Source organism: Zingiber officinale, chromosome 9A (genome assembly GCF_018446385.1).
Source record: "Zingiber officinale cultivar Zhangliang chromosome 9A, Zo_v1.1, whole genome shotgun sequence".
NCBI classification, from domain to species: domain Eukaryota; kingdom Viridiplantae; phylum Streptophyta; class Magnoliopsida; order Zingiberales; family Zingiberaceae; genus Zingiber; species Zingiber officinale.
This window is the reverse complement of record NC_056002.1, coordinates 103,055,310-103,127,398: the sequence shown is the minus strand read 5'-3', so window position 1 is coordinate 103,127,398 and position 72,089 is coordinate 103,055,310. Positions and strand designations below refer to the sequence as shown.

Here is a 72,089-nt window from a genome sequence, read left to right as displayed (position 1 = left end):
TATAAACCAATGCTATGGATGCATTGTGGGTTAGTATGGGCAAATACATCAAAAGGAAGCCAAAACTAAGACTTTAGGTCAAGGTTCAATTGAACCATTTAGCTAGTTTTGGATTTTGTGTAAATCTTAGGATTGATGATAGATACATTTTTTAATGTACTTTTTCCAAGTAGACACTGGTAAAACAGACTTCTCCATAAAATTTAGGAATTTTTGGATGTCTGTGGAATTATTGGCGCATTTCTAAAGTTGGGTTCAAAATGTTGTTTGGGCTAAAAATAGTGTGTTAGTAGACTGGTAGAGTTACCAGTCGACTGGTAACAGTGAATATCGAACACAAAATGGTTCTGTGTGTTGTTTCGATAAGGGCAGTCAATTGGTGCAGTCGACTGATGTCAGTCTGAATTTGTTTTCAGCATTGGTTTGGGACGCGTCAGCTCGTGTAGGTGTATGAGATCCATGAGGGATAAATACACAAGTTTAGGGTCAATTTGGATGAAAAGTTTTCAACAATTGGGATATTGTTGGAGAACTTTCTGGATGTTAGGCAAAGGGGGAGAAATAAGGTTTAGTTGAGAAAACCTTAAAATACCTTTGTGGTAGTAAAAATCCTAGCTTGGGAGCTTAGGTACAGGGGGAGTTTTGTGATAGGTTATTAAATATCCCTGTGAGAAAATTCTAGCTCATTGGGGAGCTTAGGTATAGGGGGAACCTTGTGATAGGTTCTTAAATAGCCTTGTGTGAAAATTCCTAGCTCAATAGGGAGTATAGGTGTAGGGAAAGTCTTGGGACATGTTCCAATGCATGTTTGCATTTTTGTTACGATAGTGTAAGTCCAAGTGTGTAGCCTTGGAAACATAAGTCCATTCGACGGTGTAAGTCCAAGTGTGTAGCCTTTGCAACGTAAGTCCATTCGGCAGTGTAAGTCCAAGTGTGTATCCTTGGCAACGTAAGTCCATTGTTTTTAGCATATTGTTTTGCTATTTGTTTTCCCTAACTTAAACGTATTGCCAAACATCAAAAAGGGGGAGATTGTTAGAGCAATCCCAATGGTTCGTGCGACCATGTGTTTTGGTTTTTGGGCAAAGAGTTTAAGTTAGGTTCACCCTTGTATTTGATATGTGTATTTGAGTTGTGCAAGTTTGCAGGATACACATGTGACTCAGGTTGATGGCTTTAGGTCCGGTGAAGGATGGAGCATCCGAGGGACCGCGGACAAGGCAGCGACGACAAGGGTCGAGAGAAGCGACTTCGAGGTATACGTGAATGATGACATTATGGACAAGCCGCGGGCTTAAATGCATCCGAGGGACGAGAGCCAAAGGAAGTAGGCTTGAAGGCAAGAAGTCAAGGCTACAAAGAAGTGTCAAGTGAGTCATAAAGGTGAGGGTCCGAGTGCTGAGAGATTGTACTCGAGTACCAGTCGACTCGTAGTTTCATCAGTTGACTGGTGTAGTCGACTGGGCAGTTAACTGGGAGTGAACAAAATACTTTGTTCGCTCAACCAGTGTGGAGTAGTCGATTGGTACTTTTACCAGTCGACTGATATCGAGCCATTGGGATGTAATGGTCGAATCTCCACAGAGGACAGTCGACTGATGGTTTTAGCAGTCGACTGGTAGGCGGGGTTTTCCAACCTGTAGCCTATATAACCAAGGCTTGGGAGCTTGATTAGAGTTGACGAAATTAGACTTGGTTAAAGTCCAATTAGTAGTCTACTAGTGCTCAAGGTTTCCCTTGTGTCCAAGAGGTCTTGGTGAGTTTGTGGTGAGGTTTCTCCACCCACAAGGAGGTTTGAGTTAGTCGGAGTTTCCGGGAAGTCATCACCGACGGATTGAGATTGTCCACCTTACGGACAGGCTTGGAGTAGGAGCCCTAATCTCTGAACCATGTTAAACGGGCGTGTATTGGTTTGCATTTCCTTATTGTCTTTAGATTAGCTTTCTATTTGTGTTTGTTTGTATTCCGTTGTGCTAACATTGTAGAAAGCAATCGATTTGGGGGTGTCATCTATCCAACTCCCCTTCTAGTCAATCATTGGATCCCCTACTTTTTGTGTCATAGCTTGGTTTCCTCTTTCAGTGTTAAGTGACACTGAGTAAGGAGCTAAATAGGTTAATTGCATACATATTATTTTACCTAAATCCTTTAAATCTTATGTTAGGATTGTCTGTATGTTTAATTAAGTATTTAGATAATAGAAACCTAATCTTATAGCCAGAATTACATAATTGACTGATGCTAAGTAAATTAAACTTAAAATTTTTAACAAAGAATACTTTACAAATAATAAAATCATATTCAAGTTTAAATATTGCCCATTTTAATTACCTTAATTTTATCATTGTTTCCAAAAGTAACTATTCTTAAGCTCTTGTATTTTAGTTCGGTGAATTTAATGTGATCCCTAGTTATATGTTTAGAACAACCATTATTCGGTATCCACTTAGATTCCTAAAAAAGTAGGAGTTGTTATTAATTAACTTTAAAAATATTGATTAAGTTTAAGTTCTGTTTACGCCTAATTTCAATTAAATTTAAGTTTTATTTAAGTTTAATTAAATTTAAAAATTTAATTGAGTTTTTAATTAAATATGTTTTAAATTTAGTTTTTAATTAATTTTTAATTTTAAGTATTAAATTTAACTTTTAATTTAAGTTTTACTTAAGTTTTTAATTAAGTTATTAATTTAAGCTTCAATTTAAGTTTTAAATTTAAATTTCAATCTAAATTTTTAATTTAAATTTTAATTAAGTTTTTAATTTATGTTTTAATTAAGTTTTTAATTTATTTTTTAATTAAGTTTTTTGAATTTAATTTTTTTATATAATTTTTAAATTTGGGTTTTAATTTAATTTTAAATTTTTTACTTTTAATTTAATTTTAAAATTTAGGGCCCTTAATTATGTCATCAGTCTAATTTTTCAACCAAGGTATTCCTATAGTTGTGTGAGATGATTTAGTTAAATTTTTATTTTAAAGATAGTTTGATCTTATGTTAAATTTAAATTTAATCATCAGTTAGTTAAATATACATTTCAAAAATTGGTTTCCAGGTTATAGCGAGGTACAAGTGCCTTCTTGGATATCGAAACAATTGTTGGGACACTTTGGAGCTAGAGGAGGGTGAATAGCTCTTCTCATTTGCTTTCTCACTTCATAGATGTTGTTGCAGGGAATAAACTTAAAGCGACAAACTCCCCAATACTAACACTAGGATTTACTTGATATCAACATCAAGAAGAGATGACTAATCCAAAGATCCACACCGAGCACACTCTCCACTATCAAAAACACACCTTCTCGGAAACAATCCAGAGGTAGAGAAACCTCTTACAACTCACACAAGCGATACAACTCAAAACAAGAATTAAAATACACAAATACAAATGAAAAACCTTCTTGCTTGATCTCTTGTTACTTGTGAATGTCTCTTGTAAGTTTGGAAGTGCAGCAACATCTCAACCCTAAGCTTCCAAGAACTGGCAGAGAAGATGGAGTGAAGAGTTAGCGTCGTTTAAACTCGCCATCACCTTATATCTATGCTCTTAGGGCTTCTAATTGATTAGGCTTGCTCACAATCGATTGTCACGTCAGATCTGTGCGACCCTAGCCGTCCAAACCTCGTAACCTACGCAACGCTCATCTCCCAATCGATCTATTGAAAACTTCTGGATCGATCAGCTAATCGATCCAGAATGCTTTTGTGATATTACAGAAGTCCCTAGAATCGATTAACCAATCAATTTCGATTTTCCTCGCATTATTGCAAGAAATCAAACCCCAATCTATCGGTTGATCGATTGGTGCATCCAAGATAATCGATTAGGAATGCTTCTGTGCTCGTGAGATGACTCCCAATCGATTGGCTGATTGATTGGGTTGCCTTTGCTCACGAGACTCTCCCAATCGATCAATTAATCGATTGGGCTTTGGTTTAATTGATCGATATATTGATCAACCCAAACTTTCTAAACTCAAGTCTAGGGTTCCCTTACCCAACATCTGGTCAACCGTAACCTATTGGGACTTCACTATGCTAGCATCCGGTCAACCTTGACTTATTGGGACTTTGTTACCAAGTGTCTGGTCAATCCTTTAACCCACATAAACTTTTCTCCTCATGCCATGTGTCCGATCAATCTTGACCCACTTGGACTTACAGTCTCATGCCAAGTTTCTAGTCCTTCATGACCCACTTGGAATTTCAACACCAGATGTCCAGTCAACCTTGACCCATTTGGATTTCCATATGCCTGGCTTTACTCACCAGAACTTCCCTTTTGCCTAACTTCACTCACTAGGGCTTTTCACCTGGCTTCACTCACCAAGATTTTCCTTCTACCTATCTTCACTCACTAGGTCTTTCACTTGGCTTTACTCACCAGGATTTTCCTTATGCCTAGCTTCATTCACTAAGACTTTCACAACTATTTGGCTTCACTTAACAGGACTTTCACAATTGCATGGCTTCACTCACCAGGACTTTCCACACCAAGTGTCTAGTTAACATTGGTCCACTTGGATTTTTATCTTCTGCCAACTTTCCCGTTAGACTTGCCCTTGTCTAACCTCCAGTTAGGACTTCCTAGTCAAGTATCTAGTCAACCTTGACCTACTTGACTCTTTTTTACATTAAACTGGTCAACCTTGACCAATCTCACCAAATGGACAATTACACCTGTAATCTCCATATATTGTCAAACATCAAACTTCAAATATCAAGACTCACGCTTAAGCCAACTCAAGCTTAGTCAACTTGGTCACCCTTAACCTAGGGAAAATTATACTAACAATCTCCCCCTTTTTTATGTTTGACAATACATTTAAGTTAGGTTAATCTCATAGCTGTTGGACCGGGTAGGCCAAATGGAGAGGGTTAAGTCGCCTGAAAAATAAATAAAGATCTTTCCCATTCTTTCACCTCAAATTAAAATCAATAGCATAAAAATAAATGACACAAAAACTGAAAGAAAATAGGCTCAGAATTTACTTGATTACAATCGGGATGGTTGTTATTCCAAGGCAATGACAACACTAGAAAAATCTCCTTCATGTAGGTGGAGAAGCCTCTTACAATCTTTGAATGCTCAGACTATTGCTAGGAAATGAATGCTTGAGTTGATGTATATTTCCTAAGTTCAGGGGTCTTTTTATAGGTCTTGGAAAATCATATCCGTAGGCTGAAGGCGCCTCCATAGAGGCTCCGTTGGATAAAATTTTATCCACTGCAACGGCTTGAACTAGCCTAGTCGAAGGCACCTTCCATAGCCATGGAAGACGTCGTCCATGGCTGGCTAAAGGCGCCTTCAGCCATTGAAGGCGCCTTCTGCCTAAATGGCGTGGAGGCACCTTCAACTCCTGTTGAAGGCACCTCTAGCAACTCCATAGCTCCTCTTAAGTTCTTCTGCTGCTCTGATCGCCTGGATGATTTTGACCAACTGAAATAGGGCTCACTCAAACCTGATTTCTAGCTTTCCCCTCGAGCAGGCTTCCTCTCTGGCTTCTCGTCCCTCGAACGTCACGTACATTCTTCTCGTCCACTGGTATACTCTTCCGCAGCATCTCATCCCTCAAACGTACCGAGCTCGTCGACTCTCTCCTGTGTCGTCCTTCTCGCTAGTCGTGTCTTCCACTCAACTTTCTATTCTCCAAAGCTCCTGCACACTTAGACACAGGGATCAAACTAAAACAGAACCTAACCTAACTTGGTTGATCACACCAAAAATAACCTTGGGGTTAAGGCTTTGACACACTCATCCGTAGCTCCCCCTGAACTACTGCTTTATTCTAATATAGTTCCCCCTTCATCGATGCTCTCGATACTCATTTCGAACTAGCTTGCTTCATGTTCGTCTTTTTGATGACTTGCTATTAATGCAAGTCCGGAAAAGGCTTCGACCTCTTATTCAGACGATGTTTTATCCCACGTAGCCTTAATGGTCTTATGCTTGTTCTTTTGGACGGGCTTCTTGTTCTTGCCCTTATCCTTGTTCATTAGTTTGGGGCAGTTATCTTTCACGTGCCCTTCTTCATCACAGTGGTAGCATTTTATTTTTCTTCTTCTTCTACCCTGCACTTGATTAAATTGCTTAGATTTAAATAATTTTTTAAACTTACGTACCATCAGCATTGTTTCATCATCATCGAAGGAGGATTCTGAATCTTGTTCGTCCATTTTTACTTTAAAAGTAATGTTGTGCTTTGGCACCTTCTTTGAATCTACACATCTTGTTTCATGGACTTTAAAAGTAGAAAATAATTCATCCAAAGTAACAGATTCTAGGTCCTTAGAGATATAATAGGCATCTACTAATATGTCCATTCTTTATTTCTAAGGAAAGCATTAAGTACGTACCTTAGAGAATCTCGGTTGCTTACATTTTCTCAAAGATTTGAAAGTCTGGTGATTAGCTTCTTGATTCTTGAGTGAAGATGTGTTATAGTTTCATCTTCTTCTAATTGGAGGTTGCTGATCTGGTTATGAAGTAAGTCTCATTTCGTAAGTTTTGCCTCCGAGGTTCCTTCGTGAAGTTTCAGGAATTTTTCCCAGAGCTCCTTGGTTGACTCGTAAGCTCCGATTCGGTTGACTTCTTGTGGTGGTAGGACGCTCAGCAGATGAAATTCCGCTTTGTCATTTGTCACAAAGTCGGCTTGTTCCTTCTTCATCCATTGATACTTTTCCTTGCCTTCAGGTGCTTCAAAACTGAATTCCATTATTAATAATAAATCAAAGCCTGTTTTGAAAAATAACTCCATTCTCTTTTTTAGCTCGCAAACTCTCCCTCGAACTTTGACGGGTAGATGCTTGGTCTGGCCATCTCATGTGCTTCATTTGGTGGTTAGTCCTCCTGAAGCAACCTCGCTCTGATACCACTTGTTAGACCAGGGAAGCCAACTGGAGAGGGTTGAGTTGCCTAAAAAATAAATAAAGATCTTTCTCATTCTTTCACCTTAAATTAAAAGCAATAGCATAAAATTAAACAACACAAAAACTGAAAGAAAAGAGGCTTGGAATTTATTTAGTTACAACCAGGGTGATTGTTAATCCAAGGCAATGACAGCACTAGAAAAATCTCCTTCGTGTAGGCGGAGAAGCCTCTTACAATCTTTGAATACTTAGACTATTACTAGGAAATAAATGCTTGAGTTGATGTATATTTCCTAGGTCCAGGGATCTTTTTATAGCTCCTGGAAAATCCTATCTGTAGGCTGAAAGCTCCTTCCTTAGGGCTAGAAGGCACCTCCAGCGAGGTTCCGTTGGATAAACTTTTATCCACTACAATAGCTCGAACCAGCCTGGTCGAAGGCACCTTCCATAACCATGGAAGACGTCGTCCATGGCTAGTTGAAGGCGCCTTTAGCCATTAAAAGTGCTTTCTACCTGAAGGTCGCAGAGGCGCCTTCAACTCCTGTTGAAGGCGCCTCTAGCAGTTCCATAGCTCCTCTTAAGCTCTTTCGCTGCTCTGATCGCTTGGGTGATTTCAGCGAACCGAAATAGGGCTCACCCAAATCCAATTTTAGGCCCCTCGAACGTCGCATAATTTCCAATTTACTAGGAAATAGGGCCCCTCGAACATCGCATACTTTCTTCTCGTCCACTGGTGTACTCTTCCGCGGCATCTCGTCCCTCGAACGCACTAAGCCCGTCGGCTCTCTCCCGTGTCGTCCTTCTCACTAGTCGCGTCTTCCGCTCGACTTCCTGTACTCCTAAGCTCCTGCACACTTAGACACAAGGATCAAACTAAAACAGGACCTAACCTAACTTGGTTGATCACACCGAAAATAACATTGGGGTTCCAACAATAGCCTTAAATTCTTCTTCATACCAAAGCATGAATGAGGGTTTCCTTCATTCTCCCTCTTAACATAAGGGTTTCATAATCTTCTCCTGTAAATATAGAGAATTTTTTAACTTAAACTTTACATTCTCCCCATTTGACATACATAAAAAAACTCTTCTCCTTAAGAGTTATCTCATGTTGTTCATAAGCTCACCTGTTGTTCATAACATCACAATAAAAGCCTCATACCTTTTATTGTACCCAATGCTTACCCTAGAGCATACTTCCATCGTACAATGCTCATCCTAGAGCATTCATAATAATGAAGGTTTACAAGTTTACAATCTTCTAATGTTTTGTTAAAAAATAAATTCATGTCTTTAAGGAGTAGTTTCCCCTCAAAACATGCTCTAACCTTTTATCATTGCACCAACAATGACTTGGAATTCGTAAACCTTTAGGAAACTTAAAATTTGAAGTTTTGAAGTTCAAGAATCAATATTGAATGCAAACCTCATCCTAAACTCCAACTTAGTCTTTATTAACCATTCCAATCTTATTTTCATCATGAAGATTACCCATAAATGTTCATAAATGAGTTTCATAGGATTAGAGATGGTTAATGTGACCCAAAGTAGCTTAATGGACTGAAATCAGACCAACATAGTCAAAATCAGTTTTTCCAATCGATTGAAGTTGTGATTTAATCGATCAAGGTTGCTTCAATCGATCAACTAATCGATTTCACGAGCTTATGTTCGTGGGATATGCACTTTAATTGATCAACTGATTGATCCAAGCAGGGGTCCATCGATCAACTGATCGATTTCACAAGCTTCTATTCACGAAATTAAATTTCAACCAAAATTCAGAAATTCCTAAATAATTCTATAAAATTTAAAAATCATAAAAATTCATGTACACATTATTTATATGATATTTTATCAGGGAAAAATAGTTTTCTATGAAAATAAATCATATTTTTAAAGATTGATATAAAGTTGGAAACTCTTGAAAACTTCAATGTTTTGTTCTAGTTTGTATCTAAAACTATACAATGATAATTTCTATCAAAAGATAGGATTCACCCAGATTTCCCAAAAGTATTTTAAAATAATTTTTAAAACTAATTTCCAACCATGTTCCTTGGGCTCAATGTACATTAATTTCCAACCATGTTCCTTGGGCTCAAGTTGACCCTTCTTCTTGGTCAACTTGGAGCACTTACTCTTGTAATGTCTTTTCTCCCTACACTCAAAACAAATAATGTGATTTTTATTATTACAATTTGAAATTTTTATACTTTCACATGTAGGAATGACATTTAATCCTCCATTTGATTTTGTTTGACTTGTGGAAGCAACATCATCTTTCTCTCCATTTAACCTGGAAGTAGAAGCCTCTTCTTGTTCTAGTGTCAATGAACGGCGCTCCCTCTAAATCCTAGAGGTGGAGGTCTCTTCATTTTCATCGTCATGCACATGAAACAAAGAGTACCTCCTTTCCCTTTGTCTTCGTGCTCTCTTAAGGATGGCCCTTCTTCACTTTCTTCCTCTTTAGATGTTGAGCATCTCTCAACCTCCGAATCTTCTTCCTCTTCCTCTAGATCTAATGAGTTACCCTCGTTGGATTTTTCTTGATTTGGTGTAGTGGAGGGTTCTTCGTGGATTCTTGCCAACTTGCTCCAAAGCTCCTTAGCATCTTCGTACTCTCCTATCTTGCTCAAGATGTTGTTAGGCAATAGATTGATCAATAGTTTGGTCACTTTGTCATTGGCCTCACATCTTTGAGTTTGTTCCTTGCTCCATTTGCTTCTATTGGTAATCTTTCCTTTGCTATCCCTTGGAGCTTGAAAGCCCTCCATTAAAATAAACAATTGCTCTATCTCCATCATGAAGAAGTTTTTGATTCTTGATTTCTAAGAATCGAAACTTGTAGATGTGAATGGTGGAGGCATCCTTGTGTCAAATCCAAGTCCATCTCGGAAACCCATCTTGAAGTTGAGCTCCTTTTTGATGATAGCATTTAGCTTGTTGAAATTAGGGCTTCAACATCTTCTTCTTCCTCTAGCTTGTTGTCCTTTCCAGTGATGAGTCCGGTGAAGAGTGGCCTCACTTTGATACTACTTGCTGGTTCACTTCGAAACTAAAGGGGGGGGTGAATAGCTCGCTCTTCGTTGATGATAATCTTTTGCAGCAGAAATACTCGAAGCAAGCTCCTCTAATGCTAACAAGGATTTACTTGGTATCCACCTCAAAAAGAGATAACTAATCCAAGGAGCCACACCGAGCATACCCTCCACTATAAAATACACTCCTTGGAACAATCTGGAGTTGGAGAAACTTCTACAACTCAAGAACAAGAAATATAACTCGAAACAAGAAGTAAATGTTGGGGGATCGGACGGCCGGCTTGAAGGGGGGTTGGATAGACGGCGCCCCCAAATACTCGCTTCTTTCTACAACGTTAGTGCGCAAGCGGAAATACAAACAAAGCAAGTAGAAAGCTAAATACTAAAGGAAAGAATGCAAACCAAGCTACACGATCATTTACGTGGTTCGGAGATAAAGCTCCTACTCCACGGCGTGTCCGTAAGGTGGACGATCCCTATCCATCGGTGGATTACTCCCCGGAAGACCTCCGGCTAGCTCAAACCTCCTTGTGGGTGGAGAAACCTCACCACAAACTCACCAAGACCTCTTGGACACAAGGGAAACTCTTGAGCACTTGTAGACTACTAATTAGACCTTAACCAAGTCTAATTTCGTCAACTCAAACCAAGCTCCCAAGCTTTGGTTTTATAGGCCACGGGTTAGAAAACCCCGCCTACCAGTCGACTGCTAAAACATGCAGTCGACTGCCCTCTGTGGAAATTCGACCGTTACATCCCAACGGCTCGCTGCCAGTCGACTGCCCCAGTCGACTGCACCAGTCGACTGCTAAAACATGCAGTCGACTGCTACAGTACTGCTACAGTAGCGTTACAGTACTGCTACAGTAAACCCTAAAACTAGAATTTTACTCCGAGTACAATCTCTCATGCACTCGTACCCTCACCCTTATGACTCATTTGACGCTTCATTTGCAGCTTTGACCTCTTGCCTTCAAGCCTACTTCCGTTAGCTCTCGTCCATCGGATGCATTCAAGCCCGCGGCTCGTCTGCCATCCTTCGCATATGCCTCGAAGTCGCTTCCATCGGCCCTTGTCCTCGCTGCCTTGTCCACGGTCCCTCAGATGCTCCATCCTTCACCGGACCCGAAGCCATCAACCTGGGTCACATGTGTATCCTGCAAACCTGCACAACTCAAATACACATATCAAATACAAGGGTGAACCTAACTTAAACCCTTTGCCCAAACACTAAAACACATGGTCCCGCGGACCATTGGGATTGCTCCAACAGTAAATACATAAATGCAAATGAAAAACCTTCTTGCTTAATCTCTTGTTTCTTGTGAATGTCGCTTGTAAGCTTGGAAGTGTAGCAATACCTAAGCCCTAAGCTTCCAAGAATTGACGGAGAAGATGGAGTGGAGAGATATGCTAAACAGTGCATGTGAACACCTTTTCTCTAGTTACCGTTGGCACCTTAATCGATTAAGAATCTCCTTAATCGCTTACCACATTAGCAACCTGCATAATGGCTATTTTTTGAAGCTTAATTGATTACCCTAATTAATTAAGTCTTCCTAATCGATTAGCCTAATCGATTAGAAAGTTTTCTGTTCATGTGAGAATTAGCCGTAAGCGATTAAGCCTCCATGATTAATCGCTTACCAAAGCTTCTGTTTCTCATAGAAATAGCCTTAATCGATTAGCCTAGTCGATTAAGGCTTGTTGAATCAATTACCCCAATTGATTCAACTCCATTCTATTTTTGCTATAAATGGCTTAAGTGATTAGGGTAATCGCTTAAGATATGGTAATCGATTAGCCTAATAGATTGCCAAACCCTAACTTCCAAACCTAAGTCTAGGGTTCCCTCCACCTAACATTCAGATAACTATGACTTATTGGGACTCCTCCTTACCTAGCATCTGGTCAATGTTGACCTGCTGGGACTTATTTACTAAGTGGTTGGTAAATCCTTTGATCCACTTAGACTTTTTTCTCGTGTCAAGTGTTCAATCAATCCTTTAGCCAACTTGGGCTTTCTAATCACCAGATGTTCCATCAACCTTTGACCCACCTGGATTTTAAACTACCTAGCTTCACTCATCAGGACTTCCTCACTGCCTAGCTTCACTCACTAGGGCTTTTCACCTGGCTTCACTCACCAGGACTTTTCATCACCTAGCTTCACTCACTAGGATTTTCATATGTCTAGCTTCACTCACTAGGATTTTTCACCTGGTTTCACTCACTAGGACTTTCTTCATGCTAGCTTCACTCACTAAGGCTTTTCACCTGGCTTCACTCATCGGGATTTTCTAACTGCCTAGCTTCACTCACTAGGATTTTTCACCTGGCTTCACTCACCAGGATTTTCCATCTGTCTAGCTTCACTCACTAGCACTTTCACACCAAGTATCCGGTCAACATTGACTCACTTATATTTTCTTCTTCTGCCAACCTTCCCATTGGTCTTGCACTTGCCTAACATCTAGTTAGGACTTTTCAATCAAGTATCCAATCAATGTTGGCTTACTTGACTCTTCTTCATATCAAGCTGGTCAAACCTTGACCAGAGGATAATTACACCAACAATCTCCCCAAATGGAAAATTGCACATACAATCTCCGTATATTATTAAACATCAAGACTCAAACTTGATCCAACTCAAGTTTAGTCAAATTAGTCAACCTTAACCTAGGGAAATTGCACCAATTGCCTTCGCTTTGGGCCATTAGTTCTGAAACAGAAAAGACTCAAGAAGGTCTCCAAAACTTATCTTGGGGTAAGTAGTGTGGGAAGAAAGAAAAAAGGAACGAAAAGAAAGCGTGAATGGTGTTGCACCAATTTCAAGTTATAAAAAATCATGAATGAAAAGAGATGATCAGAAGGGGTGATTACACTAATTCTGATTTAAATCAAAAAGCTCAAAATCGAACAAAAATAAGGTGAAAAATAATAAGAGAAAACCCCCTGCTCGAATGGCTGATACTATAGTTTGTAGAATCGCGATCCTATGCAAAATCGATTTAGGGTCAGGATTGGGTCGATCGAGATCGGATAGTAGAATCGTACCATCCTATCAAAAACCCTTAAAATTTTATCATACATGATTAATAATTAGAAAAAATACCTAAAAAACTTATTTACATATAAATAGATAACTAATTTTACAAATATATGCAATCATTTATACTCAACACTTCATATTACATTACTACATGTACAAATTTAAATTAACTAGTAATTTAACAACTATTCTCACATAATAATAATATTTATATTTTCATATCATAAAATAAAAGAATATAAAATTTTTATTAACACAATAATAACAACACATTCAATGTCAAAAATATTTCCTTGATTTATAAGATGATCCAATTTAAAGGCCAAAAAAGTACCTAACGTACATAACAAAAGCTATTGAATCCATTGGTTCAAATTTAAACATCAAAAATAATCTTTTAAAGACTGGTTGATACCACACAATACTAGAAAATAGACATCCAAAAACTCATCATTTTGGGGAAAAGAAATGGCAGAATATTATTGATAAAAAAACTAACTCAAAAATAATTAAACATATGTTTAAATAATTTAAAACCCTAACCAGACAAAAAAAAAGATAATAAAAAGGATAAAATCTTCTGGGCATCCAAAAAGGATTTAAATGATATTTTTTTAGGTTTGAAATAGGGTGGTTAAGGATAAACTTTGAAATTTATTAAAGATCTCTGAATGAGCTTTGATTTGATATATTATAGACCCCGTGGTTCAATCCGAGTTAAAAGTTATAACTTCTCAAAGCTTCCACCGATCCTGCTCTAATTCTGCTCTAATCTTATTACGATTCTACCGATCCTACTGATCTTGCTGCGATCCTACTGCAAAGATCAATTCTGCATGATCCTGGATCGATTTTAGGTTTTCTGATCGTAGGATCGTACAATCCTACAATCCGGATCATGATTTTGTAAATCATGGCTGATATCACTTATAGAATCATGTGCACGTGAGAGAGGAGATGAATCACGTATATTTTTAGAACTCATTTCTTTTTGACTTTTTTAAAAGCGAGTGCGAAGCAGAAAAAAGATTAAGTAAGAAAAGAATACCAGAAAATAAAAACCTAAAAATAAAGACAATGTCAGTTCTACTTAATTCTAAGACTTCGACGACTCTTACTCCAAGACTCAGGTCTCTTGGACCTATCGATAGGAAATCCACTAAAATTCTCTACCAGTAAACTCCTGGTAGAGTAATCAAGTATAAAGAGGAAGAGGAAAGTGTAACAAATCTACTCTTCCTTATGCAATAAAAATAATTGACTTTAAATTAAATTGTTACCCAACACAATGATGTCGAAATGGATGTGCCCGTGTATTGGTGTTGGTCTGTCGGTTGTGGTCAGATGTAGTCGAGTAGTAGTACGGTAGTAGCGTGAGGTTGTAACAGCAGAATAGTCATAAGAGCCCATGTAGAAGATGATCTATTTGAAAGCTATCACTACCACTGACCTCCTTTGATAGTATTTCCGGATGCCTTGACCACCCCGGGCGCCGGAACTAAGGCATATTCGATCCTGCCTTGACGCTGAGTTATCTACCTTCGGGCACTTGGATCATCCCGAGCACCTAGAATGCTAATGTGGCTACACCTCAACAAACCTCTATCTATTTGCCTCTATCGACTCCCAGGCACCTAGACCACCCCCGGACGCCTGGATGCTGACGTGTGTTGGCAAGTCGGAGTCCGCCAACTCATCTGAACAAGTGGATGGGTTCAGGACCATCCAAGCACCTAGACCCACTTCGGGCGCCTAGACCCACTTCGGGCGCTCGGACCTCCGGGCTCCATTGACAGGCACCTAGAACTCCTTTTTCCAACCAGCTTTTAATTCAATGTCCTACACCATAGGGTTAGCAAAACAGGCATAATATAAAAAATAAATATTTTGATAGTCACAGGATTGTCCGGTCCTGATTTCGGATTTCGTTGAAACTCTAGGTCAGACCGACGCCTACTGTTCCCTCAACCGGGAACACGTCCTCATAAGGTCTCTCTCCTCCAGTGTTTACCTCCATTTACCCTTTACAGACTTACTTAATCTTGATCTCTTGACCCACTAGGTTATCCTGCCAGATGCTTCACCTCGACTTTAGCCAGTTGTTAGGTCCTGGAGACCCAATTGGACTTCCTATCAGATATCAATCTATCTGGTCTTCTTATGCCTGATATCAGGTCCTCCAAACCTAACTGGACTTTAACCAGTATTATATCCCATCAAGTCTTTTAGCTCTGCACACTTGGTAAACAAGTTAGAAAACACAATATCTAACTTTAATTATTTGTCATACGTCAAAATTTGAGTTTGATTATTAGTGCTAACTGTGCCAATATAGATATCCATCCTCATACTCAAAAGAGGATCAGGTTTAGGGTTCAAAAGTGGAAAAGGATGTGACTATATATATATTTAAATTTTTTACTTCCTTTAGCCTAAACCCTAAACCCTAAGCCCTAAGCCCTAAGCCCTAAAAAATATTAACACTAAGTGCTCTTGAGGTGCTCATGGATGGAAGTATGGAGCAACATTATAATATATATTGGATATTCTGGTCAAGTATGGTAAATTCTACTAGATCTACCTCCATACTCAAATATTAATCGGGTCCAAAAAATCCCTCCATACTGTCCTCCATTCGAGTTGGATTGGATCCTCCATCGGGTTTGAATAAAATTATCATCCATATTTAAGACTCATACACAAGGAACGGATAAGCACTATTATTATGTATATATCCAATGAATATACAGTCAATAGTTTTTGACCATATTTTAATCTTTTTCGGATTATGTATCAAAATGTTATAAGAAATCCCTACACTTGTAAGTATTTGTAGGATGACTTACTTTCATTCTATAACTCATAAATGTTGGGGTTGCAAACATAGTCCCACATTGAAAACACATGGGAAAGATCATAGGTTTATAAGAAAAAGATATCTCCATTGGTATGAGGCCTTTTGGGTGGAGCCCAAAAGTAAAACCATGAGGGCTTAGGCCCAAAGTGGATAATATCATACCATTGTGGAGATATCTAAATTCTTTTCGATCCAACAATTAGTATCAGAGCCCGAACTGCCAGAAGGACTAACCATCGACTGTGCACAAGAGCCATGGTCCAATCGAATCATATGGGTGGAATATTGACCTCGAATGAAGAAGTGGGGGCTCCCGTGTCCGGATCAAGAGAACCAGATACTAGGCAAGAAGTCCTAGCTGCGGCTAGGCAAGGAAGTCCTAGTAGGTCGGATGGACTGAGGGGCAAGAAGTCCTAGTTGCGGCCAGGCAAGGAAGTCCTAGTTGTGGCTAGGCAAGGAAGTCCTAGTTGCGACTAGGCAAGGAAGTCCTAGTAGGTCAAGTAGACCGAGAGGCAGGAAGTCCTAGTGGGTCGAGGATCGGACATTAGGGAGCCTGTGGCCCTTTGTTTGAGGGGGAGATTGTTGGAGTTGTAAGGTTGCAAATATAGTCCCACATTGAAAATACATGGGAAAGATCATGCGTTTATAAGAGAAAGATATCTCCATTGGTATGAGGCCTTTTGGGTAGAGTCCAAGAGCAAAACCATGAGGGCTTAGGCCCAAAGTGGACAATATCATACCATTGTGGAGATATCAAAATTCTTTTCAATCCAACAATAAGGACTCTTCTCTATTTTCTTTCGGATATCTTATTTAAAAGATAATTAGTTATTAATACAACTACCCTCCACATGTAATTTGACAATCTAGAGTTTAATAAAAGAGCATTTATCATATATTTTAAAATATGATTCTTTCCCTCATCTGCACCATTTTACTGAGTGGTAGAAAGAATTGTTGTTTCTATTGGTGCTAGAGTCACTAGTTAATCAAATTTGTATTTTGATATTGGCATTGGTTCAAAGTTAAGATATGTTATGATCTAATAAGTTTAATTGAGTGTGTAGAAAAGTTCTAAGTGGCCTTAGGCAAGGTGAAAGTCCTAGTTGAGGTCCTAGTGGACACTAGACAGGTCGAAAGTCCTAGTTTCGACTAGGCAATAAACTCTTGGTCCGTGAGACTGGGTAAAGTCTTGACAGGTCGAGGACATCAGGCAAAATCCTAGGATCGAGGATACTAGGTAAAAGTCATGGGGGTCACGGACAATAAGCGGGAAATCTTAGGGTTGAGGATGCTACATGAAAGTCCTGAAGTCTCGTATGTTGAGCAAAAGTCTAAACGGTCTGGAAGAATTATTTGATAAAAGGTAAACTCTCCTGAGAGGAGTAAGTGAGGATGTGTTCCCACAATAGGCGTCGGTCCGACCTAAAGTTTCAGCAAAACTCAAAGTTAGGACCAAACAGTCCGAAAACTGTCAAAAATTACATTACTTTACATGTTATTACTTGTTCTTCTAACTCTATGGTGCAGGTAATTGAAAATAAATCAAAGTCTGGGAAAAGGACTCTAGACGTCCAGACGTCTGGGAGCCCGGAGGTACTCCAGGCACCCAAATTAGTGGCGATGAGGGAGCGCTCGAGTGGCTGCCTTCGTTACCAAGCCACTCGGACGATCCAAGTGTCCGGAGTTACTCCAGGCTCTCGAACTAGAAACAATTCATCTTCGAGCTATAGTATCATGCGTCGGTTGGCCGACCCACATTAGCAATCCAAGCGCCCAGAGGTTGTCCAGGTGCCCGAACATGGATAAACGTCTCGGATGAAGTTTCAATAAGATTACGTCAAGCCAACCCTGTGGGAGAGCCAAGTACTTGACCTATCGAGTTGTTGAGTCAGACCAACTGCCAAGTATCGAGTTGAACGAGTTACCGAGTGCCTAGTTGGTCGAGTTTTGGGGGTCAAGCTCCTAAGTGGCCCTACGTAGCATGAGATTCGAGAGGCTCAAGTGGGAAGTCTAGTATCGCCCAAGTGGTACACTGAGTGCTCCAGAGAGGTGTGTCAAGTGCTCCTGAGTCAGATAGACTAGTGTCGAGTCATGGCGTAAAGTCACCCGACTACCAAATCGGAGTTGTGCTCGAGAGCTGAGTTTGAGTGGGTTGCCCGGCGCCGAGTTAGGAGGCCAAGATCAAGTAAAACATAGGAGATGTCGAGGCTTGTATCTGACACAATTTCCTTAAAATAAATGCGTCTCTAACTATAATCGCAACCCAGCACTGATTGTTCATGGTGAATAGGAGCTCAAACCCTTGACACAAATAGCCAAATAAAAGTCATTACTTGTCCTGCTTCAAAGTGCAAGAAAGAGTCTCTTCCTATCCCCTTGGGGGTTTCGGTAGTTGAGGCATGGGGTGTTACCACATGAGATCTTGGGGTCGAAACTTGGCACGTCCGAGCATACCTTCCCCCATGCCTTGGCCACCTGGACTAATGGCTAGTAGTCATCCATGATTTACCTCTTCCGTGCTGGTCTAAAGACGAATTGGCAAGGGTGAGCAAATCATCTTTTGCCATAAGAAAGAGTCTCTTCTTATACATGTTCACAACTCTAATAGTTGTGATACATTATAAACCAACCTCATAGTCACAAACCTCCCAATGTAAAATTAAGACCTATATACAGTAGAGTCTCTTTAATTTCCATCTCTTTTGTATTCATATTTTTACAACAGTTCCATTGTCCAAAATTTATCTTGAAAAATTCTTTTCATATGGTCGTGCAATGTTTTAGAGAACTATAAAAGAAGTGCATGCTATTAGAAAGAGTAATAAAGTAACCCTGGATATGTTATTCTATTTGGCTATTGTTATGGTATACAGGTCCAACAACTCATACAAGATGCAATCAATATTGACTGGTTATGTCATGTCTTCCCCGATTGAGCGACATGGTTGTGAGAAAGCATATCAATTCTATTGTGTTTCAACTTGCTAGAACCATTCCAAAGCCCCTTCACATTTTGAACCCTCCAGATGCACAACAGAAAGGAGCAAAGCATGTTTGATCATTAAAGTGAAAAATCCAAGGTGTCAAACTGCCAATTGTCCTGCCCAATGTGTTTCCTCTGGATGGATGGAATTTCAACATGAAATTTTAGGCTCGATTTACTCGGAGTTGTGGATCAAGATTTTTTACCAGAGTAACGATCGCATGAATTGAACATGTCAAATGTTTTTACCCATCTGTCTCCTAGTAAGCAGAAGCATGAAATTTCAATCTCAAGTCTGTTACAATAGAAGTTGTCGGAGATTTTGGGACAATAATGAATTTATAAACTAAATTCAAACTTATCTATTGAGAGACTTGAACTGATAATTTCAAGCCGTCAGCTGAAGGCCGAGTCCTTTTTGGCGATTCCTTTGTCAAGAATCCAGAGTGCCTAGTGACCAAGTCCAACTGCCGAGTGGCCGAGTCGGGGAAGCAAGTCGACCGAGTAGGGAAGCACGTAGCCGAGTCAATCAAATGTCTGATTGAGTAGTCGGGATTCCACACAGAGTGCCCTTGTAGAGTGCACAGGAATTGAGGAGCAGAGGTCTGCGTTTAACGCAGATTCCTTAAAATAGATTCGTCCCACCTCTACGGTGCTTTGAGGTTTTTGTGGGTCGTCCATTTTCCAGGATACAACGGCTAAACCGCAATCTCCACCAAGCATAGATGGTCGCAGCGAACTGAAAAATACCCAAATGCTATCACTAGTATTCTGCCAAGCGAGAGATGCCTGACAGAGAGAAAGAGAGAGGGGAGAAGGTGGATGGAGTATTTTTATTTTCTCCTTTTCTCCTTATACATTTTCCTCTCATGCTCTGGGCCATTTATAGCATGTCTTGCATGAGGTTACTTTTCATTTGCTAAAGAAACGTCACATGCGTTATATTAATATGCGTTTCTTATTTAAGCGTTAAGGCAAAAAGAATAATTTAGGTGGCAAAAATGGTTTGGGCATGCATAAGTTATGCTCGCACATGAGCCAACTTGGTTCAGTGCAATTCGAGCCCTGGATCTACACTCTCTTGTGCACCCACACACAAGAGAATCTTCTACTCAAGCATTTGTTCACACTATACATGCTTGAGAAACAATATAAACCAACCATTAAACCTTGAAACTTCCAATGTGGGACTAAAGTCTCATACACAATGAAGCTTCTTTCATCCACTCCACCACTTTCCATTCAAATTTTTTTCCAACAATCCCCCACATGAATGGAAACAGGGTATGTGATTGCTTTTAGCAGTTGAGCCAGTATAGGATAGGTAGGTTTATCCTTTGATCCTTCCCTTATAAGATTTGTTTGCTTACTAGCTGACAGTAGACATGATGCCCTTGAAATGTTCTACCGTTGGTGTAAGCATTAACATATCTCACCCAGGGCTCTCCTTGATATATCTCAGTTCTCATAAGTGTGTCCATTCTTGGCCAGGAACACGCCTGGTTCTGTGAGAAGCTCTAAGAATTGTGCGTCCAATTCTCTTCAAAGCGACCCCACTTCTTTCTCACATAGGTGATCCCTCAAGAGTAATCATCTACTCTTCTTGATCATTAAAAGTCCATCGACTTACCCTGATTCAGTCACTTTTTATTAGGCTACCTCCCACAGTGTGTCTAGTCAGTGCAAATTAGTTGTCCCCTTGAACCTAGTTCTTGGGATCTCCAGTCAACATAGGTTGGGTGTCCTCTGCACTGATCACTGACAACGGCATCAAGCCCATTCCACATGATGAGCTTGCAACTAACTCTATGTTTAACCCTTTGGTTAGCGGATCCGCAAGGTTATCCTTTGACTTCACATAGTCAACAGCGATAACTCCCGTTGAGAGTAGTTGTCTAATGGTATTATGTCTACGACGTATATGTTTAGACTTACCATTATACAAATGGTTCTGTGCCCGACCAATTGTTGATTGACTATCGTAATGTATGCAAATTGCTAGCACAGGTTTCGGCTATCTCGGAATATCTTCTAAGAATTGTCGTAGCCATTCAGCCTCTTCATCATATTTGTCAAGAGCTACAAACTCAGATTCCATCGTGGATCTGGTTATTACGGTTTACTTAGAAGATTTTCAAGAAATGGTTGCACTTGCTAGAGTGAAAACATATCCACTCGTAGACTTAGACTCTTTTATATCAGATATCCAACTTGCATCGCTGTATCCTTCGATCACAGCAGGATATCTTGTATAGTGCAGTACATATTCATGAGTATACCTCAAGTACCTCAGTACTCTTATTATCCCTTTCTAGTGCTCAACACCGGGATTACTCGGGTATCTGCTCAGTTTGCTTACTACGTAGGCCAAGTCTGGTCATGTATAACTCATCAAGTACATCAGACTTCCAATCACTCGAGAGTACTCTATCTGCGAGATACTTTCACCTCGATTTTTCGATAGATGTTGACTCGTATCTATCGGCGTTCGTGCCAACGCAGTATCACCCTTGGTGAATTTCTCAAAAATCTTGTCCACGTAAAAATACTGACTAAGAACAAGGCCTTCTTCCATTCTAAGAATTTTGATTCCTAGAATCACATCAGCTAGACTCATGTCTTTCATATCAAATATTGAGTTCAACATATCTTTAGTGGATTTGATTATCTTATCATTGCTCCCAATGATAAGTATGTCATCTACATATAGGTACAAGATGACGTAGTCATTCTATGTGACTTTCACGTGGACACATTTATCGCATTCATTAATCTTGAATCCACATTCCTTCATGGCATTATCAAATTTCTCATGTCACTGCTTAGGTACTTGTTTCAAGCCATATAATGACTTCACCAATATACAGACCTTGTTTTTCTGTCCTGGCACAAAAAACCCCTCAGGTTGGTCCATGTAGATTCCCTCTTCTAAATCCCCGTTTAGAAAAGCTGTCTTTACATCCATTTGATGTATTTCGAGATTTCATAGAGCGGCAATAGCCAACAATACTCTAATGGAAGTTATTCTCGACACCGGAGAGTATGTATCAAAGTAATCAAGGTATTCTCGTTGTCGGTATTCTTTGATTACCAATCTAGCCTTATATTTATCGATTGTGCCATCTAATTTCAATTTCTTCTTGAAGATCCACTTGCAACCTAGTGGTTTACTTCCCGGAGGAAGATCCACGAGTTCCCAAGTGTGATTTTGTAAGATAAATTCTATCTCAGATGCAATTGCTCTCTCCAGTGAGGTCCATCAAACAAGCTTACTGCTTCTGAGTAACTCCGGGGCTCACTTTTCAGCATGAAAGTGATAAAATTTAATCCGTAGGATTTTTCTGCCCGAGCTCTTTTACTTCGTCTAAGCTCAACCTCAACTGGTTCATCATCATCTTCTTCACCTTGTGTTTCATATACCCGTTTTAAGGAGCTAGCATCCTCTCAGGTCTTATACGGAAACACATGCTCAAAGAACGAGGTATTTATCGATTCGATTATTGAGTTCTTGTGTATCTCCGGTATGTAGGACTCATACACACAAAATCGATAAGCACTGCTATTATGTGCATATCTAATAAATATGCAATCAACAGTCTTTGGTCCTATCTTAATTCTTTTCGGATCAGGCACCAACACTTTGGCTAGACACCCCCCACATTCGTAAATATTTGTAGGACAGTTGTCTTCCATTCTACAACTCATAAGGACTCTTATCTATTTTCTTCTGTGGCACCTTATTTAAAAGGTAATTAGCTGTTAACACAGCTTCCCCCACATGGACTCTAGCAATCCAGAGCTCAATAGAAGAGCATTCATCATCTCCTTTAGAGTTTGATTCTTTTGCTCAGCAACTCCATTTTACTGAGGAGTATAAGGAGCTGTTGTTTCATGTTTGATCTCATGTTCAGCACACAACTCAGCAAACGGTGGCACATATTCACCGCCTCGGTCACTTCGAACCACCTTAATCTTTCTATTAAGCTGGTTTTCAACCTCATTCTCCTAGAGAGTAAATTTCTCTATAACTTCATCCTTAATTTTGAGAAGATATACATAATAGTATTTTGTGTTATCATCTACAAAATGATGAAGTATTTATTACCACCACGTGTTGGCGTATCTTTTAGGTCGCACACATCAATGTGGAATAGGTCAAGTGGTTCGTTACTTCTTTCAATATGTTGAAAGAATGACCTTATCATTTTTGCTTGAACACAAATCTCACACTTGTGTTTTGGGTCAAGGTGGAATGTAGGTATGCTTTGCATGTTTATTAATCTATGCAACACATCGTAGTTAACATGTCCTAGTCTACCATGCCACAAACACAAAGACTCAAGCATATAAGTGGAAGAGCTTTCATTTTTATTTATCTTGGGTCTAATGGCCATTACATTGAGCTTGAATAGCCCATCAGATATATAGCTTATTCCTACAAATATTCCATTCTTTGACAATACAACTCTGTCCGACTCAAAAACAATGCGAAAGCCATGCTTGCTTAATAGTGATTCGAATACTAGATTCTTCCGAATCTTTGGAACACACAGCACATTGTTCAGAGTGAAGTCCTTACCCGAGGTCATCTTCAGCACCACCTTTCCTTGGCCCATGATGTCTGAGGTTACTGAGTTCCCCATGAACAGTTTGTCTCTATTGATTTCTTTGAAGTTGTGGAGCAGCTCCTTATTGCAGCACACATGTCTGGTGGCTCCAGTATCGATCCACCATTGTCGCGGGTTTGAACCGACCAGGTTCAGTTCTGAGACCACAGCGCAGAGATCGTCCATTTCTGGTCCCTCATTCAGGTTGGCCTCTTGCTTCTTCTTCAGCTTCCTACACTCCAAAGATTTGTGACCCACTTTGTCACAGTTGAAGCACTTCCCAAAGAACTTCTTCTTGCTGATGCCTCCTCTGGGCCCCATCTTGGAAGATTTGGGGTTCTTTCGTTTCGAGCTTTGACCATGCTCGACGACGTTGGCTTTCATAGTTGCCTGAGAGAATATCTTTCTCTCCGAACTCTTGTTATCTTCTTTGATGCGAAGTCGAACAATGAGTTCTTCCACATTCATCTCCTTCAGCTTATGCTTCAGGTAGTTCTTGAAGTCCTTTCAGCCGGGAGGCAACTTCTCAATGATAGCAGCCACCTGGAAGGTTTCACTCAGAACCATCCCTTCTGAGTGGATCTCGTGCAAGATCACCTGAAGCTCCTGGACTTGGCTGATCACCGTCTTGGAGTCAACAATCTTGTAGTCCAAGAATCGACCCACGATGAACTTCTTTGCCCCTGTATCCTCCGTCTTGTATTTCTTGTCCAGGGACTCCCACAGCTCCTTAGCCGTTCTCTTCATACTATACACAGCGTACAACGAGTCGACAAGGCAATTGAGGATGTAGTTTCGGCAAAGGAACTCAAAATGAGTCCATCCCTCCATTGCACTGATGGTCTGCGCATGCATCCTCAGCACGCTTGGGAGGGTCTTCGGTCAAGAACCGAGCCAGATTGAGCGTGGTCAGATAGAAGAGTATCTTCTGCTGCCACCTCTTAAAGTTCAGTCCACTGAACTTCTCTGGCTTTTCCCCATGACTGATTGGCACAATTCCAATCAAGGCGGAGGGGGCTTATACGTGTTGAGTTTGTTGCACCTCAACGCTTTGTTCTGTGGCCATCTCAACAGAAACCGAATCTGTTTTAAGATTGTCACAATAGAAGTTGTCGGAGATTTTGGGACAATACTGAATTTATAAACTAAATTCAATCTTATCTGTTGAGAGACTTGAACTGATAATTTCAAGCTGTTGGCTGAAGATCAAGTCCTTTTTGGCAATTCCTTTGTCAAGAATCCCAAGTGCCTAGTGACCGAGTCCAACTGCCGAGTGGCCGAGTTGGGGAAGCAAGTCGACCAAGTAGGGAAGCACGTAGCTGAGTCGATTAAATGTCCGATTGAGTAGTCGGGAATCCAAACAGAGTGCCCGTGTAGAGTGCACAGGAATTGAGGAGCCGAGGTCTGCGTTTAACGCAGATTCCTTAAAACAGATTCGTCCCACCTCCACGATGCTTTGAGGTTTTTGTGGGTCGTCTGTTTCCCAGGATACAACAGCTAAATCGCAATCTCCACCAAGCACAGATGGTCGCGGCGAACTGAAAAATACCCGAATGCTATCACTAGTATTCTGCCAAGCGAAAGATGTCTGACAGAGAGAAAGAGAGAGGGGAGAAGGTGGATGGAGTATTTTATTTTCTCCTTTTCTCTTTATACATTTTCCTCTCATGCTCAAGGTCTTTTATAGCATGTCTTGCATGAGGCTACTTTTTATTTGCTAAAGAAACGTCACATGCGTTATATTAATATGTGTTTCTTATTTAAGCATTAAGGCAAAAAGAATAATTTAGGTGGCAAAAATAGTTTGGGCATACATAAGTTGTACTCGCACATGAGCCAACTTGGTTCTGTACAATCCGGTTGATCTACACCCCCTTGTACACCCACACACAAGAGAAGCTTCTACTCAAGCATTTATTCACACTATACATACTTGAGAAACAATATAAATCAATCATTAAACCTTGAAACTTTCAATATCAAACAAAAGTCTCAAATCTTGGACAGACCATTGAACTATGCTGTTATAGTTTTGTATTCTTGTGGAAACTTTGTTTATTTTAATTTTGTTCGAGTTTTATTAATTATATTTGAGTGTGATTTTCTATTGTTGATAGAGGGAAAGCAAATAATTACACATTTTTTCTTTCCCATTTTATTTATTTATTTATTTCTGAAACAATTCTCTGAACTATTTATAATTGTAGAATTGTGCACCGCATTTAAATGTCTGAAATCTAATAAATTTAAATGTCTTTTTTGTTTAACAACAGTCTCATTTTTTTGGTTCAACAATCAATAGCATGTTCTTTCTTTACCAATTTAAAGTTCTTATTTCTGTTCAGATTGGTCTATAAAATAAAGTGTGATATTTAACTTGTTAAAGAGGCAAATAAAGGACAGGCTCATAACAAGATTGAGAAAAACTAAAAAGATTACAAAATAGCATTTATATTCTTGTTTAAAAGCGACAGCCTACAACTAAGTTAGCAACAAGACAACTCACTTTGTCGTACTATTTTAACGAAAGCATTAATTTCCAACAACTAGAGATCTAAATGACGCAGTTTATCATCCAATATTAATAAATGTATTACTCGATGGCAAAAGTTTACTAGTCATGCAGCAGACTTAAGAAACCTAGAAGGTTAATTCACTACAAAGAACCTTATTTTGGTTATTAATGAGTTAAAATTCAAGAACAGAAAACAGTTTCTTAAATAAATAGCCAGATATTTTTTCTCAAACTCATCCCACGAGAAGACTTAGCAATGTTGTTGCCCCTATCATACAAAATCAAAAATCATCCTCGTAACCATAGTCATAGTCTTCATCTCCATAGTCATAGTCTTCGTCTTCGTCTTCACAATCGAAGTCTTCATCTCTATCTCCCTTGTCATCAGCATAACAACCATCATAATTATCATTCTCAGATGCTCGAGGCTCATCACCATCCTTGTTATCTAGATCATCTACATGATCATCCTTGTTGAGAGTTTCATGAGGATCACCAACATCTGATTCAACTTTTTGTTTCTTTGCAGTGTCTTGTTCATTCTGTTACAAGACGTGATCAGTATAATTAAATGCAGTCTAAAAGAGCATGAAAGCAGATTAGAGTTTATTTCAATATGATGTTCAAAAGAGACTTTTATATGATATTGTCAAATATGGAACCATCTATAGAAGTCCTAATGTAGTCATGAGAATTCCAAAAAGCTCAAGTTGCCAAGCAGTAGATAAAGTGGCAACTAACTTGCATACAGAACCGCTTAATTTTGCCAAAAATATGAACTCTGATTGTTGACCAGAATCATCATATGCTCTTGAATTTTTTAGAGCACTCGCATAAAGTTTACGCATTCGCCATGTGGAAAATTACTATGATTGAACAAAAGCTAGAAGCACCTAAGTGAAAAGCTTGGCAATATTTCCAATTTAGGACCATCAAAGTTTTCATAACATAAGCTGCATAAGATTACTAGTGCAATCCTAGATTTGGATAAGAAACATATCACAAGCAAATTGAAAATTTTCATTAGTTCAATCACTTTAAATAATTGTAGCATAGATGAAAGTATGACTCGCATTAAATATAAAGGAAAAGGAAGTAGAAAATACAGCGAACAGAGTTTCCAGAGCTTCGTAATTGATTTTTGAGCTGAAAGTCTGAAACAAAACATTACACTGATGATCAAAATAGGAGAATTATTAACATTCATGGTTAATTTGTCTCTTGATAGACGCTTAATATCGTAAGTGCATGCATTAACAAAATCATCCATACCTTTCTCTTAAGTATCTGACATGTTGCATCAAGAGGAATCTGTGCATGAGTCATATCTTTAGCTTCATCAACAAGTCTTTGTTTCCTTTCCTACAATCAAGATAGCATGATAGCAAAACAAAAATAAATTGTCCAAAAAATGGAAAAATAAACAATCAAATATAAAATATATTTTGAATGTAAATTTGGTAAAATATTTTCAAGATTTTTATTGTGCAAGAAGCAACTAATAGCGGATAAATTTGGGGAATACACACCAAACACCAATGCATGTACATACAAAATATGGTTTGAATCAAACAAGACATAGAGAATAGGTAGATTGGAAAGTTCATAGTAGAAAGATGAGGATAGAGAAAGAAGTTTGTAGGGAGAGGACGAAGAAATTGATCCCCCTTCGTGCTTCCTTCAAGAAAAGCAAATCAGGACACTAATCTTTTTTAGCATTTCCTAATGTTTTCCTTGAGAAGGAACAAAGCTCTTGGCATGCTGACAAAATTATTTTTCCATAGGTGATATGAACGAACACAACATAGAGATGTTATACGTTTGAAGTTTAAGCAAGTCACACCCAAAATTGCTAACATGGATGGCATACCTCATCATCATCAATGTCAGAAAAAGAAAAATGATAACTCTCATCATCTTCTGAGTCTGCAAAACCATGTTGTTCACTAAAAGTTAATGGGTCAATCGACTCATGCCCTGCAAAATCTTTCAAAAAGAATAGAAAAATAACCAAGATAAACTACTAACTTCATAAACTTTCAAAATAAAAAGGTACATGGATTTTCAGTCATACCAGTACTTCCAGGTTCCTTTGATACTTTTCCTTCAACATAGCCAACATATGGAGTCATATTAACATCACAGCTTCCCTTATTCTGTAACAGCCCATTGCACACACATTTAAGTACCCATCTAAGGTTCTTATTAAAAAAATGCAAGAAAAGCTAAGGAAAGCTACATTTTTTCATGCATGGAAACTTGGAAATTCTTCCAATGTCAATGTAGGAGCTAAGATTCTGTAGATTCAGTGGTGATTCTAGGCTCTATTATCATTTACCAAATTTTGAAACAAAAAGAAGGATAAAAAAATATATGAAAAATAATAGAATAAGGTGGATATCCCCATAACTCTAAGAAGTAGAATATACCAGGAGCTCCTTAAACTATCAAGCTTTCAGGAAAAGTAATGTGTTAATCATAGGTCTCTATAATTGATGCTAATATTAGCTGGCGTGCCCTAACATGCAATAACATATATCCAAGCTGCAAAAGGCCAAAGTAGGGGCATACATATGAAGTCCAACTATATAGTGTAAGAAACTGAAAACATCACTGCACTTACACATTTAAAACCAGCAAAGCAAACAAAGATAGCCTTTTCCCCAAAATTTAATTGTTATTTCTAACAATTGGTTCAAGGCTCAATATTGTAAATATAAGGTCATATCAAAAAGGTATAAATCTTCATCAATTAGATGGAAGGCTTATAAAATCTATGTAAATTGCTTGCTTCATACATAAATTATAGGGCATGTATGTTGATCCTTGTGATGTGACTCATATTACCCACGCTATAGAGCAGTCTCAACTCGACACTTACCACATTGTGGCCATTACTCATCCTCATTGCACATCCAAGAGGCTCAGCGTGCAATGAGGGTCATCGCCGAGCTCTCTAGAATGTTGAGTTTGGTGGACTTTGTCAAAAGAGATTCCAGTGATTAGTGCTTGAAGAAGTCAAATATGATTAGCAAGGATGCCCCTCTGCTTTGTTCTATGTTTTGTTGTGTGTCTCCCATGGATTAGTGTCTTGTATATATAATAAGCCCAAGCATTTCCCTATCTAGTGCTTGGAATAGTTGATTAAATAGCAATGGTGTTGTTGAGGGGAAGACAGTGAGGGCTAGATTCATGTGTTGATACTAGGAATAGCATAGTCAATAGACCCATGATGACCAAGCTATTTTACAACTCCAATTTAAAAACTTGGGTTGATTTGGTGGAAGAATTCATGTATTTTTATCAAATGTAATGAATTCCTTCTGGTGCTGATGTGTGTTTGTTGTTTGGCTGCAAACACAATTGTGGCAGGTGGAAAAAACTTATTGGAGTTGTTAGGGTTGGTGAGCTAGGTTGAGTTAATATGTTTTGGTTGTTTTACATCTATTTTGAAAATCTAATGATTCAAATGAGATATTGTTGGCAGCAAGAGTCAAATATCAAAACAATATTATCTACAAACATGCACCACGGTACCATATCTTAACTGTGTCCAGTAAATTTGTCCATGATTACCATAAAAAAATAGGAACTTAAGAATTGAACCTTGATGTAACCCTATCTTTATGGGAAATATTTCGATTAATCCACCTGAGATCTTCACTATTATCATTAAATCCTCATATATATATCCTTAATTAGTTCAATATATGTTATGCTAATACCTCTCTTTTTTAGAATTCTCTATATAATTTTTCTTGAGACTCTATCATAAGCTTTTTCTAGATCAACAAATACCATGTGTAATTTTGTTTATGTTCCCAATACTTTTAAATTAGTTGCTTGAGAAGATGTATAGCTTCTATTATTAACCTTTAATGTATAAATCTACATTGATTTTCAATCACCATAAAACTTGTCTTGGCAACAATTTCTTTGTGTTTACATAGAACTTTATCAGGCTTAGGTAAATGGTTGGATGGAGATTCTACATCTAGATCTTCATCCCTTGAAAGAAACTCTATCTACACAAAACAAAAAGTTAGTAAGGATGTAATCACCTTCCGTCTAGAAATATTTGCTTGCCAAAACATTTTACATAAATGTATGTGGGCCCAATGGGATTCTTTAAGGATTCCAAAAAAAATTATTGTGCAATTACTGCTGGAGTTAATCAAACTACTATACTTTTATACTTTCTTTATGTTTACCTATACCCCTAAGTCTCAAACTAATGTTCCCTACATTGATAATTACTTTGTTTAGTTATATTAAGGGAATTCCTATGAAACACACCTTGATCAAAATATCTATAAAGCTATAAATAGTGGATTGCTCCTCCAATTTACTATGAACCCATTTTATGTTCTTTTTTTTTGTTAATCCAGGTATTTAGGCCTAGGATCCAACTAGTCCTAAAGGTGGGCGGCCCAACTCCACAGACATGCCTTCATGTAAATCCAAAAAGTGCAGTGAGGCCTCACATGTCACCCGGCATCACCCGTGGTTCAAACTCCGCGAGCATTTGGAAATGCCCAACAATGGTTCAAAGTCCTCTTACCACTGTACCGTGCCCCGGGGGACAACCCATTTTATGTTTTTGATATAATAAGTAGCCATCAAGGCTAATTGAATCAAGTTTTATTTCATTTCATGCTTCGGCACCATGTATGACACTCTTAGCGTGGTTAATTTTGTTCGCTAATAATGACTAGATTATCATAGCAGTAATCCGAAGCAACAAAACTTAAAAGACATTGCCTTCGTATTCCTACCAATGTATTTACTAATAGTATGAAACTACTGTTATAATCAGTGTTCTAAATGGCGGTCGAGCCGGCCACTTAGGCGGGAGAAGGGCATCAACCACACCGCCTCAACAAAGGTGGTAACTCACCTTCGGCCATCGCCGCCTTTGTTTCACCACCGTGAAGCATTCGAGCACGTCGCCTTAGCCCAACGATGAGTCTGGATGCATCGTGCAAGCCCAAATGTGTCGTCCGAGCCCGACGACAAGCCCAGCAACGCCTCCGGGCCCAACAATGCATCCTGACACATCGTCAGGTCCTGGCGACGCATCGGACTAGTCACCCGATCAAAACAGGGCACGCAATATAATTAAACTTTAGGTTAATTATTTTAATCAACTCCTAACTATGATTGGGATAATTTAAATAGACTTAATTAAAATCTAATAAAAATTAATTATATATATATATATATATATATATATAATTTTTTATTTTTAAATATTTAGATTAAATTTTTTATTTTTAATTAATATGTTTTATTAAAAGTAAAAATAAGAATAATAACTATTTATAATAATATATATAAAAAATAGTAAAAAAATTCAACCGCCTAGAGGCGTCCATTTAAAACACTGGTTATAATTCTAGATACTCATATCAACCATGGGATGGTTTCATAGTTTCCTAACAATTGATACTAATTATAGTTGCATGAACTATGCCCTCAAGTTTTGAATTAACCTAAACTTGAGCTAACAAACTTGTACCAATAAAAACTCATTAAATGACATATATATAGAAGTCTTAAGAATATGACTTTCATAAACAATTATAAAAAAAAAATAGCTTGGTGCACGAAACTCCCGTCATGCGGGGTCCCAATGAAGGATCCATTATACGCAACCTTACCCTATTGTTTGCAAGAAGTTGTTTCCTAAATTCGAACCCGTGACCTTTAGGTTACCAAGCAACAACTTTACCATTGCGCCAAGGCTCCTCTTCAATTATACTAAATAAAAACTTTTTTTAGACACAATGTCCAGCATATTTTAGTTAACGCATAGTTGGTGGGATGGTTTCTTAGTTTTCTAACGATTCATACAAATTATAGCTCCATGAACTATCTATTCAAATTTCCAATTACATAATCCAAAATTGAGCTAATAAATTAGCATGAATACAAACTCATTGGCAGCATACATACAAAATTGTTGACTATCTTGCTTTCATGATTAACATCAAATTGACTCATAAGAGACTTTCTAGGATATTTGGATTAGATCATAGTTGGTTGGATAACAGTGCCACTCAAACTTCAGTTAGTACTAGCTACAAGATCTTTACAGAAAACAAGGGAATTTTAATTTTCAAAATGCCCTCATTAAATAAAAATGTCTTACTATTTAGCTATGCTGGCTATTGATGAAAAAAAATCATGCAAACATTGAGTTAGATTCAAGGTTTGTTACAAGATTCAACTAACTAGCAATTAAATAAGATACTTGAAAAGTTGTCTCTTTCATGTAATCCCACATCCAAGATAATTTGTAAGTATGTCCAGTGATGCTTATAATTGCGACCTGAAAATCATACGATGATTACCTAAATATTTAAAAGTATCTTATGAATGTTATTGACGTGGCACTAAAGCAATTGTCTAACAAACCACCATGAGATGTATTACTCCACTAGATACCCATAATCCACACATATAAATCTGAAAATGAGTTCATAAAATCAGAATTTTTACTATGATTAGTGACAAGTATCAAGCCTCCTTACTATCCAACATAGAGATATAGAAAATATGTTAGTCTCCTCTCTTCAAGCCTTGAAAGAATTGAATCTCCATACAATATCACTCTACTCTTGCGCTAGTATACTATTCCAATGTGGCAGTATTTCACAAGTACCTAGTTTGTATGTCGCATATATTTCAATAAATTGTCTATATAGGATAGCAAACAAACAACATGGCATATTCACACCATATTTTAAATGCTAAGCCAGCCCGATCACCACGCGTGACTGTTACCATTACACCAGATGTTGCACTCGCAACAAGCAAATGCTACAACATAATAAACAAACATCGTGCATGAGTTTCCACAGTGTCAGAGAGATCTCAGGCGTCTTGCAATGCGTCCTACGATGCATCAAGGGTTGCATAAGCATTTTGCGGAGCAAGGTTTAAAATTTTGACCTGTGCTAAGATTTTGGTCTCAGACTGGAACGATAAGGTTTCGGTATTGTATCGTGTCATACCGATACAGTTTCAGTATTTGTTTATTTATATATAGTAATTATTACATTAAATATATTTATTGTACATAATTTAAAAATAAGTTCTATATTGATTTTATATAAGTTCTCGATTATTAAACAGTTTAATATTGTTAGAAAAAATAATTAAATATAATTTTCTATAAAAAAAATTGATCTATCAATAATTCAAATTAAAATTAATACATCATAATATGTTACCTTTCTAATCATTAGTTCTTTTAACATTTTGCTTAGGTAACCTCTATTAAATAACCATAATTATATAAATTAATACAAAGATATTATTTTATATATAATAATTATATAAATTTACTATTTATTCATTTAATTAATTATTAATTTAAATAATATATATTTAAAATAATAAAAATATATTAAAATATCAATTAAATATTAAAACAGTAAAAAATATATAAAAAAATAAAAAATATCATAATATAAATTTAATTTCTTAGAATTTTTATAAAAAATTTTAGAATTTTTAACTAAAATTTAAAACAATAAAAACAATTTAGAATATCATTTAATAAAATTTATTAATTTTTAAAAAAATTTAAATATATTTTTATATTTTATTGAGATAATTTAATTAGAGTTTATAAAAGCATTTTCAAAATATCACACTCAAGTGAGAATTGTTTGAATTATTTAAATTAAATTTTGCAAAATACACCTCGCACGCTTGTGACGCACGCCCGCGACACATGCCTGGACGCGAGGGTCGCCCGTGACTCCTCCGGCGGCACCAGACGCGTCCGGCAATTCCTTCGGCGGCACCGGAAGCGTCCGACGACGCCTCCAACACCCGCGATGCTTCAAGCGTCTGATGACGCCTTTGGAGGTGTCGGAGGCGTCACCGAACACTTCCGGAAGCACGGGAAGCGTCCAGCAACACGTTCGGGACGCCCTGTTGTCGCAATGCATGCTCGAAATAGCCGTGCGTATGGTGCCGGTTTCACTTCCCCAACGGAACGGAAAAAACCATCTGAGCGGCACGAAACGGCATTTCAATCATAGCAAATTGCGAGGTCATAAACATGTTCTAACTTATACTAAACTTCTTCATGTTTTAACTTCTGTGACATTAGGAGGATCATGTAAGTGTTGGCATGATCATACACTATCGAGTGAGGCTTCAACAAGAAGGCGATCACATTCCCTCTTCCTCTTCTCTTCCTACGCGTTAATGCCTCCGACACTATATCTATGGCATAAAATTTTCTTGTTTCAGCTGGGAATAAAAACCCCAATTCGAAATGAAATTTCACAAAACAAATGACTATACAAATCAAAAAACTAGATATATAGGTTATTTTTTTATTAAATTTAAAAGTAAAGTAACCACCATAAAATATTTCATGGAATGCTATATCAACATCACTTAACATTTGTTCAAGTATATGAAAACTTACAATTAAGCGACAAATCCCTGTATTTTCAAACTCTATTAGCCATCTATTCAAAGTTGCTTCACAAATGCGTACAGCAGAAACCTAAGTAAACACAACAAAAAAAAAGAACTTGCAACAATTAGTTGAACAACCATGTTGTGTGAAAATAATTAAATAAATTTAAAATTTAAGTTTTAGGTTTTACTCTCAAATTGCATAAACGCAGGCAGGGGTATGTAACACAACAAAGAATAATTTCTTCAACACCATATAGGTATATATAATTGCTAAAGTTTCACATCAATTTCGTAAATTTGTTAAATATTTAGTCTTGAACAAAAACTATTAACATTTGTCTGCTAAACAATAAGATCAAGCTATTGCAGGGACAAAGGAAAAGCTAAAAAAATTAAAAGATATAAGATAAAATAAATTAAATTAAGCTTTACTTGATAATATTTTCAATTGCTCAAAGAATGTAGCATGCCATGAATGAAAAAAAAAAACTATTGGTTAAATTTGTCTTATAAATTTGCTATATTGCCCCCAACAACTTCACAATGATTATTGTTAGCATTTACACATTTTGTGGTGTAAATTATCATAAATGTATCCCTTACGATATTTGATTGGGACTAATTGAGTCCCAAGCTTTTAGGTTCGACTTGAAACAAAAAGGGGATCTTGTGGACATATCATATATATGGATTTGCAAGGTATGAAGAAATTTGGTGTCTCATAAATTTATTATGCATCTCCAACCATATTGTGCACATTTAGAGTGAAAGTTAGCTAGAAAGTTTTTTACTTACAATATCTGATTTGGAGTAATTAAGTCCATGAGAATGTACAGATATGTATAATGCTGCACCGCAAAATCCGTTAGGTTTCCTCACTGTCTAAAATAATTAAAAGCACAAGAAACAAATTTACTAATGCATAAGCAATTAAATTTACAAATTGAAAAGGACTAAGCCAATAAAGACGAATACCTGAATCCAATTTCTCCCAATCATTGCAACCAAACGAAGAGCCATTTCAGAAACTGTATCATTGTTTTTGCCTAAAAGTCCTAAATTTCACAAGTTTTACGCAATAAATTCACTCTAGTTTAATTTAATCTCATAACTAAGTTACCTTGATGAATAAATAGGGTAAATAGAAAATAAAACAAATAAGGCCCTCTTTACTATAATACTTGTTACAAAATACATATTTCCAGCAATCGAAATGTAAATATATCTATGCCTTGAATATGTTTGCCATCAAAATGAAAATAGTTTGCTGCAGACAATGAGCTAACGTGTTGAACAAAGGTGCTATTTTCTACTAAATTTACAATAAAAATGGAAGGGAAGAGAAGTTTCTATTGTAACAACAAATAGTAATATCCCGATTCAAAGAAAATATGAACAATTGCCAAATAAAAGAGAATTATAGTTATACTCACTAATAAATCAAACTCCAATGAAAGACTAGAATTGCATAAACTAAAATATAAGCTTAATCACTAAAAACCAAAAGAGTAAATTCAGAATAAACCAAATTACAATTCATGCAGTCATAGGAGTCTTAAGACACTAAATAAATAATGAAAACCGAACCTTACCATTCTCTACAGCGCAAGGAATCGTGTCACTCAAAAAGAAGAATTTTTAAATATATAATAGAAAACAAAGTTCCCTTACGCTTTGTGAATCGATGGATAAAAAGACTTGGATCTACTATTTTCTGGACAATTGGGTGCTCCAAGAGTTTCAAAGTTTTACAAAGTTGAAAAAACATAGCTCCAAGTACATATCTGAAACAAAATATAGAGAGCATTTTATCTTGCTTGCCTAACGGTAGTTGTGCTAAGGGAAAAACCCCAAAGAATTTCATAGTTCAAAAAGCATGAAGAGGTGAAAAGGAGCAAGATGTACATACATATTTATCTGCAAGTCTTCAGAGAAATCAAAGAGAAGATAGCTCAGTTTCAATTGTCTGGAAAAAGAAGGAACGAAATTCTAAACTGAGTTACAACATTTGAATACAACATTGTTATATGCACCAAAGTTGACAACTATTGCTAATCACCTACAATTTAGTCAATTTTTAAGTGATAAAGTAGAATAATCTAACAAATTATATGCTATCATCTATAGATAGAGAAATATATTAAAAAAGGATCGTTTTGTTAAGTTTATCAAAGTGCACGGAGTAATATATAGAAAAGCAATCATATAACCCATAAGAACATTAGCAATTCTCAAGAAGATTTACAAATAACTACCAATTATGAACACTAACTAGATTGATACCGAATGAAAAAATATGTAAATAGAGGACTTGAAGTTTATAACATAGATAATTAAAGAAACAAACTAGATTTTTTAATTGCAGGTATATCAGGACATGGAAAGTCATGAAATGTTCTAATATTCATACAATAACGCTTCATCTACCCCTCCCCTACTCCAACATTGATATTCTGAAAGAACTCCATACAAAATTTTCAGATTTAGTATATTGATCAGGGTTAACAACAGAGCAAAGGAATGGGCTTGACTAGTAAGCAAGCTAAGCCACTACTGGTCAAAATAGGCAGGTTCAAATTAGACACATGCATTAATATCTCATGTAACAAAATTCTTGTCCACTATGGTTAAACCACTTCTAAAAGCTTAAAAAACATACAAATAGTATATACCATTATTAATTATTCGATAGCAGTCTACAAACAAATTTTAGAATTAATAGTGTTGTGTATAATGGTTTTTTGAATGAGCAATTACTATATGTTGGTCGTCTGAATGCTAGCATAAGCAAATCCATTAATAATTTATTGACATGTTTACTTTGAATGATTTGGATATTGTTTTATCCGAGGTTGGTAGTGGGGGAAAAGGGGCGATGACCTTCATGATAAAAGAGTGCATACAAATAGTTGAAAAAAAATCATTGATGTCACAATAGTGCTGGCATGACTGAATCATAACCATACATTAGCATACATTTCTCACCTGCAAGAAAGATAGAGACAAGCTGCTGCAACATGAGATATCTTGCGCCCCTTGGTGAATTTTTCATCAAGAACCATCTTCAAAAATGGGAATGTGAGACAAAATTGCTTTCCATGTATTGCAATCAAGCTGCGCAAGTACCTCATAGAAAGCATGAGCATTGTCGATTATAGTGTCTCCATTAATGTGCATGGCATTTACAATATAGGTAATCGCATCTCTTCCTGAACAAATAAGGGCAAAATCAAAAAAAGAAAAAAAAATAACATTAACACAAAACTAAAAATCAAATAAACTAAAAGTCAAATATGAATTTCTAAAAATATATGGCAAGAAAAGTTAGAATAAAAGTGACAGGAACATAACTTGAAACTTGACTCATAAGAAATTTGTCTTAATTGCATTAAACAAAATAACAAATTAAGAACAAAAATATGTAATACTTGTATGTAGAGGATCTTGGCGGTCTTTCAACCAAGAATCGGCTAATTTAGCTACAATATTTGTGTTATATACAAAATTTTTCTATTCCCCCATTGATTTTGAAAAGGTTTACTTGGCATAAATTTGATCATCAATGTTCCTCTACAACAAGTAACTAGTAATTCAAATGGAAGCGTTGACCTACTTGTATATTTTAAATGAAATATCATAAACAATAAACAATCAAATGAGTAGCTAAATCTATGCTCTAACAACACACCAGAAGTTAGTCTTTTAGAACCTAGAGGAGGGGTTGAAACATTACCCTTGGGTCATAATTTTTCTAGTTAAATCAGTCAAAAATATACGGGTTTAACACTGTTTAAACAGGAACTGTGGGCTCTAAATCTAGGTTTAATTGGTTGGACCTGCTAATCTGAATCCAATTAATAATAATAATAATAATAAACAATTAAAAAACATAACATACAATAAAAAACAAAACATAAACAGATAAGTCCTAAATCAATCAACTTGCATAGGGCCAAGTGATAATTAAAATTAAAAAGCTTACAATAGGATGTGACTTAAAAATTAATGCAGAAATATTTACTATCTGATTAACATTGAAGTTGCAAAATACAGAAGCATAAACATGGAATTCCATCACAAATACAACAACCAAATTTAAATTAACGACCAAATTACATATCCTAGAATAGAAAAAGTTTAAAAAAAAAATTGCTAATGTGGATTTACCTTTCTTTAGAGTTCTTAAATATGATGCAGAGAATTCATATTTCAAGATCTTTATGATATTACCAGTCTCTCGACGATTCTAGGAAAAGAAAGAAAAGAACTAAATAAAAAAATCAGTTTAGGGGAAAATAAATTCAGGTTACTTAAAAGTTCCATGGGCCAACACATGACAAACCTGGCCACTGCTATCCTTTGCAAAAGTGAGACGGCTGTAGTAAATCTTTTGATCAAGAATCCTTCCACATAAGGTACAGCACCTGGAACAGCATAAAAAGGAATTTAATGAAATATAATAAGAAGAGGTTATCCTTCATATCCTATTCAAAAAGTGCCAACATAAACAAACAAATAAAACTTGCACATATCCATAATACAGAACAACTCACACATATCTGTAGTCAGGATCCCTATAGATGGGGCATTCCTCGCAATTACTACACCAACCCATTGTCATTGACTTAAATCAACCTACAAATGATCAGTAAATTAGCATACTAATGAGAAAACAAAATATAATATTTGCAAAGTATTGTGACCATTTATCAATAGAGCATTTACAAATATGAATATGCTGACTTAGACCAATATAAGGGCGTGCGAGAGAAATTAGACAACACATGTAGATCAAAAAAGAAGTACATTAAGAATCTGAAAGAACATGACATCAAAACAATCACTGACGACAATCGGCATGCCCCGAGTGAATCTTCTTCCTCTACCTGAGGATGATCACTCCGTTGGCAAGACAATTCCATTAACATGATCCTCAAACTGATTAAACATTGTGGAGGGTTTTCAGTGCCGATCCGTGCCGCTCGATACCGGCGATTTTTTCCGTTCCGGCACGGAATCAGAACCGAGACGCCGTTCCGACACCGTCAAGAAAGAGAGGGAGTTTCGAGATCTTACCTGGGCGAGGTGCGGCGACGAGCGGCGGCGACAAGGGGCGGTGAGCGACGGTAGAAGGGCGGGGCGGAAAGCGACGGAGTCGGGAAAACTTAAAACCAAACCTCAGTTTTTATTAAAAAAGGAAAGTGTTAAAGTATATATAACTTATATAGTTAAAATATATGGTGCATTTGGTTTAGGGGTTTTTTATTTTTATTTTTAGAAAAATGTGTATTTTTGAAAAATAGTATTTGATTTATATTTTTTATATCTATTTTTTTATATTTTTGAAAAATAGTATTTGATTTTTTTTATATTTGTTTTCTTAAAAAAATAGATAGTATTTTTTGAAAAATATATAATGTAAAGTTATTTTCTAGAAAATGCACGTTTTTTAGAAATGTGCAAACCAACGCACCTTGATATATTTGTTATTAATATATAAAGAATGTTATACTATACCAAAAGATATATGCATATCTCTATAATTACATAATATTGTTTACTTTAGATATAAGCTTTCATGTCTTTACTATTGGGTTCTCTTCAAAATGATTCATACTAATGAAAATATCATACATCCTTTAAACCCATAATCTTTTTCCAAATCTTTCCAATGTGGGACTTTAATTGAATGTCAACAATCCTCCCTTCAAACAAAGGATCATCGTTACTTTCATTGTCTAGGACTCCTTGTGAGCATTCATTCATTCCTTACCTGTTTTAGATCTCCCCGCGAACATGTGGTCGTCCTAACCTACTCCGGGTCTCCCTGCAAGCATCTGGATTCGGTCACTCTTAACCTGCTTTGGGTCTCTCCGTGAGCATCCGGTCACTCTAAACTGCTCTAGGCCTCCCCATAAATATTTGATCATCATGTCCCGCTCCAGGCCTTATCCACAAGTATCCGATCACACTGACCTGCTTCAAGTTTTCCCGCGAGCATCCAGTCATTCTTGAAATTGTCTTTGGAACTCAGATTAAATCTTGATGGGCCTCGTAATCCGAATTTCTTAAAACTTAGAAATTGAAATATTTCCATATTTGGATCAGAAAAATAAAAAATAAATTTCAGTTTAAGATATGAGAGAATTAAGAATAGCTATCATAAAGACTAATCAAATACATAATGATGTACAATAAAATATAATATTTTATTACTTGACCAATTGTCAGAAGAAGCAAATACAATGGGTACACTAATCAGTAAAAATGATGAAGTCGAAATTAATATCCTTTGAACGCAACAAATGGTATTAGATTCATGGTTCAGACCAGATGTCATATAGGGTGGCCTTGAACGAAATTACGGGGAGACCAAGCAGGTTAGGGTGATTAGATGCTTGTAGGGAGGTCCGAAGCAGGTCAAGAGTGAACAGATCCAGATGCTTACAGGGAAGCTCGAAGCAGGTCAGGGTGATCGGATGCTCGCAGGGAGACTAATAACCATGATTTTACTGCATTATTTTGATTCATATATGCATGGTTTGATGTTGATTTTATAGGTTTAAATCATGGTTACATTACATTTTGTGCATTGTGTGTATTTTTGGATCTAATTGCAAATTACTTTATTTTTATATTATTTGATGCTAATATTTGATTCTTATTTTATAGGCATCAAAGGATCTTGGATTTGGATCTATTTGGACTAAAATTGGGCTCAAATCGGAGTTCAAACGAGAAGATCTAGCCATTGAGCATTATGGACCGTTCATAAAGAATAGGAGAGATCTGGACCATCCGTTGAAGATCTGGCCGATCCAACCTAATGGGGAGCAGATATGAGCCATCGATGAAGATCCAGAAGTTTTGATCCAGATCTGAGTTCATCCAGCCATTGATCCAGCCGGATTAATCTGGGCCGTTCATTGAAGATCGGCAGATCTGGGCCATCCAGTGATGATCTGATCGATCCGACCTAAGGGAGGGTAGATCCAGACCCTAGATCAACATCAGTACCTTCGGATCAGATTTTGGATGACTTTTCACTGTTGATTTAGCCCGGAATCATCTCAACCATCCATTCCAGATCCAGATCTGATTTAAATGAGAAGCTACAGTACCCAGCTTCTTCGTCGATCCTCCACAGCGCAGCTTCGTCCCGGCGTGCGTCTTCTTCCGGATTTCGGCCCCTTTCTCTTCTCCAATCAATCTCCCGAGCTTCTATTTTGATGGTGAGCTTCTCGGCAGCGACATCCCGATCATCTGGAGCCATCGGAGAGTGTTCTCTCCGGTGGAATTTGGCTCGTGACATCTTCCTTTTCCAGCTCGATTTGGCGGTGGTCCTCCAAATCCAAGCTCCGATTCCCATCAGCAACATTCGGAGGTGGTCTTCCGGAGCTTCACTCGACGTTCATCCGCGTTCCACAGCCCTCCATCAGATCCAGAGGCAGATTTCCATATTTTCGGCATTTTCTTGGGTTTAGGGTTGTTCTTAGCTCGTCGGGGGTGGTCCATCGGCGTTTTTGAGCAATCCTGAAACTGATACGCTGTAGAGAATCTCCACTGAGGTCCAGAGTTGGGTGGTCTCGACTTTGGCACTCTTGTGTGACGGCTTGAGTGTGTAGCTTGGTAGATGATTGTGAGAATGGATTGGTTTACATTTTAATTCATTTTGTTATTGTTTTTATAGCTTAGCACAGATTACTTTTATGTTTTGTTATATTTTTATGCAAGTAGTTAGCATTTCTTTCCTTGTTGAAGCTTAGTTTAAGTTTTAGTTGATGCTTGGTTACTTGTTTAGTGTTTAAATTCTAAGCTAGGGTTTACATCTTGCTTTAGATCAGATTTAATTGTGTCTTGCTATTTTATATCTTAGTTTGATGTGTGTTAATGGATTTATCACAACGTAGAGTGACAATGCGTAATGATTTATTCATTGGCACATAGTTAGGTTTCACTCTTGCTTTAGATTAATTTCTTATTCGCTGTGCTTTACTTTTGTTAGATTTAGATTCAAAGTTTAAATCCCCCCAACTCCATTTTTATATCGAAAACCCCAAAAATAGGAATAAAAATACAATCCTAGATTACATATCACCGTTGGTTCCTCGGGATCGATCCTGGGATCGTTACTACAACGTTATTACAAAATTAAGGGGTTCAGTGAAATATAATACATTGTTAATTTGATAAGCTTATTCGTGACATTCAAAATTTGGTTTATCATAGACCCAGAATATGTTAACAGTGATTGGATACTCGCGGAGAGGTCTAGACTTTGAAAGTAATGATGGTCCTTCATTTGAGAAAAGAATTATTGGAATACAATCAAGTCTCATATTGAAAATATTTGAAAAAGATCATGGGTTCAAAAGGATGTAAGATATTTTTATTGGCACGAGAGCTTAGACCTAAAATGAATAATATTATGTTATTACGGAAAGGATCTGGCTGTCATGTTTTCTATTTTTTTATATTTTTTTTATTTTTTAAAACTCTCAATTATACTAATAAAATTTATTTTAAGTATTTAGGGGTTTGATTATTATATTAAGTATAACAAAATTTCAAATAGAAAAAAAAAATTATTTGTGAACGGAGTGTGCGACATGAGATATGTTGTGTAATATTTCTAAAATAAAGGTGAAATATGTCGCTGCCAAGACTGTCTCACATAATTAAAAGGGAGTAAATAAAAAAGTCAAAATTAGTGATCATATCAGAGGATAATTTCTCTATTTTTATTAAGATTTTGCCCTTGATAAATTCTATAAATCCGTCGTACGATAACTAATTTAATTATACCATGGGGTATATAATGTTATAATACTTATCTTATGATGCTCACGTCAAGAGTATCATATTTTTTTATTTTTTTTTATTTTTTAGAATTTAGGTTTAGGATTTATAATTTAGATTTAGGATCCATGCACTATAAAAATGTCTGTAATTAACGACGGGAGTGTCGACTGAATTTTTATTCCATCGGAGAATATCGACTGAATTCAATTATGTCGGCCATTGCCAACGGAACACTAATTTTGTCGGTACTTACCGACGGACCTAGTATTCCATCGGTGTTTACCGACGGATTTAAATAATTGGTCGGCGATTTCCGACAGAATTGCATTCAGTCGGAAATCCGCAAAGATCATGGGTTAGCGGGCGTCATACATTACCGACGGAATTAAGTTCCCGTCGGGCAACACTGACGGAAGTAGGTTTCCGTCGGTTGGATTCTCCCACCCGTTAGATTTTAAACCTGTTAAAATTTGCTCCCGTTAACTGGAGGTAGTCACCGACGGAATTATTAACCTACGGAATTAGGGTTCTGTCGGTAGTTACCGACGAAAACCTAATTCCGCCGGTAATTCACTTTAGAATTAGGGCACCGAACGGACCTTCCTCTTCGCGCGATCCTCTTTTTCCTCTCTCTATCGGCAATCTCTCCGGCAAACTCCGGCAAACTTGTGCCCTCTCCTCCAGTTCACTGCGATCCACAACCAGCGACTCAGGTATGGTCCTCTCCTCTCTCTCTCTTTTCGTTTTCAAACGACCGACGACCACAATCCGCTCGCGGCCAGCGGCCGCCGCGGCCTGCTCATGGCTGCGGCGAAAGCTCTGCATCGACGGTGGTCTTACCTCTCTCAGTCCTCAACTGATTAGTCAATAATAAACTACTTCTACTTATTGATCGAGATATACATCGAGGTCAGTTCTATGTATATTATGAATCATTAGTTCAGTTTTCTAATTATGCTTGTTAATTAGCTTCTGTGGACAATTGCATGCGTAATGGTGGATTTGTTCTCTACTTAGTTTTAAATTTAACAGACACTGCTAATTCTTCTGGTTTGTACAATATCTTAATTTTTGCGTGATCATGTTAATTAATTAGGGTTTGATTCAACTGCTGTGTTGAAATCAATTGCTAACGATCCTTTTCTTCTTTTCCTGTTTACTCTTTTCCTTTTGGTTTCATTGCTTTTGCTTGATGTGGATGGTGCATGCATGCTCACTGTCTCTTCGATTTGCTCATAGAAATGCCTTCTTCGATCAAACTATGAGATTTTAATCACTTTCTTTCATTGTGATATACATCTATGTGTGTGTGTTTAATTACAAACTGCATAATGCATGAATCAATTAATATTGTTAATGTTGAAGTAGAGGCATTTTGCAATTCTCTCTTTTCTTTTCTTTGCTGCCCCGTGATCGATCTCTCTCTCTACTTCCTTAGATGTTTACCTATCTTATACTCATCAATTGTTTATATATAGTTTTCTCAATTAATTAATTAATTAGCCATATATACATTGGTTAATTTAACAGATAAGTATATATATATATCTTTCATTACTCAAATTACTCTTTAAGTTACATATTTTTTGTTTTTTTTTTAAATTATACCATTATTGCACCATTGGAGTTGCTAATACTACTTATATATGCATGATATGCATCCTTATTTTGGCACTTCGTACTATTCAAATGCCCTTTTGATTGAAATTAGTTTTATTATTTTATGGCACTTGCAAAAAAAAAAACATAATTTCATATTAGATGTATTTTACTTTCATATATGTATAGTTATTTCATTTGATGATGCTCTAAGGAATAACATGTATATATTAGTTTCATTTATTTGTCTTAGTGTAGAGGAGATTTTTGGTAATATGGTACGATGATCGTGAGATGAAATTGTGCACATAATTCCTTATTTAAACTTATTTCAAGTGATACAAATTTAATAATGTTTCAAATTATATTCTTTTTAGGGTATAACAATGTATATGAACAAAGTTTGGATGTACAATCGATTAGATAATGGTTTTATCAGAGATGATTTTATTGTTGAAGTTGAACAGTTTGTGAACTTTGCTAAAAGTCATCCAGAATGTATGAATGGTGCTGAGTTACGGTGTCCCTGCAATCATAAAAAATGTCAAAATAAAGCATTTCGTGATGAGGATACTTAAAAATGCACATATGTAGAAAATGGTTTTGTGTCAAATTATTACAATTGGTACTGTCACGGAGAGTCTTATTTATATGAATCAATTGGGCCTTCTGGTGGTACGTCTTCTGGGACTACTATTATCACTCCTGAAGCATCAAATAATATTGATATTTCAATGCAATCAATGGTTCAAGATGCAATGAATGCAGTTGATTATTCGAATATAGATGAAATACCAACCCCTGAATATCAGCAACTATATAAAATGTTAAAGACTAGTGAAAGAGAAGTGTGGGAAGGCATTCCTTATGGTCATTCTCAACTATCAGCTACTGCAAGGTTATTGAATATGAAAGCAGAACATCATTTCTCAGAAAGATGTTATGATGACATTTGTTAATTGATATCAGAGTTGCTCTCTGCTGATAACATAATGACTGATAGCTTCTATGAAACAAAGAAATTGATCAGAGGTTTAGGTTTTCATATAGAGAAGATTGATTGTTATATAAACAACTGCATGATATTTTGGAATGAATACAGTGATTTGAATGAATGTAAAATCTGTACTCACCCTCATTTTAAGCATCATACTCGCATACTAGGGAAGAAAAGGAAAAAATATTGCTTGGAAAATGATGTATTATTTTCCATTAACTACTAGACTTCAATGTTTGTATGCATTTGTAGCTACAGCTGGTCACATGTTGTGGCATCATGAGCATGAGCACGAAGGAGGTATAATGTGTCATCCTTGTGATTCTCCTACATGGAAACATCTTGATACTGTGTTTCCCTCATTTGCAATGGAACCATGTAATGTGAGATTGGGACTTTCTGCAGATGGATTTCAACCATTTGGCCAGTCGGGATAACAATATTCATCTTGGCCAGTTATATTAACACCGTACAACTTACCACCATGGATGTACATGAAAGATGAATTTATGTTCCTTACCGTGCTTATTCCTGGTCCAGCCAATCCAAAAGATAAGATAGATGTTTTCTTGCAACATCTAATTGCCGAGCTTAATGAATTATAGAATGTAAGATCGGTGACTTATGATATTCAAGTAATAGTAATTTTGCATTGCATGCTGCCTTATTATGGACGATCAGTGATTTTCCAGCATACTCAATGTTGTCGGGATGGAGCACGGCTGGTAAATTAGCATGCCCACATTGCATGACAGAGTCCGATGCATTTTCATTACCTTGCAGTGGAAAGGTATCTTGGTTTGATAATCATCGTAAATTTCTACCACTGGATCACCCTTTTAGGCGAAATAAAAAAAATTTTCTAAAGAATGTTGTAGTCAGAAAACCTCCCCCAGCAGTCTATGCTTCAGGTGAAGAAATCATTGAACAAATAGATAGTTATGGATTTCTCCCAGTATCTCAGCCTAATTCTGATGAGATAAATAAATATCTTGTTAGGATGTGCAAGTGTGGTTGGAAGAAAAGGAGCATATTCTCGAAGCTACCTTATTGGAAGTATCTACTCATTCGACACAGTATAGATGTGATGCATGTTAATAAAAATTTCTTTGATAATATCTTCAACACTGTGATGAATGTACCTGGAAGAACTAAAGGCACTACAAAATCATGTGAGAAATTAAAAGAACTAGTCAACATACCAGAGTTGCATCAGAATGAAACAACCAATAAATTTCCAAAAGCTTGTTATACATTGGACAAAGATGGTAAACAAGCTTTATGTAGTTGGTTAAAAGACATCAAATTTCCAAATGGATATGCTTCGAATATGGCTCGATGCATTGACATGAACAAATTAAAAATGTTTGGAATGAAGAGTCATAACTGCTATGCGTTCATGTCCAATAGTTTTTTATGATTTACTTCCCAATAATGTTTGGCAAGCACTTACAGAGTTGAGTCTTTTTTTTCAGAGATTTGACAGCGAGGCGTATTATGACGGTCGATATGATTCAACTAGAGCCTGACATTCCTCTCATACTTTGTAAGTTGGAGCGCATATTTCCACCTAGTTTTTTTGATTCAATGAAACATCTACTAGTACATTTACCATATGAGGCACGAATAACTGGTCCTGTGCAGTACAGATGGATGTATCCATTTGAAAGTTTTTGAGAAAATTAAAAAATAATGTTCATAATAAAGCAAGAGTTGAAGGGTTAATATGTAATACTTATCTGGTTGAGGAAGCATCTTCTTTCTGCTCTTATTATTTTGCTGATAATGTTAAAACCAGACATTACAAATGTCCTAGAAATTCTGATGATACTTAGAATATAGACCCATCGATGCTTTCTATTTTCAAATTTTCTGGTAAACCAATGGGTGCATCTATTTCTAGATGATTAATTCAACAAGAATATCATGCTGCAAGAACATACATACTCTTAAACTGTGATGAGGTCAAACTATACATAAAGTAAGTTAACTTCTCTAATCAAGCTTTTATTTCATTGTACTTATTTGCTTGATATCCTAATTTTCTAATAATTACCTTCTTTCAAAGCTTGTATGAACAATAATTATATCTTCAAAATCCATCAATGACTGCAAGTGAGGTTGCTGAAAAGTTAGAGACCGAATTTGCATTATGGTTTCAAATATATGTGAGTTAGAGAAATTTTCACAATTCTTTATTAAATTAAGTTCGGTCCTAATTTTTCTCATAACTATTTTGATAGGTGAAAGACCCCAGAATATCTAATGTACAAGATGATCGAATATTGAATCTTGCATCTGGACCCCTTCGCCAAATAATGGTCTACTCGGGTTACTATGTTAATGGTTTCAAATTCCATGTAACACAATGAGGTTCGCAGAGATTAACTTTTAATTCTGGTGTTTACGTTAAAGATCTATCAACACCAATAACACTGAGTTTGATTACTATGGTAGACTTAGGAAATTATAGAGGTTGAATATCCTGTATTACTGATAAAAAGGTGTGTGTTGTTCAAATGTTCATGGTATGATCCGACCCCAAGAACAGGTATCAGAATACATCCAAATTATAATTTAGTTGAGGTTAATGCAAATAAAATGTTCAATAAGTTTGAACCTTTCATTTTTGCAATACAAGCGGGTCAAGTTTTTTATCTTGAATATCCTATGAAGAGAAGAAGAGCAGTGAATGGTTGTCTATTTGTCGATTGAAGCCTCGTTCGACCATAGAAATGTCGAACACCATTACTGCTCAAAACCATGATGCATTTCAGAATGACGAAGTAGAGAGACATTCAGTTGATTCACAACTCCAATCTACACCACAATTACTTGTAGATGGTAATGCCACTGACGAGGAGATAGATGATGGAGAGAAATCCAGCAGTGAGGATTTTGCTGAACTAATAGCGTCTAGCGATGACGACTTACAAACTGTTAATGTTGAGTAGAAATGCGTCCAAAGGCTAGCATTGATTAAATTTTAGCATTATTATTCATCTAGTAAGTTATGCTTCAATCATGTTTTGTTGCTTATTTATCATGTTATTAAATACTTATTATGATGTGCTGTAATATTTTTTTGTAGATATCTGGTATCATGGCAGATCTTCCAGCACCACTCCGTGTATAAGGAAAGAGTCATAAGTATTTTTTTATTATTAGTAATTCAAGTTCTTTATTTTTAACATATATCTTATGTCTTAATATTGTTTATATGCAGATTTACTCCCGACGGCCATCGAGTATCGACATATATCACACGGAAATTTAAGGAAAGAGTCTGCATATCTGGGACTACATGGAGGCATGTAGATGCTGCAACTAAGGATTTTTATTATCAAGAATTTGTGGTAAGTAAATTTAATATATACATTATATTTATCCTTTAATATACTAAAATTTTAATTTTTAATTGCAGAAAAAATATATGTGGGAGGATGGGCACTTGATAGAATTTGCAACAACTTGGAATATTTATTGTGCCAAGTTGTACAAAGACCTATTATACTATGTGAGAAAGGATGGCACACGACCAGCTTATGTATCCGACGAGATCTGGAGTGCATGGACGATCACTTGGTCTGCAGACAGATGGCAGATAAAGGCTCTAAAAGCTCGAGCGAATAGGAATACAGAGCTAGGTGGCCCGAGTACCGGATCTGCTTGGCATACATCAGGATCTCGATCCATTGTTGAGTACGCTATGGATCTGGTGATTTTAATTTAAAGTTATATAATTTAAATTTGTATTTATTAATAAAATTGTATAATTTTAGCCAAACTTATTTGTGCATGCAGGAGCGTTCTTTAGAAAGACAACCCACTTGTCTGGAGGTCTTTCTCAAGACTCACCAGAGAAAGGATGACACATATGTTGATGCTCAATCAAAGAACATTGGGGTTTGAATTATTAACTTGCAATTTATATTTAATCTTTAATAATAATAAATTAGCTTTAATAATTGTGTATAAGATATAAATTGTATATTTTTTCTACACAGGAGGAAATGACAAGCAGGGTTGCTCAGACATCTTAGCCACCAGTAGAGGGAGGGGAGTCAAAGGATCTATCCACCTAGATAATAAACGAAATTTATTATGATGTTGTGGGTGGAAGGACAAAGAACTCTTCCCTCTATGGCCTTGGCTCCCAAGCCAAGGTGGTATTTGATCGCTTGAGGACTCCTAGGGGTCGTGCGAGTTCCTCTTCTTCTTCTTCTTCTAAGGTGGAGTCATTAAGAAAAGACACCCAAGAATTGAAGACTCAGATGACTACCATGGATCAGAGGTGGGAGAAGAAGTGGGCTGCTCAGGAGCAGGCATTGGCCCAGATGCAAGCAATCATTGCTAGATGGGACCCATCTCAGCAGCCCTAGTCACAGCAGCCCTAGTCAGAGGAGACGCCAGACCCATCACACCCCACTGATGATTAGATTTTTTTTGAGGTATGTTCAACTATAACTTGATTTTTTTTAGAATTTCTTAAAATTTAATTAAGTCAAATATATTTATTCTATTGGGATATTATTAGATGTTTATCTTAAAGTGTTTTACATTTTTCAAGAGTTCATACTGATACATTCACCATCACCACTATTATTGGTTATCCAAAATATAATACAGGTATTTTTTTTACAAGTAAAATTAGTTATATATTACAATGTTTGAGTTCTATTACATTTGCATCGATTTATTCTAATCATAATCTCTTGTATTTGACTTTTACAGGATTATATTTGGATATATGTATAGGTGATGTATCATGATATATATTTTGGATATTTTGTATTTGTCGTTCACTTATATACTTTTAGATACTTATGATTGTGAGCACTTGATACTTGGAATTTATTATATTTTGGAGATTTTATATTTGTCATTCACTTATGTTTATGTATTTATTGTATGTTGTATTTTGGAGATTGTGGATTGATTTATATTGTGATCTTGTTGTTGTATGTTGTGATTTATATTGTGTGGATTGTTATATGTATGAATTGTGTTTGTGATGTCATCCCTTGTGATGGATTGTATTCATATTAAAATTGTATATGGGAAATGAGCAAAACAGGAGCAGGATACCAAATTTTTTTTTCCAGTTTATACCGATGGAAATCACAATTCCATCAGTAAAATATCGCCAGCACAGTAAAATTTGCGATATATTACCAACGGAATCCTTAATTCCGTCGGAATTTACCGACGGAATCCTTAATTCTGTCGATAATTCCCGACGGATTATAGGGTTCCGTCAGTAATATACCGACGAAATATAGGTTCCGTTGGGATTTCCAGACGGAATTAAGGATTCTGTCAGTATATTGCCCAACGGAACATATTCAGTCGGGCATTGTCGTTATCTGTCGTTTATTTTTTTTACCGACGGATAAAATATTCAGTCGGTAAGTTACCGACGGAAAACATAATTCCGTCGGGATATACCTACGGAATAGTATTTCTGTCGGTAAATTGAATTGTCGACCAAATTACTCCCGATAGCATGTATTCCATCGGTAAGGCGTCTGTAATAGCATATACCAACGGAATATCAACGAAATATTCAGTCGTTAATAATAATTTTTTTAGTGATGGTTTGAATTTTTTTAGGTAAAGAAAATTTAAAATAAATAAATAAAATACACATAATAATTACAAGGCGAGCACCGTAAGTACTGCCCTACATTATATTTATATTAAAATTAATTTTAAATCTAAAGAATAGTTTTAATTTTTTATAAGTTTAAAAATAAAATATAAAATATAAAAATATGTTAAAAATAATTAAAATTAATTTTTTAAATGTATGTTAGAAGTTAGTTATAAATTTTTCAAAAATATAATTTAAAATATTCCAACAACATTGTCAAGATTAAATTTTTTAAACATATTATAACATAATTTTTTTTAAAAAAAATCTTTCAACTTTAAATAATTTATAATTTTATCTTTTTTTTTTAGAAATTTTACATTTTATTTTTTAGAACAATTATTCAATAATTACTTTCATAATTTTTAACTAATTTAAATATTTAATTATATATTTTAATAATTACAAAATTAAATATTCAAACATATTCATTTATATTAATCAAATATTAATAGAAAATTTAATTAATATGTACATCTCACTGTCGTGGCGCGAACTCAGTATCACCCGACAACTGAATTTGTGCAGTTCGACTAAATTTAATATTATAAGTAATTCATCCCTCATGTATTTATTCATTTATATTTATTTAATTAGATTAATAGTCGTTCGTGATTTATCTTTTCCATGTTGATCTTAGAACAAATTAACAGGGATACTAGGGACGAACATATTCCCTTTTTTATCATAATTTATATTTATTTAATTTTATAGAACTGAATTGATTACCCCAATTTCAACATTATCGGATTAATTATTTATTCATTTATATTTATTTAATTTTCCTCTTTAACTGTTGGGCGAAACTTCATTATTTACTTGGCTTTATTTTACAGTAAGATACACAATACTAGATTTCTTAAGATGATTGATGTTACATTTTATCACACGTTTATATTTATTTAATTGTGAAAATATATAAATTCGATACCTGAATAATATTCATAAATAATTTATGAATAGAATTATTTATTAATATAAAAAAATAATTATAAAGAAATAATGAAGAATATTGATGAATACAACAACAACAAAAAAATTTCCCACTAGATAGGGTCGGCTGTATGAATCATTTTATGTCATTGAGTTTTATCTCTTATTATATTATCATCTATATTTAAATAAATTTTATCTTATTTTATTGTTGCTAACTAAGTTTTTTTTGGTCTTCCTCTTCCTCGTTTGATATACATATTTATCATAGTTTCGCATCGTCAAACTGGAGCATTTATTGGTCGTCTAAGTACATGTCTGTACCATCTTAAACGTATCTTTTGAAGTTTTTCCTCAATAGATGTAACTCCGATTTTTTCTCTAATGCTCTCATTTCTTATCTTCTCCATCCTCGTATGTCCACACATCCATTTTAACATCATTATCTCTGCAACTCTCATCTTCTGCTCATGTGCTCGAGTCATAGCCCAACATTCCGCTCCATATAACATAGCAAGTCCAACTGCAGTTTTATAGAACTTACCTTTAAGTTTAAGAGGTACTTTACGGCCATATAAAACACTCGACGCTCCCCTCCATTTCACTCATTCTGCTTGTATTCTATGTAAGACATCTTTCTCAATCCCTCCATCGTTTTGCAAAAATGATCCTAAATATTTAAATCTCTCGATTTCGGGCAACTTGTCCTCTCCTATCTTAACAATTGTTTCATTACTTCTAATATTGCTAAACTTAAATTCCATATATTCTGTCTTTAATCTACTAAGTTTAAAACCTTTTCCTTTTAGTGTTTCCCTCCAAGATTATAGTTTAGCATTTACTCCTTTACGTGTTTCGTCAACCAAAATAATATCATTTGCAAACAACATGCACCATGGTACTGTGTTTTGAATGTGTGCAGTGAGTTCGTCCATAATTAGTGTAAAAAGTTAGGGACTTAGAGCTGATCCTTGATGTAATCCTTATTTTTATTGGAAATGCTTCAGTTACTTCGCCTGAAGTTTTTACTCTGACACTACAACAAAAACTGCAAACGACAACGGATATTATCCGTTGTCGTAGGGTAAAAAAACCGTTGTAACTGAGGGTGTTGTAGAATGTATTGCCCTACGACAACGGTTTTGAATCCGTTGTCTTTGTAGACATTTGACAACGATTTTTATCCGTTGTTGTTTATATGTCCAAAATTTGGCTACGAAGGATACGACAACGTTTTAAAACCGTTGTGGTAGATAATTTCAACAACAGAAATAAACCGTTGTGGTATATACGTTTTACAACAAATATAAACTGTTGTGGTAGATAATATTTGGCATGTTTTATTTTTTTAACAATAGTTTTAATATATTTTACAACGGATAAAACCGTTGTCTTTTATCACTTTTTACAAAAAAAATTTCGTTGTGGTTTACCTAGTTTTTACAACATTTTTACATGTTGTCTTTAATGTTCATTAATACCAAACAACCAATCTTATTTTACTATAAGCAAACCACCAATACAAAACTAAATATTTACTACATTAAATCTAAAATAAACATCCATATATAATTCATCTTGTAGCCACATATACAAAAATATACAAAATGAGTTGTTACTCATCAAAATACATATGTTTTCCATTACTCTCCATATACACTAAATCACATGTTTTCCCTTTGTTGTTCTCCATATGGATTTTAATTTACAAAATAGCAAGGCAAGCTACATCTAACAAAGTTCACTTCTTGCATAAAAAAAACTCAAGCCGCCTCACGAATTGGCAGACCTGCAAGAGAAAAATGAACAATGCTAATAAGTAAAAATAGAGAACTCAGACTTTTGCTAGGGAAGTTCTGATGCCTGAGGAACCTATCAAGATGTCATCTATGTCTCTCTTAAAATATAACAGAAAAGAGAATTGTAATAACTGCATGAACTGTAACCAAAGAAAACAAGAAGGTTTCTTCTCTTCTCATCCAAAATTAGTATAGTATCATTTTCTAAGTACTTAAGAAAGAAAATATCAAAATGTAGTAGCATTTAATAGACGTATAATCAGTAACAAAATTGTTAAACTATTCTTGGAACTCAAAAATTACCATCCTCCTTGTTTCCACTCTCCCCATCCCAATTTGGATCGAACTCAAAGCCACACAAGCGAATCTTTTTCTCTTCTCCTTTGTCTGGATAGAGAGAGTTGGCTTTCAACTCCCTAGAACCAGAACCTTGTGCTGCCACACCAGTTTCCATTTCTTCAGTAGGGATATTGGATGAAGAGTCAATGTTGGAAAAAACTCATCCTTATACTAAGCTGACATGACTTTTCTCATCAGTAAATTAATGTTTCTCCACAGCAAATGCATTGCTAGAGTCAATCAAAGGAAAAAAAAAAATCAAAATACAAAGAGCATCACCAAGTGGATGCAACTTTTGTTTTATATTTTTCTTCTACATGATAGCATGCTTTGGAAGTTTCAGTGTTTCAATAAACAAAGTGGAAAAATACTAATAACAAAAGGAGGACAAGATTAGTACCACTTAACAGAAAATCCAACTTTGTTTGCAAATAAACGTGAGAATAAGAGAGCAGAACACTTGAAATCTTAAAAGGTGGAAAGCTAGAGATGCATTTGTGTAGCTCCACAACTTTGTCCTACCAATTCAATATAAAACAAAAATGGGAAAGAAACTTGTTTTTTGCTTACCATGCTTAACATCTTGAAGCACTGGTCTACTACGACAGGTTGATTGGCCTCGTACCTAGTAAAGTTAGAGAAATAATAGTACTTATGCAGCTATTTGCATAATCACACACATGAGTGTGAATCAAAGAGGAAAAGAAGTATGAATATTATAAATGCAGATGATAAGAGAGTGACTTAAAGGTACACAACCTAATTTTGGTCGAAAAAAATAGAATATAATGAGTGGGTAGTGATGTAAGCAAGTATTAACAATGTTGATAATATCAGAAAATATCTTCTTTAGAACCAAAAGCAAAGGATTTCCTATGAGTTAGTTGCTAAGCTCTATGATAGACAAAGACAAGCCAATGAATAAGAGTTGAACAGAAAATTTTCAAGAATATTAAACTCGATTGTTAAATGTATGTTAAATGTATTCATGGATATTAAACTCACAAAGGGACAACCAACTTCAGTATGTTAAATGTATTCATGGAGCGCTATATTTAAAGCAATATTTCAAGATAGCTAATTATCATAGTACAGTTTCATGAGTTCATCTTCAGTAACTTTCATTTAGGTCAAAGACTATTCAAGCATCCTAAGAGATGACCAATGAGGCCCAACTATAACAAGCAGATGTACAGACTAGGTAGAGTTCAATGTGTTACAGCTCAGGCAATTAAAGGAGGCAGAAGTTGCAACCAACATAAGGATAAACTACAGTAGCTTCAGTGCTTCACTCATAATATTTATGGGAAAGATAGCAGGTGATGTAGATTTATAGAGATGCAAGCTGGAAATGATTAGCTTATTTCGTTGTATTCTTACAGTACTGAGTGAGAGGGCAGGAAACCTGTGGATCATTTCCCGTGTTCTAATTACCTCTTCTAACAGAACACCTGTGACAAAAATCTTCCATGAGTTACAAGAAGATAATTGAGGTCAAACTTCAAATGATTAGGTATTCTATTATTGAGGTGGATATATGCTTGCTCTTTGTTTGTTTTAATGGGGATCCAACCAATGCCCCTCATTATCCTAAAAACCTGCAAAAGTACCATGGTTCTGCATATATTAGTTGATACTTTGCTAGAATTTGAGATTAATTAAAAGAGCACACATGAGTATCCACTGGGAAATCATCTTGCTGAAGCTTGAACATTAGAATACACGCTACCTGGCATGTAGAAAGTGATTAAAACATGATTGATAAATAAGGACCGTTTTGATTGCACAGAATAGAACAATAACAAATTCGATGAACTTGAGCTCACAAAGTTACAAGATTTGTAGTTACAAAATGACATGCTTAGGTCATCAACGATTTTCCTAATTGCTTTGTTCTTTGTGTCAACAACATAAATGTTACCCTTGCTATCGACTGTGAGCCCTGTTGGATGGTTCATCCTTGCTTCACGTGGTTTGCCATCAACATGACCGCTCCAACCTTTAGCTGAACCAGCAACAAGCTTAGGCCTGTTGTTTATCCAAAAAATTCACAGTGGAAGTCAATGATAATATCAAAGAGATTTAGTTATTCAACAAACCACAATAAGAGCGCATTTAGAACAATCATATTCAAGAATGTATCTGGAACAAATGCTTAAAAGATTAACTAAATTAAAATATTAAAAATACAATGTCATATTCAAAGTGCCAACATCAGCATAGAAATTCTGGAATCAAACACATCGTGTTACTTATTAGTAGTTATCTTCTTTGGCCCCTTTCTAATGGAAGACAATCACAAAATTGGATCGTCATGGTATCAGAACAGTGAAACCATCATCACCAACCAGCAACTATTGCTGATATTTTTCAGAACAACTTAGGCTGCTCCTCTAGACCATCACTTGGCTTCACATCCAGTAACTTTAAGAACACTCAAATATTCCACTGTCAAGATATCAATCTCATATCAGACAAAATCAAACAAGTATCAACTAAACGGTTCTTGAACTCATGAACGTTAAGGATCTAACCCTAGCACACGTCAAGAGCCATCTCCAGGTACAAAATGGTTCAGGTATATATTGGAGTATTAACTAACTACAAAATAGTTGATCAAGTTTCTACACTGCAGATGTATAGAACAGTGAAGAGCACTGACAGAGAAGGACAAGGAGGTATATATTTGGATGGATCTAACCACTGCTGTTTCCTCAGTACTCCTCTATATGCCTGATATCTTAAGAAAAATGTTTGGTTCAGGGAATGGTCGAGGTGCTGAAATGGGGATGAATAATGCTGCTTCTCAGTGGAGTGGAAGAGAGGTGGAAGCAGAAGAAGTGGAGGGAGGAGTACTATTGCAGGGGCAATATGATCAGATCAGCACCCATTGCTATGCCTTACCAACAACAACACCACCACCACTGTCCAACTCTTCAAGGTTGATTATGACCGAATGAGTGCCATAGATAGATAGCATTATTATCATGATGAGTAAACTTTGTCTTGTTATTTATTGTCAGCAGTGGGTTGCGTCCATCTTTGGAGAGGACTGCTTGGAACCCATCAATCAGACTAAATAATGCATTATCATATCCTTACTTCAGAGGGGATCATTTGCTGCACAGTGACAGCCAAGTACCTGTTGCTGTCAAAAATTTCAATTTTTCATTCTACTCAAAATAAATAAAATGAAAGAATTTATAAGGAAGAAATTAAACTCACTGATCTTAGCAATTCCTTGCAGATGGAAGATCAACCAAACATCAATCCTTTTCCTGTTGCAGCTGATGGAGGGAGGGCACCTCCTAACCTTGAGATAACATTAGGCAGATAAAATTGGCAAATGCAGCTTTTCAGTGTCCCAGTTTATGAAGTTTTAGTTGGGAAGAAAAGTTTGTGTGATAATTAAACTAATCAACAAGGAATGTGGAGAAGAATTGAAGAGTGTCATTTGAACATGTAAAATTTGGTCTTTGACAAAATTTGTCTGGAGATTATTTTTGAGTCTTGAGTATCAATCTCATGCAAATGGACACTTCGATCTTTATGAGAGGATAAACACACTCACATTTAGACAAGGGCAAAGAAACCTTGTAGATGTTACTGTTCTTGGAATCCAGTACCAGAAGCTCCCCTCCCGGCGTGACTTCGACCGAGAACGGCTCGATTCCATGCTTACTCCCATCGGAAACAGTCTCGATGCCGTATCCACTCTCAATCCTCACAATCGAGGGGCTCAAGATCGCTGATAAATCCAAAACACCAAATCAACTAAACAAAAAGAAGAGAGAGAGAGAGAGAAATCAATCTTCGAGTCTTACCAATCCTCGAACCCAACGTCGCCGACCAAAGCCGCCGCAGAAGGGCAGAAAAGAGGTTGAAGAACAACACGCTTACCAGCCCTAAAAAAAAAAGTAAAACAGAACGATCAAACCTCAACAGGGAACCCGTGAAACCCACAACCTCTCCCCTCCCTCACACTCGCGCACACACACACAAACATCAAAATCCGCACTCACTAGCTAGGGATACAGCAGATACGCAGCAAAACACCGAGAAAAATAGGAACGAAAGGAGCAACACCACCATCTTCTTTCGCCTCATCACTTCCGATTCACCCTGTACCTTGACCTTATGATGGATGTGGTTTGTTTGGTCAGATGCAACTATTCGATTCTGACAGGAAGAAGAAAGCGAGCCATGGGAGGTGCTCGCTTCGTCGTGGAGGAAGATCCAGCGATCGACAGGATGGCGTGAAGAGATTGTATGAGGAGAGGAAAGAAAAATGACTTAGGTTTGAGAGCGCGAAGGGGAAAAGAAGGCGCCGAAAATATTTGCGGAGAGAGGGAAAGCAAAACTGCGAGGGGGAAATGACGAAACGAGTAAAGTCAAAGACAACGGTTTTATTAAAACCGTTGTCGTAGACGCTAAAAAAGCGCTTAAAGACAACGGATTCAGAAAACCGTTGTAAAAAGTGTTGTTAATTCAAAAAGAAATCACTCAATGACAACAGTTTTCCCGAAACCGTTGTCTTTTATATTTAATGGGGGGTTCAAAGACAACGGTTTTGGCAAAAACCGTTGTCTTTGAGCAAATACGCAACGCTTTCTCTTAAAACCGTTGTCGTAGGGGTGTTGTCTTTTAACATTTTTGTTGTAGTGTGATTGTTACATCTTCATACATATCCTTAATTAGTTCAATATATGTTACGCTAACACCTCTTTTTTCTAAAATTCTCCATATAATTTTTCTTGGGACTTGATGTTAGCCATTTTGCATATCACGTGACACATCAAAATTAATAAAGATTGGAACTCAATTAAACTAAAGAATAGAGTCGTAGTAAGGAGTCCCAAGTCATATTTTTCCAATGATAACTAATAAATCGTGTGTGAATTTTAGAAGTGGTTCCAATCAAAATCTAATTTCAACTAAGTCAAGAATGGCATCAAAGAAAGATAACTCTCATCTAAACATGATCCACTTCCTTCTAACCAAATGAGCCTCAATTAAATTCAAGATCTAATGCATCATTTAATTACATGAATCAATTTCTATCTCCACAATTCACAACCACAGTAACAATTACATTCAAAATCTCATCACAATTGTAAGAACCGAGCCTAACATTTTATCACCATCACAATCAAGTTCAAAACTTAACTCAATCACCAAGTCTTCTATACTCAATCACAATCAACAATTAAGCTCAAGAGCTCATTCACAATAACAATGAACAGAGATAACAATCAATACATCAAAATAGGCATTCAACATTTAAGCATGATTATAGTCATAACATATCCAATGAACCGAACAAAAGCTTTGCTAACTAAATAACCAAAACTAATGAACTTATGATAATAAGAACATCTAACTTCAAACACAAACTAGTGTGCAAACTAATCCAGTAGTTAAGCAAAATTTGGATTGCAGCAACTCAAATGAAATTAAAATTGTAAGAAAGAACATTAGAATCAGAATTTCAGAAAACTGAAACAAGGAAGAAATGGTAAGGAAAAGAAATCAGATCATCAGATCTGAGCAATGTGATGAACAATTTAGAAAAAAAACCAAACCTAAACATTCCACAACCCAAATCCGGAACCAAAACTCTCCACTCTGCTGTAAAAATAGAGATGCCACTGGGAACCCCTCTCGAGCAATCACCGGTGAAGATCCAAACTCTCGGCTAGTGCTAGCTGACGACCACAGCTACTGGGAATGCCTCTTGAGATCCGATCAACTGGCACTACCATCGCATAAACACAGACGTCGAATTCTGGAATTTGCACACACTCGATCGGTTGATCAGATCCACTCAAGTGCAGCATATGAATTGAAGATGGAATGAAATCCGAAGCTACTGGGAACGCCTCTTGAGCTCCGGTGGCTAATGAAGATCGCAGATAAGGGGAGCGCCTCTCGAATCTAGATTGCGGAAGTGGAATCAGAACTCAAGCTCGTGGACTGGGAACGCCTCTTGCCACTTTTTGATCTCGGATGACGATGCCGGAAGCTAGGACATCGTCGGCGATGAATAAGGATTGCTCACGGATCTGAAAGTCGGGAATGGGAGCTCGGCGTCGTGGAGAAGAAGAAGAAGGAACAGTAGGAATGTCGCAAACACGTTGAGCCCAGGGAAGCACTGTAGCTTCTCGCGGCTTTTAAACTCTCCCAAATCTGATCGGACAATCCAGATTGTTTTGGGGTTTAATCAACGACCGAATGGACTCAGATCTAGATCAAAACCTCTGAATCTTCATCAACGGATGAGATCTGCTCTTCATTAGATTTGGATGAACCGGATCTTCAACTGATGGCTCAGATCTGTTTGATCTTAGATGAACGGTCCATAATGCTCCACAGTTCGATCGTCTCGTTTAGCCCTAGATTTGACCTCAAATGTGGTCTGATCTGATCGGGTCCATAACCCTTTTGATGCCTATAAAATAATAATCAAATATTAGCATCAAATACCATGATTATAAGTCAAGTTGCAATTAAGTCCAAAATCAAATGCAATTATGAAATGTGATGTCAATATAGGTTTCATCTATGAACAAGATAAGTAAAAACATGCATTATGAATCAAAATAATGTAACAAAATCATAGTTATCAAATCCCCTACACTTAATCTTGGACGTCCCGTTCAAGTCAAGAAAATCTAAAAATCCCCTAGCAATATCTAGAAGATGGTAAAAGGTAATTAACTAAGGTCATCTTAAAGATCACAAACAATCATAAATACAATCCAAACAATAATCAGTAGGTATAGCAGTTTCAATCCAATTGAAAAATTAAGCAAGTTGCAATCTCACAAGGTGTTTACCTATTCTAACTCTCACACTCAAACATGTGCAAGTGGAGCTCACTCAATGCAACTCATAACATTTCACTACCATATGCTTGCTTATTTTCTGATTCTCCACCACTATAAACATAGCATATATGAATCAAAAAGATTTTATCAACAAGAATTGAAATGGAATCAAGAAGAACAATTAAAGTGAATGAAATAGGCAAAAGAAAAGAATTCAATGCAAAATTAAGAAGATGAGAGTATTGGAGGAATATACTTGATGAGTTGACCATTTTGATGTGAAAAGAGATGAATACCATTTGTCATTACCAATTCAAAATATCAAGGCAACCTCTCCTTCAATTTGATGGTCATCCAAAAATTTTGATACTCTATCTCCACAATTGATACTCTCTTGATTTACCAATTTTTTTCACTATTTTTCCACTTAAATTTCAACATTTGGAAGCTAAAACAATCTCATCAACTTGAAGAAGAATCCCCTCCCTCACACTTAAAACATTAGTCGTCTCGAACAATTCAACAATTCTTGCATTACAAAAACTTGATACATTTCTAACCATTGTTAATTTTTCTTTTCTGTTGTAGGTTTCCTTTCTCTCTGTTTTTCTGTGGTTTTTCTGGTAAAGAGAAGCAATAAGACTAGGTACAAGATTACTTCCTTTGTCTTTCTTCATCCTTTCCACTATTTTTTTTTATTTTGACCACATTGACTTGTGAATTCAATGTATAAGCATTTACGTTTCATTCACTTCTGAAATAGCTTACAAGTTGGATCCTTGTTGTAGATTTCATTAGAGAACATGAACCTCCTGGAATTTCCCAGAATTCAAAACAATGCTAATAATCTGCTCTCACTGCTTCAATATCATAAATCAATTCCTAGAATTCTAGAATTTGATGAAATGGATAAGTTTGACACTTAGTTTTCAGAATTGAACTTTGCTATAAATGAGTTGCAACCTCATAATTTATGCATTTCTGCATTTACTTCTAACTCGAAATTCATGACATTGCCTCTCCAATTTGATCTCACTTATCCCATTCAATTTCCTTAACACTTAATATTCATGTAAAAAGGAATACATTTCAAGTATACTGGCCAACTCTCAGCTTTTACAAATTTACACAATTTCTGCATTTCCTCTGACCAGACAATTAGTCTTCTCTGGTAAGACTGCACTAACAGGGTAAGCAAAAATAATACAATAGTTATCAGAATTAAGAACATTCCCTAGCCACATAATGTATCTTAGCAAAACAATTTCAGAGTATCAGTTTCCTAGATTTCAATTTCAGCAATCAGCCTCACACTTATATGCCCTCAAACATCCTGCTTCAAATTAAGATAAACCTTACACTAGCTTGTAGACATTTCCAAATTGGCACATATGAATCAAAAGCACTTGTTTCAAATGAGTTCCAGAAATTCTAAATTTTATACCAAGCAAAATAACACCTGATTTTTGCATTTCAGAAATCAGTTTCAATGTCAGAGTTAAGATTCTTGAGTTTGATAGATCTTGACTCATAGGAAATTTTATAGGTCTTGATCTCCTATCAAATCCTGAATTCAGATACTCAATTCAGAATTCAGCAACTCAGAAAAGTTATGAACTCAAAGATTTATAGTTTCCCACCCATAATTTAAATCAAAACAATACTAATCAGGACAATTTCAACAGTTGGTACAAAACAATTTCTAAATTCATTAGCTGCTGTATTAAGTTTTAGAAATCAATCTCCATAATTCATTACTTCTGGTTTTCCTTCCATACTTTAGTGCTTTGAGGTCTGCTCAAGACTAAACTCCTCTATCCATGGCTAGCATAGTTTCAAGAATTAAATTAAAGAAGTTATAAGTTCTTGATCATAACAATTGTGGAAGGAAAGTATCATCCAATAGCGTCATGGACTAACAAGAACTTTATTTGAATCTATTTTCTGAAAGAAACTTGCAGATTAGTTTGGCACACAATAGACCAAGTTCATACTTCAATTTCTGAAGTAATTTTTACTATAATTAAAGAAGTTGCAGCCGTTCTTGCTTCAGATTGGCTCTAGCTCTTCAATAGCATGGGAATAATTAAAAAGGCAAAGGAAGGAGAATAGTAGCAGGCCTGTGATCAAAAGAACCAAAGGTCTGGATCTTCATACAAAAACTAGCACACACAAATAAGAAAGTTGCAGCCCCTATTCCATCAATCCAATTTCAGAATTCAGAATTGAAAGTCCAAGGAAATTCTAGCTTATTTATGAAGAGCTGGAATCATAGAAAGGTCTCGTTCATCAATGTAATAATAGGAGACTAATTTCATGTTGTGCTAGCATAATTGACATATGGACTTAGACAGTTATTTCTGATTCTGAAAATTGAAACTTCAGTATTAAGCAGTAGCAGAAATCACGGTATCAAGTAGTTGAATTTATCATCATATCTTCAGAACTAATGCCTCAATCTGACTGCTTCATAAGTGGAATTGTATTTCAATATTCGAATTTCAAATTTTTCTCCATAATAATTAGATTCCAATTACATGACTCCACATCATTGATTTCCAGCCAGTCCTCTTGATTTAGATTTAATGATTTGATACTCTATCTCAAGCTGCAGTTCGACATTTCTATCTACCTTCTCTGATTCCAATTTTAGAACTGAATTATGGTACATAAGCTCATAGTTTAAATTACTTAAATATCCAGCTATCATTAATTCTGGTACTTAAGCTCACAGTTTCAAACTTCATCATTTTAATAAACTATCATTCAGCATCAGATAATGAATTGCTTAAAGCACCACATTTTATGGAATTTAGAATCCAATGCAAGCTTACAATTTTAGAGCTTCAGTTTGAAAGAAAGTTGCATTTGTCACAAGAGTAAAAATTCAGAATTTAATAACTCTTCTAATGTCAAGGTTCAGTTTTAATAGATAAGAATATGTTCCCAGATTCAGCTTCAAAGTTAAATTCAGACCTTGAATTATCCCATAAATTGAATGGGTTTATTGAATTCTCTTAATTCCATTCATCCTTGATCAACAATAGCCCATCTCTGACAATTTTTCAGATTTTGTAAAGTGATAACATGAATCTGTTCTTTAATTTTTCAGATCCTTCCACCATGATATTTTAGCAAAATTCTTCAACAAGGAAACCTTAGAAAATAGTTCATTCGACATTGAATTAAAAGGACTTTGAATTCTATCCATTTTAGATCAGAGACATCAAGAAAACTTTGGCACAAAACTAAACATTCTTGAAAAATAGAATTCAACTCCAGAATTATGCACTGTTTCTGCATTTCTGTGTCTAGATGGAGTTTCTGAATTTCTCCTTTCTTATTTTGCAGATGCCTTGGAAGTAAGAATACCATTTGGTTCAGCACAATAAAAAACTTAACTTGAATTTCACATTGGCTTTAAGGCTGCTCCTGAATTCCGGCACAACTTTGACACTAACTCCTCATTTCCATGTTACTGCAGCCTTCATTTACTCCATAGTTGTAGTGTCTATTTCTGTAGAATTCAACACAGCACAACAACTCCAACAGAAAGTTAAGATTTTAGCATTTCCAAAACCTTCTTACCACATATGTCTCTTACAATTTTAAATGTATCAACATAGTATCAAGTCTTACACTTCAAAACAATTGGAGCTCACTCTTGACATGATAAAACTCAAGATATGGGTACATTTAACATACAATCTTAAAAATACTTCATTCACAACAGTATTCTTCCAAAACTCCATCATTGGCTTAAATTGAATCCCTACCATTAACAAATGAATCTAAAAATTCAAAAACACTATACACATCCCCCACACTTAATCCTTTGTCCATCTAGTCAATTCAACTCATCAAGAATTCAACCAAAACTCCCAATGAAATGAAGGCAAAGCAAAGTGATCAAGAATTAGAATACTTAATGAACATATTTTAAGAAATTGCGAGGAAAGAAATTAGAAATTATGATGGAACAAGAATGACAAATATCCTTCATTTCTAAGCATACATATGATATTGTGACTTTGAAAAAAAAAAAAGCAAGTTCTAGAGTTTCAATTGTTGTAAGTGCATGTCACACAATAAGAAAATAAAGTGTAGGCTTGAAGTAGTCCTCTCTAGGTAATTTTCATGCAATCAAACTCAATTAGTCAAATTGGAATCCACCACCAAACTAACCAACATCATGTAAGTAGAGCATCCAATCATGTCCAATGACCTAAAATTGATGATCAAATTTAAGAAATTTTTACCATCTAAAAAATATTACTAGAACAATTCATGGAGAATTTATTCAAAATGAAAATGCTATGTACTAAACAAAATGCAAAGTGCAATGTATGGAAACAAAATGCAAAATGTAAAAACAAAGTGCAAACGCGAAGTATACAACTAAAGAAATGTATAAAGAAAAAATAAAAGCAAGGAACAAACTCCCCTTAATTCCGGGCGGTTGAAGTAGATTTAAAAGAAGAATCCATATCGGTAGTGGAGTATCCTTGATTGCAATCAACTTCTTTTTATTCATCATTTTTCCATTGCAAATTCTTTCTAGAAGACGGAGGCGGTTCAGTTCAAGCATCCACTCCGGAAGCTTGTATTCTCCTACACAATCAATAAAGAAACACATCTCCCATACACATATGGGGTAGAAGAAAATAGGAGAGTAATAGTGTGGGTAGAAAATATATTAAGAAATGAATCACATCTAATAAAGTCAATAATTAGTACCTCTATTAAATTTTCTGAAAAATCACAAGAAATACTCACCTTGTCATGTTGAAAGATACTTGGAGTAGTGATTGTTACCTCCTCTTCATCAAGTAATGGTACATGCTCTGGTTCTGGTGAATGTACAACTTTATGTAGTGATTCTTGGGTTCTTGCCTCCATAGTACAAGTCCCTACACTTACATCCTCAATTCTTGGTGATTCTTGGGGTAATACATCCAGTAAGCATTCCCCTACACTTAAATCATCTTCAACATCAATACCTGCATCATTTCCAACATCTAAAGCAACATCATTAGTAGAATCAAAAGTATGTTCAACTACATCATCACAACAATAAAAAGTACTTAAAGAATCTAGTGAAGAAGTAGATGCAGTGTCAGGCCTGACAAGAGCTCCACAATCCATCTCTTCACTGACGCTTCGTGTTTGTAACTGGTTGATAGATGATGCAATTTGCATCTAACTGATTCTATATATTCTGTATCCTTGAAAATTGTTGCTCTTGATGCTCTATCATTTGTTGCATAATCTCCTTAACTCTCCATGTTGACTCTTCAATTTGAAGTTCATTTTATTGAAAAGAATTTGGCACAAAAGATGTTGAAACCTCTTGAAACTCATATGAATTCTGGTAGGTTGGATATGTCTCAATAAATTGTTCTTGTGCACATTCATACCTGAAACATGAATTATCCACCCAATTAGCATTAAAACCATCTGAAAATGACTCATACATATTTTGTTGATCCATGTTTGGTAAAATTGATACTCGGGCTGAAAATACTGATTCTCCATTCCACCTCCAAAATTCTAAAAATATAGATTCATGCTAAAGAAATCTCCTGTTCTTACACTACAACACTAACAATCAAAATTAGAAGATTCAAAAGCATAAAGTTTCAAACATATGAAAATATGAACATTTAAAGTGTTGGAACCGATTATGTAGCTAGATGGGGGGGGGGGGGGGGTGAATAGCTCGTCGCGTGCTTGTGGTCGGCGTTGCTTGTTTCTTCAAAGATGTGCAGCGAAAATATATAAAGAAACAAAATACACAACGCTAACAAGAGGATTTACTTGGTATCCATCTCACAAAAGGTGACTAATCCAAGGATCCACGCACTCACGCACCCTCCACTATGAAAAACACTTCTTTATGGTAACTACCAAAGGTGGAGAAGCCCTACAATACTCTCAGTACAAGAAGAAGACAAGGGGAAAATAAATACAAGAATTCTTACATGTTTGACAACTGAAAACCCTAACCCGAACTTCTCCTTCTTGCTTTTGATCCGCCTCTTGACTTGGAAAACTTCCAAGAACCTTCAAGAACTGGCGATCTAAACTTTAGAGAGATGCCGTGGAGTCGCTGGTGAAGATCAGAGATGAACAGTGTAAGAGTTGGCAAAAAAAGAGCTCGACAACGGCTTTAATCGATGCGCTGATCGATCCATAGCTTATCGTGAGAAATCACACCTCCCAATCGATCCACTGATCGATTGGGGGATCTGGATCGATCGACCGATCGATCCAGTGTCATTCTGTGCGATCGCACACTTGTCTCAATCGATCCACTGATCGATTGGGAGGAGGCTTGTCGTGAAAACTCGCCCAATCGATCGGCTAATCGATCCAACTTATGATTTCTCCCTAAAATCAAGTCTAAAGCCTCCTAAACCAACATCTGATCAATCATGACCTGTTGGTACATCATGCCTAGCATCCGGTCACTCTTGACCTGCTAGAACTCGCTCACCAAGTGTCCGGTCATCCTTGACCCAACTGGACTTATCTTCACCAGGTGTCCGATCAACCTTGATCCACCTGGATTTTCCTTGTGCCAAGTTTCCGGTCAATCCCTTTGACCTTCTTGGACTTCCCTTCTGCCTGGCTTCACTCACTAGGACTTCATGTCTACCTGGCTTCACTCACCAGGACTTCATGTCTGCCTGGCTTCACTCACCAGGACTTCCCTTCTGCCTAGCTTCACTCACTAAGTCTTTCACTTGGCTTCACTCACCAGGATTTCCCTTCTGCCGATCTTCACTCACTAGGTCTTTCACCTGGCTTCACTGACCAGGATTTCTCTTCTGCCTAACTTCACTCACTAGGTCTTTCACCTGGTCTCACTCACCAGGATTTCTCTTCTACTTAGCTTCACTCACTAGGTCTTTCACCTGGCTTCACTCACCAGGATTTCTCTTCTGCCTAGCTTCATTCACTAGGTCTTTCACCTGACTTCACTCACCAGGATTTCTCTTCTGCCTAGCTTCACTCACTAGGACTTTCACCTGGCTTCACTCACCAGGATTTCTCTCGTCAAGTATTCATTCAACCTTGACCTACTTGACTCTCCTTCACACATGAACGATTGCACCTGCAATCTTCATGTATTGACTACATGTATTATCAAACATCGAAACCACAACATCAACACAACATCAAGACTCGAGCTTGACTCAATTCAAGCTCAGTCAACACGGTCAACCTTGACCTGGGGAATATTGCACCAACAATCTCCCCCTTTTTGATGTTTGATAATACCTTCTTTAAGTTAGGATAGTCTCATAGTCTCAACCTTCTTCATGCCACTAGGTAATGAAGACGTAAGTTAAACCCTACATTCTCCCTCCTAAGAGGGCAAACTCCCTCTTAGATAATGAAGGCCTAACTTAAACTCTTCATTCTTCCCCTATTGGCACACATCAAAAAGAAACTCTCCCCTTGAAGAGTTACTCACCGTTGTTCACAACTTCACTCATTATGCACAACACGATTCAAATAAAGGTCTCATACCCTTTATTTTCATCAAATGCTCATCCTTGAGCATATACCACTAAACAATGAAGATATCCACTCTCCATTGTATTCCAATGCTCAACCTTGAGCATTTTCACTAAAGAAGGTAAAACCACCTTCCAAGGTGTATAAAAATAATTTTTTTTTCATGTCCTTAAAGAGTAACTCCCTCTAAAGACATGCACGTAACTTCTGTCATTGTACCAACAATGACTTGGAATCCCTAAACCTTTAGGAAACCCAAAATAGAAGTTTTGAGGTTCATAAATTCAATAATGAAATCAAACCTCAACCTAAACCTCTACTTAGTCTTCCTTAACCAATCCATCCTTGTTTTCATCATGAAAACTCCTCCTAAATGTATACAAATGTGTTTTGAGGGGTTAGGAATGATTACCTAGACTAAAGATGGTCCAAAATGCTGAAATCAGACTTTACCAGCTAAAATCAGTATTCCCAATCGATTGGAGTTGGGTCCCAATCGATTAAACCTGCTTGAATCGATCCACTAATCGATTCAGGAGGGCTGGATCGATCGGTGGATCGATCCAGGAAGCTTCTGTTTATGAGAAGCTTGCTCTCAATCGATCGCCCAATCGATTGAAACCCTTCAATCGATCGGGTGATCGATTGAAGCTCTGAAAAAGCTGAAATTCCATTTCAATCAATTTCAGAAACCCCTAAAAAAATCTACAAAATTTCAAAAATCATAAAAATCGTTGTAGACATTATTTAGGGCATATAGTATCATGGAAAAATAGTTTTCTAAGGAAATACTTCATATTTTAAAAGATTGACACAAACTTGAAAACTTGTAAAAATTTTAGTGTTTTTTTCAAGTTTGTGCTCAACTATTCAATGATGATTACTATCAAAAGGTAGCCTTCACCAAGGTTTTCCAAAACCATTTTAAAATTATTTTCAAAACCAATATCCAACCATGTTCCTTGGGCTCAATGCACATGACTTATACATTAGCTTTCCCAATGATTGGAAAACACATAACTATGTGTTTGATGAATTTAAAACTCACAAGAATGCACTAAATCAACATCTTGAGGTTTTGTTCATCATCCTAACATCTCACTTGTATTTAATGTGCACGAAACCACATACAAGTCACCTTATAGTTCTTTTGTGAGATGTAAAGTTTGGTTTTGCCCTAATCTAGGGATCATGTATATCTATCTAGGCATTTTGAGGTTATGAACATCCACCAAGGATGTTATTTGTTAATAAATGTCATTTGTCCTTAAATTGCAAGGAATTAAAATAATGCATGATATTTTATAACATACATCAAAAAGAAATAATTTTCAAAAGAAAATATCCTATAATTACATGATGTATGTATGACATGACATGATATTTTTGTAGTTTTCATAATAAAATATGAATGCAAAAATAAACATGATGTCATGGCATATGATGGGCAAACAAAGTATGGCAAGTTTTAGCATAAATAAAATATACCTAGATTACCTATCTAAGTATCATAAAACCTTAGCTCAATTAAAAATAAACCTGGATTGCCCACTATTTTTCAAGAAAATGCCAAAACCCAATTTTGACATTTCTTTTGCTTTTCCTAATTTTGTGCCAATTCAAATTAAGCATATTTATCAAATTTTTGGCACAAATTACTCTCTCAAAGAGTAATCACCTGAGTTAAGGCATAAATTGCCTTTAATTTCCTAAGAACATACCAAAATCCCAACTCGGTAGTTCTTATGATTTTCCCAATTTGTGTCACTTAAAATATCATCCAATTTCTCAAAATGTGACACCTTTTACTCTTACCAAGAGTAAGCATTTAATCCTTATCATTTTCAAAGGTTAATAAAAACCTTGAAAATGCTCTTAGAGTGCCAACTTTATCATGATTGGGTTAACTAACCTTTCAATTAGAGTTGACACTCTCTAACCCATCTAAGGGGTAGAGAAAATGCTCCTAGGAACCCAAAACCTATTGGTGCTCCTTGGATGCTCTAGGTATTCACTAGGGATAACTTCCCTAGATACCTTCCTAGTGATCTTGTTAGGCTTCTTAGAAGCCTTGGTCATACTTTCTAGGTCAACCCTAGGGATTTCTTCGCTTGTGACCTTTTTAGTGACTTTGTTAGACTTCTTAGAAGTCTTAGTCACTTTAGTTGCAAAAATACTCCTAGGGATAACTTCCCTTGTACTTTTGACTTGACCCTTAGACCTAGACTCGGTTCCATAGCTATATGGAACCCTATGGTAAGAAATTACATCCTTCTTAGCCTTAAGTTTGTATCCCAAACCTTTATGGCCAATGGATGACTTTTGTACTCCTAGACCTAGGCTATGCTCATTTTGCCCTTTTAGGATATTTTCCATCCTTTTTAGGGTCTTTTCCATTTTATCAAATCTTGACCTCAAGACTTGATTTTCTTTCCATAAGTCCTTAGTTTTTGATTTATCATTAAGTCCATGAGCATTTCTATCTCTAGGCTTATAACTAAAATCCTTAGAATTATTGCCTAAATTCTTATCTACCTTCCTAAAACTAGGTATGGTAGTTTTAGCATGTAGAGCCACATGTTTTTCATTAAAGCTCTCATGCTTTCTATTCTTATGGTAAATAGCATTAAAATGATAAAAATTAGAACTAGCATGCTTTTTACCATTATTCAAGGGAGTATGCTCAATAAATGATACCTTCCTTTTTACCTTGGAGGATCCCCCTTGATTTGTGCTTCCTCCAAGAGCCTTGACCGCCTTCTTCCCATTGGGACATTGACTCCGGTAATGTCCCTTTTGATTGCACAAAAAGTACACAATGTGCTCCTTGCTCTTCTTTGTTGAGGGAGCGGTCTCTTTGGGCTTCTCTTTGCCCTTTGGTACAACTTGGCCCTTCTTCTTGGCCAACTTGGGGCACTTGCTCTTGTAATGCCCATGTTCCCTACACTCAAAACATATGATATGATTTTTATTTTTATTTGAAACATTTATACCTTCACGTGTAGAGATGACATCTTCTCCTTTTGATCCGGAGGTAGAGGCTTCCTGTTGATTCGATAATGATTCTCCTCCAATAAATTCGACTTTACTTGTGGAGGTGGAAGCTTCTTCATCCTCTTCTTCTCTTGACCCGGATGTGGAGACTTCTCCTGCTTCTTGATCCGGTGTCGTTAAAAATTGCTCCCCCTCAATCCTAGAGGTGGAGGCTTCTTCATCTTCATCTTGTACATGGAACAAG

General features: G+C 36.3%; 2 protein-coding genes across 10 annotated transcripts; one reads left to right on the top strand and one right to left on the bottom strand.

Annotated features, from left to right (window-relative positions):
- Positions 1-26,066: 26,066 nt before the first annotated feature.
- Positions 26,067-39,584, bottom strand: LOC122020264 (transcription factor IIIB 90 kDa subunit-like). Of its 9 annotated transcripts, none has more exons than XM_042578118.1 (16): positions 39,455-39,584; positions 38,932-39,013; positions 38,721-38,802; positions 38,546-38,624; positions 37,505-37,587; positions 37,364-37,440; positions 36,288-36,344; positions 36,050-36,162; positions 35,354-35,433; positions 35,174-35,260; positions 34,383-34,463; positions 28,008-28,089; positions 27,804-27,919; positions 27,206-27,295; positions 27,040-27,087; positions 26,067-26,475 (listed from the first exon to the last, which is right to left on the bottom strand). In XM_042578118.1, exons 2-16 carry the CDS (start codon positions 38,997-38,999, stop codon positions 26,215-26,217), a joined length of 1,404 nt encoding a protein of 467 aa, XP_042434052.1. In that variant the 5' UTR covers positions 39,000-39,013; positions 39,455-39,584; the 3' UTR covers positions 26,067-26,214. The 9 variants fall into 9 exon arrangements, with proteins under 9 accessions (XP_042434052.1, XP_042434053.1, XP_042434055.1 ...); XM_042578119.1 differs by having other exon boundaries at positions 27,804-27,910; positions 39,455-39,539; XM_042578121.1 differs by having other exon boundaries at positions 27,804-27,859; positions 39,455-39,538.
- A 17,422-nt stretch (positions 39,585-57,006) lies between these two features.
- On the top strand, positions 57,007-57,837 carry LOC122019402 (transcription repressor KAN1-like). The gene is made up of 5 exons (XM_042576873.1): positions 57,007-57,062; positions 57,136-57,178; positions 57,264-57,441; positions 57,527-57,638; positions 57,748-57,837. The coding sequence occupies exons 1-5, from the start codon at positions 57,015-57,017 to the stop codon at positions 57,835-57,837; spliced, it is 471 nt and encodes a 156-aa protein (XP_042432807.1). The 5' UTR covers positions 57,007-57,014.
- Positions 57,838-72,089: the final 14,252 nt, after the last annotated feature.

Excerpts from the sequence above, each read along its gene's own strand:
- LOC122020264 (XM_042578118.1), bottom strand. The coding sequence starts at position 38,999 with ATGACAATGGGTTGGTGTAGTAATTGCGAGGAATGCCCCATCTATAGG. Across the intron at positions 36,163-36,287 it reads GAAGACTTGCAGATAAATAT|ATATGTACTTGGAGCTATGT; the intron begins GTATGTACATCT and ends ATTTTGTTTCAG. Across the intron at positions 35,261-35,353 it reads TTGGGAGAAATTGGATTCAG|ACAGTGAGGAAACCTAACGG; the intron begins GTATTCGTCTTT and ends TAATTATTTTAG.
- LOC122019402 (XM_042576873.1), top strand. The coding sequence starts at position 57,015 with ATGAACGTTAAGGATCTAACCCTAGCACACGTCAAGAGCCATCTCCAG. Across the intron at positions 57,063-57,135 it reads ACGTCAAGAGCCATCTCCAG|ATGTATAGAACAGTGAAGAG; the intron begins GTACAAAATGGT and ends TCTACACTGCAG. Across the intron at positions 57,442-57,526 it reads CCACTGTCCAACTCTTCAAG|TGGGTTGCGTCCATCTTTGG; the intron begins GTTGATTATGAC and ends TATTGTCAGCAG.